General features: G+C 47.0%; 1 long non-coding RNA gene across 1 annotated transcript; it reads right to left on the bottom strand.

Annotated features, from left to right (window-relative positions):
* Window positions 1-36,111: 36,111 nt before the first annotated feature.
* LOC144491730 (uncharacterized) lies at window positions 36,112-48,175 on the bottom strand. Its single transcript, XR_013497492.1, has 2 exons — window positions 48,021-48,175; window positions 36,112-36,318 (listed from the first exon to the last, which is right to left on the bottom strand). It is a non-coding gene; the product is annotated as an uncharacterized LOC144491730 (long non-coding RNA).
* Window positions 48,176-72,089: the final 23,914 nt, after the last annotated feature.

The following is a 72,089-nucleotide window of genomic DNA, read 5'->3' on the forward strand; positions in this document are numbered from 1 at the left end:
ATCATCGTGCATTTCAGTTTATTTATTAGTGTCACATTTATGCTCACATTAACACTGCAATGAAGTTACTGTGAAAATCTCCAAGTCGCCACATTCCAGCGCCTGTTCGGGTACACTGAGGGAGAATTTAGCATGGCCAATGCACCCAACCAGCACGTCTTTTGGACTGTGGGGGGAAACCGGAGCACCCACGCAGACACGGGGAGAACGTGCAAACCCCGCACAGACAGTGACCCAAGCCGGGAATCGAACCCGCGTCCCTGGCGCTGTGAGGCAGCAGTGCTAACCGCTGTGCCACCGTGGGAATTATTTGTATCTGGTGACCTATCCCGTTGTGTGATTGGGGGGAATTGGGGGATATTTGTTCCTGTGAGGTTTCGTCCCTTTGATTTCAGTTTGATTGAGGGGTAGTCCAGTAACAATCGTGTAATCAAAGTTGTATGTTGACAGACAACAGCTATTAAAAGACGGTATAGAAATTCAGTGAGTGATAAGGAGATTCAATTGATGACAGAGATTCAATAGGTGATGAAGAAACTCAATAAATGACAAAGAGAGCTTAGAGAATTTGGAAGGTTCTGACTCGCTTTGCAGAATAGTTACCCTGGAAAATTTTAAAGGATTAAAACCACTTCCATCTCTTGGTAACTATAATTCTGAGCCCGCTGCATCCCCTGACTACTTGATGCGCGATATAACTCACGAGGCGAGAGATGCTCAAGGAAATAAAGGCTTTTATTTACTATTACAATGAAGCTACCATATATAGTACACGATCCCAGACTGAGGGGTCCCAGACAGAGCAGTGACCTTTATACCTCTCCCAGGAGGCGGAGCCCGACTGGGATGTACCATAATAACTATAATACAGGTAGAACAGCCCAACCCTAACCCCAACAGTAACAAGTAGAACAACCCAACCCTAACCCCAACAGCAACATATATACAGACTCATAGTACTGGCCAGACCCTGGCTCAGTACTACCTGGTGGGAACCAACGATGGTTCACCACACTACTTCTCCACCTCTTGACTAAATCCCCATTCCCATATACCCTTCCTGACCCATGACTAAATCCCCTCAACGTCCCCCCCCCAACCCCTGACTACCCCCCCAACCCTCCACCCCCCGGCTACTTTTCACTGTATGTTAATACATGTGATGATAAGAAATCAAATCAAGTCAAAATCCTTATCGTATTACCTCACACTGCAATAACCTGGAACTCACTCCCTATGAAGGCAGTGAAAGCAGAGATGGTCAAGCGTTTCAGAAAGAAATTGGATGGGCATTTGAGGGGAATAATCTTGTGGGGTATACAGGGATAGTGCAAGGCAATGGGACTGACTGGATTACTCTACAGAGAACTGGCAGAGGCTCAAAGGGCAGAAAGGCCATCGCTGATGTTGTTAGGACTCTATGTTCGATTGGGTTGTTAGGTTGGGCAATGTTCTCAGGTGAATGTTTCGGACTGGGAGCCATGCTGTTTGTACAGGACATGTTACTCCGGATTAGCCTTCAACAAAACAGGCATTGGGAGCCGGTATCTTAGAGCATTGACTTAAAGCTGCATGAAACTGAGCCTGGCCATGCCTAGCCCCAGAGAGCTCGATGCTGACATTGGATATTTACAATGTAAAGTGTCCACACTCTAGCGTTCAATAGAAGACTCACATAAGTTTGAAAAACAAAGTCACCGTCTTCTCTGAAGGAGTTGGAACCAAGCCATTGGCTTGAGTATTGGGAACAGAATCCAACAGGCTGATTTATTCTCAGAATAACTTCTAGGACTTGTGCCAGCACTTTTTCCCCGAATTACACACACAAACTGGGCCTGTGCAAACATGTCTTGCTGCAAGCTTCTTCTGGACGGGTGCAGACACTCTGAGATTTAACCAAGTTAAAACCAATACAGTAACAGCATTAAAGAGGTGATTTTAGTGGATAAGAGTGCCCTGTTTTATCGCCATACCTTACAGATTTGACATGAAGAGGGCAGGAGGGCATGCCAGCAGCAGCATCAGACATACCTAAAAACGAGGTGCCAACCTGGCGAAGCTGCCACACAGGACTACTTGTGTGCCAACCTGCAGAAGCACCAATTGATAGACAGAGATAAGCGATCCCACAACCAACAGATCAGGTCTAAGCTCCGCAGTCCTGCCGCATCCAGTTGTGAATGGCAATGGACAATTAAACAACTCACTGGAGGAGGAGGCTTCTCAAATATCCCCATCCTCAATGATGGAGGAGCCCAGCACATCAGCGCAAAAGATAAGGCTGAAGCATTTGCCAGAAATGCTGAGTGGGTGATCCATCTCGGCCTCCTCTGGATGCCCCCAGCATCACAGATGCCAGTCTTCAGACAATTTGATTCATTCCATGTGATATCAAGAAATGGCTGAAGGAACTGGATGCTGCAAAGGATATGGTATCTGACACTACTCTGACAATAGTTCTGAAAACTTTTGCTCATGAACTTGCTGCATCCCGAGTCAGTTTCAGTACAGCTACAACACCGGCATCTATCCGACAATGTGGAAAATTGCTCAGGTATATCCTGTACCCAAAAAGCAGGACAATTCCAACCCGACCAATTACCGCCCCATCAATCTACTCTCAATCAACAGTTAAGTGATGGAAGGGGTCATCAACAGCGTATCGAGCGGCAAGGAACCCTAGCAAAACTGTAGTCATTGAGAATCAGGGGGGATACTCTCCACTGGTTGGAGTCATACCTGGCACAAAGGAAGATGATTGTTGGCGGTCAATCACCTCAGCCCCAAGACATCACTGCAGGAGTTCCTCAGGGTAGTGTCCTAGGCCCAACTATCTTCAACTGCTTCATCAGTGACCCTCCTTCCATCATAAGGTTAGAAGTGGGGATGTTCGCTGACGACTGCACAATGTTCAGCACCATTCGCAACTCTCAGACACTGAAGCCAAATGCAACAAGACCTGAATAATATCCAGGCTTGGGATGTTAAGTGACAATTAACATGTGTGCTTCACAAGTGCCAGGCAATGACCATCTCCAACAAGAATCTAACCATCGTTCCTTGACATTCAATGGCATTACCATCATTGAAACCCTACTATCAACATCCTGGGGGTTGCCATTGACCTGAAACTCAACTGAACTAGCCATATAGATACTATAGCTAGAAGAGCAGGTCAGAGACTGGAATCCTGCAGCAAGTAATTCACCTCCTGACTCCCCAAATCCTGTCCGATACCTACAAGACACAAATCATGAGTGTGACGGAATACTACTGGATAAATGCAGCTCCAACAACACGCAGGAAGCTTGACACCATCTAAGACAAAGCAGCCCGCTTGATTGGCATCCCTTTCACAAACATTCACTCCCTCCACCACCACTGACGCAAGGTGGCAGCCGTGTGTACCATCTACAAGATGCACTGCAGGAATTCACCAAGGCTCTTTAGACAGCATCTTCCAAACCCACGACCATTATATTTAGAATCCTACAATGTAGAAGGAGGCCATTCGGCCCATTGAGTCTAGACCAACCACCATGCCACCCAGGCCCTATCCCCATAACCCCATGCATTTACCCTAGCTAGTCCCCCTGACACTAAGGGGTGTTTTATCACAGCCAATCAACCTAACCTGCACATTCTTGCAGCGTGGGAGGAAACCGGAGCATCCGGAGGAAACCCACGCACACACGGGGAGAACGTGCAAACTTCACTCAGGCAGTGACCCAGGCCAGGAAAGAACCCAGGTCCCTGGCGCTGTGAGGCAGCAGTGCTAAGCACTGTGCCACCGTGCCACTCTTAGAAGAATAAGGATTTAGAAGGATAAGGATAGAAGGTTAGTTACATGGGAACTTCCACCTGGAAGTTCCCCTCCAAGCCACTCACCATCCTGACTTGGAACTACATCGCCATTCCTGCACTGTCGCTGGGTCAAAATTCTGGAACTCCCTCCCTAACAGCACTGTGGGTGCACCTATACCAAGTGGACAGCAGCAGTTCAAGAAGGCAACTCACCACCACCTTCTCAAGGGGCAACTAGGGATGGGTAATGAATGCCGGCCTAGTCAGCGAAGCCCATATTCCTCAAATGAATTTTAAAAATCCACTACACAGCTGACCTCACTGGGACAGTGGTTATATTGCTTTGGTTTTCCTTGGTGCTTCCTTGCAGATATGGGTCAATGCGTAGCTCTCTTACCCCTAGAATCTTGTGGCTTCTCAATCCTGCAAGCATTTGAATACATAATCAGGCTGATGCCCCTGAGAGGGGCTGCCGCACTGAGAGGGTGCTGCATTGTTGGTGATGCTGTCTTTTAGATGCACAGCGAAGTGGAGGCCATGTAGTTTTCAGGTACTCACTTCGTCTGCATCGGTTTAAAGTTTATTTATTAGTGTCACAAGTTGGCTTACATTAACACCGCAATGTGAAATTACTGTGAAAATTCCCTAGTCACCACACTCCGGCACCTGTTCGGGTACACTGAGGGAGAATTTAGCACAGCCAATGCACCTAACCAGCACGTCTTTCAGACTGTGGGAGGAAACCGGAGCACCTGGGGGAAACCCACGCAGACATGGGGAGAACGTGCAGACTCTGCACAGACAGTGACCCAAGCTGGGAATCGAACCTGGTCCCTGGCACTGTGAGGCAGCAGTGCTAACCACTGTGGCACCGTGCCACCATCAATGATTGTTGGTCCAAGGCAGTTCCTGCACTTCATCATCTTCATCTGAGCTGTGACCTCTTGCACACTGGCCAAGCCCGGGGTGTTCAAAGGTCACGTGTAACACCACGACCAATGATTTCCTATTCAACAATCCGTGGTTGACATTAAGAAATGTGTTTCTGACAATATCCCGCTGTTCTACCTTAGGCTGAGGAATCGCAATTCCCAGGAGGCACTGTGGTTTGAACAATTTATTCCCCAGGTCGATAGCGCAAAATGATTTGCAAAAAAAGAACCAGAAGGCTTGATTGATTGAACTGATGTTTGCCGTTTATAAAATGCAATGCCATTGGTGCATCTGTCGGGTAGATCTCCCTGGAGTCCAAAGATGTGCCGGTTAGGTTGATTGGTCATGCTAAAAATTGCCCTTACTGTCCTGGGATGTGTAGGTTAGAGGGATTAGTGGGTAAATATGTAGGGATATGGGGGTAGGGCCTGGGTGGGATTGTGGTTGGTGCAGACTCGATGGACCGAATGGCCTCTTTCTGTACTGTAGGGTTTCTATAGAACAAAGAACAAAGAACAAAGAACAATACAGCACAGGAACAGGCCCTTCGGCCCTCCAAGCCCGCGCCGCTCCCCGGTCCAGGATTGAATCCTGAATCCAGGATCCCCGCCCAATTTTCCAGCCTATCTACATACCAATATCCTATCCACCGAGCTGTCCCTCACAGCTACGATGCTTTGTTCATTACAACCTATTAACTCACCCCCACCCCCCCCATTCCAGACCATGTGATCTCCAGGGAGAGGCGAAAACCCAGAGTGAAAAAGCCCAGGGCCAATATGGGGAAAAAAAAATCTGGGAAATTCCTCTCCGACCCCCTGAGGCGATCGAAACGAGTCCAGGAGATCACAATGGCCCTGATCGGAAAATGCTTCCCAACCCTAGTCATTTCCACTTCCACGAACACCATCTGAATTCCCTGCCCCCGAGACAGGTTCCCAACTATCCGCAGTCTCGCTCTGTACTGGCACCAGCAAGATGATCATAGAATGAAGCCTTGAAACGAGAAACAAGGAACAATTAGCCCGCGCCGCTCCCTGGTCCAAACTAGACCACTCTTTTGTATCCCTCCATTCCCACTCCGTTCATATAGCTGTCTAGATAAGTCTTAAACGTTCCCAGTGTGTCCGCCTCCACCACCTTGCCCGGCAACACATTCCAGGCCCCCACGACCCTCTGTGTGAAATATGTCCTTCTGATATCTGTGTTAAACCTCCCCCCCTTCACCTTGAACCTATGACCCCTCGTGAACGTCATCACCGACCCGGGGAAAAGCTTCCCACCGTTCACCCTATCTATGCCTTTCATAATTTTATACACCTCTATTAAGTCTCCCCTCATCCTCCGTCTTTCCAAGGAGAACAACCCCAGTTTCCCCAATCTCTCCTCATAACTAAGCCCCTCCATACCAGGCAACATCCTGGTAAACCTCCTCTGTACTCTCTCCAAAGCCTCCACGTCCTTCTGGTAGTGTGGCGACCAGAACTGGACGCAGTATTCCAAATGCGGCCGAACCAACGTTCTATACATCTGCAACATCAGACCCCAACTCTTATACTCTATGCCCCGTCCTATAAAGGCAAGCATGCCATATGCCTTCTTCACCACCTTCTCCACCTGTGACGTCACCTTCAAAGATCTGTGGACTTGCACACCCAGGTCCCTCTGCGTCTCTACACCCTTTATAGTTCTTCCATTTATCGTGTAGCTCCTCCCTACATTATTCCCACCAAAATGCATCACTTCGCATTTATCAGGATTGAACTCCATCTGCCATTTCCTTGCCCAAATTTCCAGCCTATCTATATCCTTCTGTAGCCTCTGACAATGTTCCTCACTATCTGCAAGTCCTGCCAGTTTTGTGTCATCCGCAAACTTACTGATCACCCCAGTTACTCCTTCTTCCAGATCATTTATATAAATCACAAACAGCAGAGGTCCCAATACAGAGCCCTGCGGTACACCACTAGTCACAGGCCTCCAGCCGGAAAAAGACCCTTCCACTACCACCCTCTGTCTTCTATGACCAAGCCAGTTCTCCACCCATCTAGCCACCTCCCCCTTTATCCCATGGGATCCAACCTTTTTCACTAGCCTACCATGAGGGACTTTGTCAAACGCTTTACTAAAGTCCATATAGACAACATCCACAGCCCTTCCTTCGTCAACCATTTTGGTCACTTCTTCAAAAAACACCACCAGGTTAGTGAGGCATGACCTCCCTCTCACAAAACCATGTTGACTATCGTTAATGAGTTTATTCCTTTCTAAATGCGCATACATCCTATCTTTAAGAATCTTCTCCAACAACTTCCCCACCACGGACGTCAAGCTCACCGGTCTATGATTCTATGGAGGCAGCCAATCAGGATGCTCTGTCAAATCAGGGACAGCGACCGGGGTTTCGAACTGTGAGGTTCAGTCACTCTGTGGAAATGACCCCCTGTTGTCTCCATTCACACTTCATTCCATCAAACAAACTGCTTAGCTTCTCAGCCTTGTGCACATCCTCTTTGTCCAATTCCACTATCCCTCCCTACCCTCACAGTATAAATCTCTGCTGAGTCTCTTTCCTCTCTGCTCTGACAAAGGGTCATCCAGACTCGAAACGTTGGCTCTATTCTCTCTCCACAGATGCTGTCAGACCTGCTGAGATTTTCCAGCATTTTTCTGTTTTAGTTTCAGATTCCAGTATCCGCAGTATTTTGCGTTTATCTGCTAAGCTCTGCTCAGTTCTTTTGGTGTTTAAGAATATAGCTTCTGTATTTTATTCATATTCAATTTATAATGTTCAATGGTTTATTTAAACATTGTGTTGGTGACACACTAAGAAAATGAATAGGCTCAGTTTTGTACTTTAACAGCATGATCTGACAGCATAGAAAAAAATTACCTTATGGCTTTTACCAGTTATATTAATGCCAGGCAGGCCATCACCAGGTCTGTGCCCAATTCGTTGGCCAGACAAATTCAATAACTTGATGCCAAGCTCATACGGACGATGAGTTTAACAATAAACAAAGCTTGTGAAAAATGGCATCCATCTGACCTTCAAAATCTGGACGGGAGAAACAATGTTTTCCACAATTCTAAGGACAAAGGGGCCTCTTAGTAGGCAAAATGATGGACACATCAATGGTTGGAAGTGCCTGACCTTCTATATTGGGAAAGGACAAACAAGAGACGTCCTTTGCACACATGTGGAGCAGGTAATTTCAGTTTGCAAATACGGCACGGTGGCACAGTAGTTAGTATTGCTGCTTCACAGCACCAGGGACCCGGGTTCGATTCCCGGCTTGGGTCACTGTCTGTGTAGAGTTTGCACGTTCCCCCCGTGTCTGCGTGGGCTTCCTCCGGGTGCTCCGGTTTCCTCCCACAGTCTGAAAGACGTGCTGGTTAGGGTGCATTGACCTGAGCAGGTACTGGAGTGTGGCGACTAGGGGAATTTCACAGTAACTTCATTGCAGTGTTAATTGAAGCCTTGCTTGTGACTAATATATAAACTTTATTTTAAGGAGCATTAAATGCCTCCTTCTTGACCATGCTGCAATTTTGACTTTTCCCTGAGATCGCTGGAACAAATGCTGGTCGCTATCAAGATGGCCAACTGCACACATCACATCAGCAAAGAGAATACTTCCCATAATCGCTGCCATTCCTGGTCACAACATTCCCGACCACAGCTCCCACCCCACCTCCACCCCCAATAACCCTGACCTCCAGTACCCCTCGAATAATTGCCTCCAAACTTTTCCTCCCACCTCCTCTCTTTGGATTCTCCAACAGAACTCCTGAGGCCAGTACTTTTCCGAACTGATTTCCCCAAAAACACTCCTAAATCTCAATACTAGATTTCCTATCAAAGCCTGATCATAGGATCCAAGGCCCAATCCTTCCTCCTTTAGACCCAATGATCCGAGCTGTTCACTTAGCTGAAAATTGGAGCAGTTTTTAAAGTATATTTATTCATGTCACAAGTAGGCTTACATTAACACTGCAATGAAGTAACTGTGAAAATCCCCTAGTCGCCACACATCGGCGCCTGTTCGGGTACACTGAGGGAGAACTTAGCATGGCCAATGCACCTAACTAGCACATCTTTGGACTGGGGGAGGAAACCGGAGCACCCGGAGGAAACCCACGCAGACATGGGGAGAACGTGCAGATTCCACACAGACAGTGACCCAAGCTGGGAATCGAACCCGGGTCCCTGGCACTGCGAGGCAGCAGTGCTAACCACTGTGCCATCATGCCGCCCCACCAGTTACTGGTTACTGTTTTAGGCTCCAACTGCGGAACCATCTACATTTTGATGTGGTCCAGGGCGAAAACTAGAAGCTCCTTGGACCTCCCCATTTGGCACTGTGCACCCACCCGCACAGCTGGTGAAGCGGGTGAGTTGAGCCCAGGCCCTGGTGATTAATTGTCTGTCCAATCCCCCCATCCCCAGTAAGTATAGCCCCCAGGGGATAAGGGACATGGCCAGGCAGTGCCCGGGCAATGCCCCTTTGAACTGCCTCCTTGACACAAGTTGACACTGTCAGGTTGGCACCATGCCACCTTGGCAGTGCCAACCTGTGCCCCAATGGGACCCTCATGTAGGTGCTGGTGGGGTTGGGGAACTAACTTCACAAAGTAAATCAAAGAAAAGGTTTAATAAAGAAACTTCATTACTCCAACGCTTGGGCCATAAATACTCCCCACAATCCCTATCTGCTTTCTATTTATACCGGGTCATCTGGTCAGCTGACCCTCACAGCATGTTATCATTGGTTACTTTACAACAATGTAATGTAGCCAATGATACAATAACAGGGGTTGCCAGATGTTGGCAATGGCTATTGCGGGGATGGGGGTTGCTGGCTCCCCCTGTTGTGGGGGAAGTGGTCGATTATCATGGCGGGGGGGGAGGTGGGGGGAGGAGGTGAGGGAGAGGAAGGGGCTGATGATTGTTGGAGGTGTGGTCAGAGTAAATGCTCGCTGCAACTGGGGATGGGGAGGGAAGCCCCTGGGGCCTCACTGGTGAGGTGGGATGGGGGGGGGACGGGGGGAGGTTTATTGTAGTTCTGATCGAGGCGCCCTTTAAAGATGGCTCCCCAATCTCTGAGCAGCTGGGTTTTGCCAGCGCGTTGAAGCCCTGCCCACCTCTGTGATGGCGAGAATCACTCCCCCTTAGTTGTTTTTGGCAGCGTGTGGTAAGGTCTCGAGAGGAGCATGTCGGTTTTCCCGCCAGAAACAACACTGCCACTTCTTGGTAAGATTTTTCCCTGTAAAGATATGTTGTTACAGTGAAGTTTCTAAATCTCTAAATCCTGCATTGGCGAGAGTTTTGGCAGGAATTAGGGAGTTACCAATGAATATTTGTGTCATTACTTAATAGAGTGCCCTACCCACAGTAAAAGCAGATTCCCGGTTACGCGTTCCCTTTCTTTAATTTCCCAATCCCATCACCACTGCGTCTAATTTCACTTGGAAAAATATCCTCATAGAATCATAGAATTCCTATAGTACAGAAAGAGGCCACTTGGCCCATCTAGTCTGCATCGACAACAACCCACCCAGTCCCGATCCCCATAACTGCACGTATTAACCCTGCTAATCCCTCTGACACGAAGGGTCAATTTAGCATGGCCAATCCACCTAACCCGCACATCTTTGGACTGTGGGAGGAAATCGGAGCACCCGGAGGAAACGCACGCAGACACGGGGAGGATGTGCAAACTCCTCATGGACAGCGACCCCAGGCCGGAATCGAACCCGGGTACCTGCCGCTGTGAGGCAGCACTGTGCCACTGTGCCGTCCTCTCCCTGAAGTTTCAGGCTTTATTTTCCCAGTTGTCTTTCGATCCATGGTTTCAAATTGCTGCACGTGGATTCTGCTTCAGGAGCAGTTCAGCTTTAAATCGGGGGTGGCACGGTGGTTTGCACTGCTGCCTCACAGCGGGCCTAGGTTTGATTCCCGGCCTTGGGTCACTGTCTGTGCGGGGTCTGCAGGTTCTCCCCGTGTCTGCGTGGGTTTCCTCCGGGTGCTCCGGTTTCCTCCCACAGTCCGAAAGACGTGCTGGTTAGGATGCATTGGCCATGCTAAATTCTCCCTCAGTGTACCCGAACAGGCGCCGGAGTGTGGCTTCATTGCTTTTTCAATGTAAGCCTACTTGCGACATTGATAAATAAATTTAAACTGCACCTATTCAGACTTCCTCGGCCACCCCACAAATGTCCTGGGCTTCACAGAGGATGGTAGTCATGATGTGGAGATGCCGGCGTTGGACTGGGGTAAACACTGTAAGAGTTTTAACAACACCAGGTTAAAGTCCAACAGGATTATTTGGTAGCAAATACAATTAGCTTTCGAAGCGCTGCTCCTTCATCAGATTTCGGCAGATTTCGGCAGATTTCCACTCCATCTGACGAAGGAGCAGCGCTCCGAAAGCTAATGGTATTTGCTACCAAATAAACCTGTTGGACTTTAACCTGGTGTTGTTAAAACTCTTACTGTCTTCACAGACGGAGCAGACAATTGCTGGCAGGGTCACTTCTCCAGCAATGTGGAAATGAGTTAACCTCAGGATGTACAAGATGGGATTAGCACGCGCGGTGTTTGGAAGCTGCACGGTATCCCTGGGCAGCTTTACTTACAGTGTGGCCTGTCACTAAATTAGGAATTTCCTATCATGCTAAATCTGCTAGTGCGTGGGAAGTTCAATCCAGTAAACTGCTTATCGCAGAGGAGGTAATTGTTAATCCTTGGGTCACGTAACTCTGTAAGGGCAGACTACAGCTTCCGGATCTTTGAGGATTAAGCTCTCTGGGAAACACGATAAAAGCTTTGAACGAGGACAAACAGTAAAAGCCTAAAACTGTAACACGATCGAACTGCCAACAAGGTTTCAGCCAGCGTAACTAGTCAGGCACCTGACCCTCCCTAATACATCCGGATCACTGCTCCCTTTAAACTTCAGCTGGCTACGCACGCTGGGGGAGGGGGTAGCATTGCACGAAGGTCGCTGGACTAATAATCCAGAGGCCCAGTGTAATGTCAAGGGGACATGGGTTCAAATCCCTCCATAGCAGCAAGTAGAATTTGAATACAATGAATGAATATGGAATACAAAGCTGGACTCCGTAACGCTGACCATCGATTGTTGCTTACAAGCCCATCTGGTTCACTGATGCCCTTTGAGGAAGGAAATCTGCCGTCCTGACCTGGGTCTGGCCTGCAAGCAATTCCAAACTGCCCTCTGCAATGACCATTCAGTTCAAGGGGCAATTAGGGATGGGAAACAAGTGCTGGCCTTGTCAGCAATGCCCACATTGAAACATAGAAAAATAGAAGCAGGAGTAGGCCATTTGGCCCTTCGAGCCTGCTCTGCCATGATAGAATGGAGAAAGGTCCTAAAGTCATTATGGCACAGAAGTAGGCCATTCAGCCCATCAGGGGCATGCTGGGTGTGGGTACTGCAGATTTCCTGCCTTTATCTGTTGTTGGTCCAGTTTGGAAGTGACACCCGGTTTGTAAGAAATGTTTTAATATTAAATTTTACAGCACAATATCGCTACAATGCAGAAGGAGGCCATTCAGCCCATCGAGTCTGCACCGACCACAATCCCACTCAGCCCCTATCCCTGTAACCCCCGTATTTACCCTAGCTAGTCCCCCTGACACTAAGTGGCAATTAAGCACGGCCAATCAACCTGATCTGCACATCTTTGGACTGTGGGAGGAAACCGGAGCACCCGGAGGAAACCCATGCAGACATGGGGAGAACGTGCAAACTCCATACAGACAGTGGCCCAAGCCGGGAACCGAACCCGGGTCCCTGGCACTGTGAGGCAGCAGTGCTAACCACTGTGCCACTGTGCCGCCCCAATCAGATAATTCTGGTCTGTAAGCCTCCTCCCTACCTCTTCTAGCTCACCTTATCAATATAACCTTCTATTCCTTTATCCCTCACGTTGTTTAGCTAACTTCTCCTTCAATGGACCGACGTCAAGGATTATCGGAAGACTCCGGAGGGATGTGGGTACCCAAGGGAGGAGTTGTGAAACATTAATGTTCCTGACTGATGTCCTGAGGGGACTGTCGATGATGTCTAATTCTGCTCAGCCAAGTCTGAACATGTGATGCTCAGTCAATCGCAGCTATGTGCTTTCACCAGATCAAATTCAATCTGTCTTAAATAAGGGAAATTAAATGAAGTGTTTCTTTTCAAAGTCTTCTTGAATTCGCGCCCCTTCACCCCCCTAGACCTGTTGGCATGCAATCCATACCGGCACAGGGTAGTGTCCGGTAGAATGGATTCTCCACGTGTAAGGAAAGACTTGCATTTGTATAGCGCCATTCAGGAGTGTAGGACAGACCAAAGTGCTTTCCAGCTAATGAAGAGCTCTTGAAGTGTTGTCACTGTTGTGATCTTTGAGTCTGGATGTCATCATGACTAAGGGGCAGCACGGTGGCACAGTGGTTAACACCGCTGCCTCACAGCGCCAGGGACCTGGGTTCAATTCCTGGCTTGGGTCACTGTCTGCACGGAGTCTGCACGTTCTTCCCGTGTCTTTGTGGCCTTCCTCTGGGTGCTCCGGTTTCCTCCCACAGTCTGAAAGACGCGCTGGTTCGGTGCACCGGCCATGCTAAATTCTCCCTCAGTGTACCCGAACAGGCACCGAAGTGTGGCGTCTCGGGGATTTTCATAGTAACTTCATTGTAGTGTTAATGTAAGCCTACTTGAGACACCTGTATCTTATTATTGAATAGAATGGGGCGGCATGGTGGCACAGTGGTTAGCACTGCTGCCTCACAGCGCCAGGGACCCGGGTTCGATTCCTGGCTTGGGTCACTGTCTGTGTGAAGTTTGCACGTTCTCCCTGTGTCTGCGTGGGTTTCCTCCGGATGCTCCAGTTTCCTCCCACAGTCCAAAGATGTGCGGGTTAGGTGGATTGGCCATATTAAATTGTCCCTTAGTGTCAGGGGGACTAGCTAGGGTAAATGCATGGGGTTATAAGGATAGGGCCTGGGTGAGAATCATAGAATCCCTACAGTGCAGAAGAAGGCCATTCGGCCCATCGAGTCTGCACCGACCACAATCCCACCCTGGCCCCATTCCCATAACCCATTTTACCCCATGACACTAGGGTCAATTTAGCATGGCCAATCAACCTAACCCAAACATCTTTGGACTGAAGTATCTTGAGGTATCTTTTTGAAGTAGCCATTAATGTCCCTGGAACTTAAGTTCAAATCCATATCCGACAGGTGTGTGACAGTTTCCTCTCAGTTCCATGCAATCACGGACTACACAAAATGAGTTTACACAGTTTCAGTCCAGTTCCCAGCTGGGATGGACCTCCAGATCTGTTTTTAGGATGGATTTAGCTGATACTAAAACTGGCAATCTGACTCCAGGAGTGAATGGAATGGAAGAAGAGGAAAAATGGCAGAGTTGTTAGTAATAAGGACATAAGCAATGGGAGGAGAAATGGGCCATTTGTCCCATCAAGCCTGCTCCCTCATGATGGATCTTCAACTTTACCTCCACTCCTTTCCACTATCCCCAGTGTCCCGTAAATCCCTTATTATCCAAAATCCGGATTGAGCTCTGTCTTAGAAATGGTGAATGATTGTGAAAAACAGCCCTCTGGGGTCGAGAATTCCAAAGATTCACAACCCTTTGAGTGAACAAATTCCTCCTCATCTCTCCATCCTCAATAAAGTAAAACATAAAATGTATTTATTCGTCACAAGTAGGCTTACATTAACACTGCAATGAAGTTACTGTGAAATTCCCCTAGTCGCCACACTCCGGCGCCTGTTCGGGTCAATACACCTAACCAGCACGTCTTTCAGAATGTGGGAGGAAACCGGAGCACCCGGAGGAAACCCACGCAGACACGGGGAGAATGTGCAGACTCCACACAGACAGTGACCCAAGCCGGGAATCTCAACCCAGGTCCCTGGCTCTGTGAGGCAGCAATGCTAACCACTGTGCTAGGTTGGGGCTGAGGTACATCAGCACGGAAGGAAGGGAGATTGGCTCCCTTGTTACGTCTGATCTGAGGGCGCTTTGCGGTTGCATTGGGTGTCCGCCGTGAGCAAAGGTCCGCCACCCAGACAACCCTCGGATAAACGAGTACAAATCCACGCAAAAAAGAAAATCACATCAGCAGAACTTATCAGATAAAACTACCCTTCAGTAAAGCAAATGCCAGTAAATGTTGGGCAAGTGTGGGCCGATGGATTAATATTATCCAAAACCAGTCGATGATTGATTTTTCTGGATAATAATCCAAGTCAGTAAATATATTACGTGGTGAAGTATAAAGAAACCTTTGTGTTATTGATATTGCGGAACGTGGCATCTGGCCATCTCCTCCTCTTCTCAACTGAAAATGCAAACACAAGGTCATACGAAGATAAGGGCTGGAATTCTCCAGCCATTCACGGTGGCGGGATTCTCCGGTGGGATTCGCAGCGACATGGGGTGACATTAATGGGAATTCCCATTGATGGCAGCGGGACGAGAGAATCCCACCGACATGCGCCACCTACTGCCACAAAGCAACAAGCAGCTGGGAGGCGGAGAATCTTGCCCGTGAACATACAACCATACGCACAAACATTTGAATTAGGAGCAGGAGGAGGCCACTCAGCCCCTCGAGCCCACTCCGCCATTCAATAAGATCATGGCTGATCTGACTGTAACTCCAACCCCACATTCTTTCCATTTCCCCAATGCAGAGGGTTCCTGGGTCTTTATACAACTTAGTTTCCATACTTTTTAGAGGAGTTTTCCGTTTCCAGATAGCTTATTAACCAATTCTCCATGAAAGCAGAAACATTATTTTTCCTTTTCTCTCTGATGGTTAAGATTTATTCCATGGTAGCTTTGAATCAAGGAATATTTGACAGGTAATTGTTATTACGTATGACTTCCAACCCTGGAATCCAGATGATCAGTGAATTGAAAGGAGCTGTGGCTCAGTTGGGTAGCACTCTTAGCTGTGCGTCAGAAGGTTGTGGGTTCGAGTCTCTTGGCCGACACTCCCAGTATGTACAAAGGGAGTACTACACTCTCGTTGGAGGTGCTGTCAGTCAGATGAAAAGTTAAGGGCCTGCCTACTCTCTCAGGTGATGTAAGCGCGTAATATAGATTGCTCTGGTCCTGGCCAATGTTTATCCCTTGTTATATAAGCCATGGTGGCACAGTGGTTAGCACAACGCCAGGACCTGGGTTTGATTCCTGGCTTGGGTCACTGTGCGTAGTCTGCACGTTCTCCCCGTGTCTGCGTAGGTTTCCTTCCACACTCCAAAGATGTGTGGATTAGGTGGGTTGGTCATGCTAAATTGCCCCTTCGTGTCATGGGGACTAGTTAGGGTAAGTATGGGGTTATGGGGATAGGGCCTGTCTAGGATTGTGGTCGGTGCAGAAACCTGATGGGCTGAATGGCCTCCTTCTGCATTATAGGATTGTCTGATTCTACGCTCTAAATCATTTAACAGTGCTGTTTGTCTTCACTGGAGCACAGAGGTGGCCTGAGTAACCTGCCCTCTTGATATGTGCTGCACTCCTTGTTATAGAACATAGAACATAGAACAGTACAGCACAGAACAGGCCCTTCGGCCCACGATGTTGTGCCGAGCTTTATCTGAAACCAAGATCAAGCTATCCCACTCCCTATCATCCTGGTGTGCTCCATGTGCCTATCCAATAACCGCTTAAATGTTCCTAAAGTGTCTGACTCCACTATCACTGCAGGCAGTCCATTCCACACCCCAACCACTCTCTGCGTAAAGAACCTACCTCTGATATCCGTCCTGTATCTCCCACCACGAACCCTATAGTTATGCCCCCTTGTAATAGCTCCATCCACCCAAGGAAATAGTCTTTGAACGTTCACTCTATCTATCCCCTTCATCATTTTATACACCTCTATTAAGTCTCCCCTCAGCCTCCTCCGCTCCAGAGAGAACAGCCCGAGCTCCCTCAACCTTTCCTCATATGACCTACCCTCCAAACCAGGCAGCATCCTGGTAAATCTCCTCTGCACTCCTTCCAGCGCTTCCACATCCTTCCTATAGTGAGGTGACCAGAACTGCACACAATATTCCAAATGTGGTCTCACCAAGGTCCTGTACAGTTGCAGCATAACCCCACGGCTCTTAAACTCCAACCCCCTGTTAATAAAAGCTAACACACTATAGGCCTTCTTCACAGCTCTATCCACTTGACTGGCAACCTTTAGAGATCTGTGGATATGGACCCCAAGATCTCTCTGTTCCTCCACAGTCTTCAGAACCCTACCTTTGACCCTGTAATCCACATTTAAATTAGTCCTACCAAAATGAATCACCTCACATTTATCAGGGTTAAACTCCATTTGCCATTTTTCAGCCCAGCTTTGCATCCTATCTATGTCTCTTTGCAGCCTACAACAGCCCTCCACCTCATCCACTACTCCACCAATCTTGGTGTCATCAGCAAATTTACTGATCCACCCTTCAGCCCCCTCCTCTAAGTCATTAATAAAAATCACAAAGAGCAGAGGACCAAGCACTGATCCCTGCGGCACACCGCTAGCAACCTGCCTCCAATCCGAAAATTTTCCATCGACCACCACCCTCTGTCTTCGGTCAGACAGCCAGTTACCTATCCAATCGGCCAACTTTCCCTCTATCCCACACCTCCTCACTTTCATCATAAGCCGACCATGGGGACCTTATCAAACGCCTTACTAAAATCCATGTATATGACATCAACTGCCCTACCTTCATCAACACACTTAGTTACCTCCTCAAAAAATTCTATCAAATTTGTGAGGCACGACTTGCCCTTCACGAATCCGTGCTGACTATCTCGGATTAATCCGCATCTTTCTAAATGGTCGTAAATCCCATCCCTAAGGACCCTTTCCATCAATTTACCAACCACCGAAGTAAGACTAACCGGTCTATAATTACCAGGGTCATTTCTATTCCCTTTCTTAAACAGAGGAACAACATTCGCCATTCTCCAGTCCTCTGGCACCATCCCCGTGGACAGCGAGGACCCAAAGATCAACGCCAAAGGCTCTGCAATCTCATCCCTTGCCTCCCAAAGAATCCTAGGATACATTTCATCAGGCCCAGGGGACTTATCGACCTTCACCGAACATCTATTTCCTCCAGCCTATTAGCCTGTAACACCTTCTCTTCCTCAAAAACATGGCCCCTCTCCTTGGTGAACACTGAAGAAAAGTATTCATTCATCACCTTGCCTATCTCTACTGACTCCATACACAAGTTCCCACTACTGTCCTTGACCGGCCCTAACCTCACCCTGGTCATTCTTTTATTCCTCACATAAGAGTAAAAAGCCTTGGGGTTTTCCTTGATCCGACCCGCCAAGGACTTCTCATGTCCCCTCCTAGCTCTCCTAAGCCCCTTTTTCAGCTCATTCCTTGCTAACTTGTAACCCTCAATCAAGCCATCTGAACCTTGTTTCCTCATCCCTACATAAGCTTCCCTCTTCCTTTTCACAAGGCATTCCACCTCTTTTGTGAACCATGGTTCCCTCACTCGGCCATTTCCTCCCTGCCTGACAGGAACATTCCTATCAAGGACATCCAGTATTTGTTCCTTGAAAAAGTTCCACTTTTCATTAGTTCCTTTCTCTGACAGTTTCTGTTCCCAACTTATGCCCCCTAATTCTTGCCTAATCGCATCATAATTACCCCTCCCCCAATTGTAAACCTTGCCCTGCCGTACGGCCCTATCCCTCTCCATTGCAATAACAAAAGACACCGAATTGTGGTCACTATCTCCAAATTGCTCTCCCACAACCAAATCTAACACTTGGCCCGGTTCATTTCCCAGTACCAAATCCAATGTGGCCTCACCTCTAGTCGGCCCATCCACATATTGTGTCAGGAAACCCTCCCGCACACACTGCACAAAAACTGCCCCATCCAAACTATTTGACCTACAAAGGTTCCAATCAATATTTGGAAAGTTAAAGTCCCCCATGACAACTACCCTGTGACCCCCACACATATCCATAATCTGCTTAGCAATTTCTTCCTCCACATCTCTATTACTATTTGGGGGCCTATAGTAAACTCCTAGCAACGTGACCGCTCCTTTCCTATTTCTAACTTCAGCCCATATTACCTCAGTGTGCAGATCCCCCATGAAGTGCCTTTCCGCAGCCGTTAAACTATCCTTGATTAACAATGCCACTCCTCCACCTCTTTTACCAGCTTCCCTACACTTAGTGAAACATCTATACCCCGGAACGTCCAACAACCATTCCTGTCCTTGTTCTACCCACGTCTCCGTAATGGCCACAACATCGTAGTCCCAAGTACCAATCCACGCCCCAAGTTCATCTACCTTGTTCCGGATGCTCCTTGCATTGAAGTAGACACACTTCAACCCACCTTCCTGTCTACCAGTACCCACCCTTGACCCTGATACCTTCCCCAATACCTCACCACCCTCACTGACTTCTGGACTACAACTCCCTTTCCCACTCCCCTGACAAATTAGTTTAAACCCCCCTGAAGAGCCGTAACAAATTTCCCTCCGAGGATATTGGTGCCCCTCTGGTTCAGGTGCACCCCGTCCTGTTTGTACAGGTCCCACCTTCCCCAGAACGTGTTCCAATTATCCACGTATCTGAAACCCTCCCTCCTACACCATCCCTGCAACCACATATTTAACTGCACTCTCTCCCTGTTCCTCAACTCGCTATCACGTGGTACCGGCAACGTACCAGAGATGACCACATGTTTCGTCTTGGCTCTCAGCTTCCAGCCCAGCTCCAGAAATTCCTGCTTTAAATCCCCGTCCCTTCTCTTACCTATGTCATTGGTACCAATGTGCACCATGACTTGTGACTGTTTCCCCTCCCCCTTCAGAATCTGGAAAACACGGTCTGAGACATCACGGACCTTGGCATCCGGTAGGCAACATACCATCCGTGAGTCTCTTTTGCTGCCACAGAACCTCCTATCTATCCCTCTAACTAACGAGTCCCCAATAACTATCGCCCTCCCGCTCTCCCCCTTTCCCTCCCGAGCCACAGAGACGGACACAGTGCTGGAGATCCTCTCACTGCCATTATGACTGACAGTGGTGGATAGAGTCTGCACACTAGGACTTATCGGGCATCTCAGAACTCATTGGACAGCAGTGGAAGCAAACCATCCTCAAGGGACTGCCTAAGAGGGAGAGTGTGTGGAGAAGAGTGAAGGGACATATTAATTAGGGAAGAGTCACTTGATCCACAACTAATCAGCCCTGGTACAAGATGAACTGTACCACAGCTGGTATTAACAATGTTCACGTTATGTTAAAGAGCATGTGTCAGTTTAGGAGGCAGCCATATCCGGACAAGAGAGGATTATTACATCATTATGGTGCTTGTGCAGCAGGTGTCAAGCACGAAGAGGTCAGAGGGCATGGAGGAGTCTGTGTTGTCAGCTGTGGGCTGATTAGCCCCACTGGGCTTTCCTGGTGTGAGACGAGGGCTTAGACTAAACAAACAGCGTGAAGTTGATCTGTGGGTTGATTTACAGGGAGATTTGGAACTGCGATCAGCCATTAGTTTGCATAACCTTTGCCCGTGACGCGAGGTTTCAATTTCTGTCAAAGGGGAGCTTCCATCCCCACCACTCCCTACCTCTCTCCGATATCACCCTAAAGATAAACCGACTCTTACAAAGACAGCCCCAGTCCTTCAGTCCTCATCGGGACAGCTATAGTTCAATGCTTACATCCATGGCCACCCAGCAGGTTGAGAGCAGCGTACCCACCAGGGTGGCCACTTAAATTGGGACGTCTTGAGTTCTAATCACTCAGCACCGTGGTGTGACACAGGGCCGCTGGGGGAATTACAAAATCTCTCTTCACGTTCACCAGTTGAAGTCCTTTTGGAAGCCAGCCAAATGGACCCACTTAGGCAAATTAATCAGGTTATTAGTGTAATGAGCTGTTCTGACCTTTGCACATTCTTTCCTGTAACCCAAGTGTGTCAAGGCCAATTACAGACCCCAAATTGCCCTACTCGTCTTTCTCATCTCGGGATGAGTCGCTGAACCTTGACCCTGTCTTCCCCCTTAGATACACTTGAAAAAGGAAGAAAAGTTTACCCCGCTGTCCTTTCAATATTTATTCTCACCTGATAGCACTGAAAACTCATTATCTGGGCATTATCTCATTGCTATTTTGAGGAGCTTGCTGTGTGAATTGATAAGGACCAGATGATCTGCATTGGTGATGTTGATCGAGGGATAAATATTAGCCAGGATACTGCTCCTACAGCTCTTCAGATTAGTACTGGGAGTCCCAGCACCGACCAGGCCCTTAGTTTAATATTTCATAGAATCATCGAATCCCTACAGTGCAAAATTTATTCTTTACTTTTATTCATTCATGGGACATGGGCTGGGTCACTGGCTGGGCCAGCATTTATTGCCCATCCCTAGTTGTCCTTGGAGGGCAGTGGAGAGTCAACCCACATTGCTGTGGCTCTGGAGTCACATGTAGGCCAGACCGGGTAAGGATGGCAGATTTCCTTCCCTAAAGGACATTAGTGAATCAGATGGATTTTTCCGACAATCGACAATGGTTTCATGGTCATCGGTAGATTCTTAATTCCAGGTTTTAAAAAAAATTGAATTCAAATTCCACCATGGCGGGATTCGAACCTGGGTCCCCCAAAACATTAGCTGAATTTCTGGATTAATAGTCTAGCAGTAATACCACTAGATCATCACCTCCCCTTAAATGGAACAAGGCCATTCGGCCCATTGAGTCTGCACCTACCGCAATCCCATCAAATCCCTATCCCCATAACCCCACATATTTGCCCTGCTAACTCCCCCTGACACTAAGGGTCAATTTTCCATGGCCAATCAACCTAATCTGCACATCTTTGAAGTGTGGGAAGAAATCGGAGCACCCGGAGGGGACCCACGCAGACATGGGAAGAACGTGCAGACTCCACACCGTCAGTGATCCAAGCCAGGAATCAAACTTGGGTCCCTAGCACTGTGAGGTAGCAGTGCTAACCACTGTGCCACCATGCCACCAGCTTTCAACAGGATCATGGCTGATCTGACATTCCTCACGTCCACTTTAACTGTTGGACCAGCTGAAACTGGGTGAAAGTTTAGTCACGTTTTCAGCTTTCTAAGAAAGGAACACTGCTTATCCAAAGCCACTCTATGGGGCTTTATCAAAACCCAAGGATTCTTTAACTAAGAAGGTTTTTTAAAAAAATCAACAAAGAAAGTACCAGTTCATTCATCCCAGTGCCGTAAGTATTATAAAATTACTTACTTTCTTTGGGTTACAACCGAGATTAATTCCCAGACTGTGAAGGCTCTGAGGTTGAGCAGAATGAGTTTATATTCTCTGGAATTTAAAAGAATGAGGGGTGATCACATTGAAATGTGGGGGCGGCACGGCCTCACAGTGCCAGGGACCTTGGTTCGATTCCTGGCTTGGGTCAGTGTCTGTGTAGAGTTTGCACGTTCTCCCCATGTCTGCGTGGGTTTCCTCCGGGTGCTCCGGTTTCCTCCCACAGTCCAAAGATGTGCAGGTTAAGTTGATTGGGCCATGCTAAATTGCCCCTCAGTGTCAGGGGGACTAGCTAGGGTAAATGCATGGGGTTATGGGGATAGGGCCTGGGTGGGATTGTGGTTGGTACAGACTCGATGGGTCAAGTGGCCTCCTTCTGCACTGTAGGATTCTATGATTCTATGATAAAATTCTTCATGCGTTTGACAGAGTGGATGCTGGGATGGGTGAATGGTGGGAGCAGGGGTGGGGAGCATCTAATAGACATTTTAAAAATAATGAAAGGTTTTGCTCGAGAGATTGTTTCTTTTTCTGGGTAAGAGTGTAACTAGACATCATCAGTATAAGATAGCATCGTAACTCCTGCCACTGACCAGGAAGACATTAGGAGCAGTTGGACGTGGAGAGGTGAGTCAGAGGAACCATACAGTGCAGAAGGAGGCAATTTGGCCCACCAAGTCTGCACCAACTCTCTGACAGAGTGTCTTACCCAGCACTCTCCGTAAACCTGCACATTCACCATGACTACACATCTTGAGACACTAAGGGGCAATTTAGCATGGCCTAACCGAGGTCCAGTGGGTTTGTTTGGAATCATGGGCTTTTGGAGCGCTGCTCCTTCCTCAGGGTGAGTGGAGGATGGAGGAGCGGCACTCCGGGGACTCATGGTTCCAAGTAAACCTGTTGGACTTTGGCCTGGTATTGTGAGACATCTTACTGTGCCCAGCCCAATCCAACGCCAGCCTCTTCACATCATAATTTCCTCTTGAAATCACACAAGGTTTTGGCCTCAACTACTTTCTTTGGTAGTGAATTCCACACATTCCCCACTCTCTGGGTGAAGAAACTTCTCCTCACCTCAGTCCTAAAAGGAGTTTATCCCCTTAACCTCAAATTATAAAAACTATTTTTAAACTAGAAAGAGTGCAGGAAAGATTTACCAGGATGCTCCCGGGACTTGATGGTTTGAGTTATAAGGAGAGGCTGGATAGACTGGGACTTTTTTCCCTGGAGCGTAGGAGGCTGAGGGGTGATCTCATGGAGGCCAATAAAATGATGAGGGGCATAGATCAGCTAGATAGTCAACATCTTTTCCCAATGATAGGGGAGTCTAAAACCAGGGGGCATTGTTTTAAGGTGAGAGGGGAGAGATACAAAAGGGTCCAGAGGGGCAATTTTTTCAAACAGAGGGTGGTGAGTGTCTGGAACAAGTTGCCAGAGGTGGTAGTAGAGACGGGTACAATTTTGTCTTTTGAAAAACATTTGGACAGTTACATGGGTAAGATTGATATAGAGGGATATGGGCCAAATGCGGGCAAATAGGACTAACTTAATGGTAAAAACTGGGCGGCATGGACAAGTTGGGCTAAAGGGCCTGTTTCCATGCTGTAAACCTCTATGACTCTATCTTTAGGAGTGTGGGAGAAAACCAGAGCACCCAGAGGAAACCCACGCAGACACAGGGAGAATGTGCAAACTCCACAAAGGCAGCCACTCAAGGCTGGAATTGAACCTAGGTCCCTGGAGCTGTGAGGCAGCAGTGCTAACCACTGTGTCACCGTGCCGCCTGGTTCCGGGATTGTCACCAATAAGTGTACAATGCCCATACTCCACACCTCCCTCCAAACCCCAAACCTCAGCCTTAATCGGCATTCAGGACATGGAGGAAGATATCGTGACTTTGAATGGCTAAACTCTGTCACTGTTGACCTAAAAAAAAAAACAATTATTGACATCAGGATATTAAAAGGAAAGTTGCTGGGGAAATGTCTCAATTAGTTAATAACATGTGCTCTGTCCATTTTCAGTCGCAATGCTCCTGGCTGCTCCCTCTCGGTGGAGCATGAGAGTTTGTCACAGAAGTGTAAAAATAACCCCACACGCATGAAACGGTCTCACTTCCAGCTGAGGATTCATACATGCCATGTGAGTGGAAATCTGGGGCTGCAGCAGCAGAGAGCCTGGCAACTCTGGGGACCTCTTGCAGTAAGTTATAAAGGTCGCGGCAGCAATGTTCTCTCAAAGCGTTCACTGAAGAAAGACCAAAGCCTCTTTATTTGCTGAGGTCCCACCAGAGGTTAACTTTGGAAAGCCAGGATTGGGGAGGGTGAGGGAGCAATTCCCAACTCACAGGTGGGGCGGGAAACTGGCACTGCGGGTCAGTCAGAATCTTATGCCCAATTGTCGCTCTCATTAACTTCAATCATAAAAATTGTACATCACCTAAGGAGGCCACTCGGCCCACTGTGTCTGTGCTGGTACTTTGGAAGAGTGGCCCAATTAATCCCACTTTTCCTTGCTCTTTTCCCAAATTTAATGCCGATACAGCCAATTCCCTTTCCATTTCAGTGGACAGCGAAAGCAAGCCATTTCTACGAGAGGTTCACAATCTCTCAGTGGGTCACTCTCATGCCTCTGAATTACAAGGTTGTGCGCCCAAATCTCAATCCACAATCTTCACCACAAAACCTGCGCTGGTACTCTGATCTGATCTGATTTGATTTATTATTGTCACATGTATACAATGAAAAGTATTGTTTCTTGCGCGCTATACAGATAGAGCATACTATTCATAGAGAAGGAAAGGAGAGGGTGCAGAATGTAATGTTACAGTCATGGCTAGGGTGTAGAGAAAGATCAACTTAATGCAAGGTAGATCCAAGAAGCTGTTCTTGAGTCGGTTGGTACGTGACCTCAGACTTTTGTATTTTTTTCCCGACGGAAGAGAGAATGCCTGGGGTGCGTGGGGTCCTTAATTATGTTGGCCATTTTTCCGAGGCAGTGGGAAGTGCAGACAGAGTCAATGGATGGGAGGCTGGTTTGCGTGATGGATTGGACTACATTCATGACCTTTTGTAGTTTCTTGCGGTCTTGGGCAGAGCAGGAGCCATACCAAGCTGTGATACAGCCAGAAAGAATGCTTTCTATGCATTCCCAAGGCATTTTATTCATACGTTAGGAACAAAAGGGTTGTTAGGGAAAAAATTGGACCTCTCAGGGACAAAAGTGGGGACTTATGCTTGGAGCCCAAAGAAGTAGGGGAGATCCTAAATGAATACTTTGCGTCGGTATTCACAAAGGAGAGGGATGTGTTGACTGGGAGTGTCTCGGAGGGGAGTGTTGAACCGTTGGAGAAAATGGTTGACGAAGGAAGGGCTGTGGATGTTGTCTATATGGACTTTAGTAAAGCGTTTGACAAAGTCCTTCATGGTAGGCTAGTGAAAAAGGTTGGAACCCATGGGATAAAGGGGGAGGTGGCTAGATGGGTGGAGAACTGGCTTGGTCATAGAAGACAGAGGGTGGTAGTGGAAGGGTCTTTTTCCGGCTGGAGGCCTGTGACTAGTGGTGTACCGCAGGGCTCTGTATTGGGACCTCTGCTGTTTGTGATTTATATAAATGATCTGGAAGAAGGAGTAACTGGGGTGATCAGTAAGTTTGCGGACGACACAAAACTGGCAGGACTTGCAGATAGTGAGGAACATTGTCAGAGGCTACAGAAGGATATAGATAGGCTGGAAATTTGGGCAAGGAAATGGCAGATGGAGTTCAATCCTGTTAAATGCGAAGTGATGCATTTTGGTGGGAATAATGTAGGGAGGAGCTACACGATAAATGGAAGAACCATAAAGGGTGTAGAGACGCAGAGGGACCTGGGTGTGCAAGTCCACAGATCTTTGAAGGTGACGTCACAGGTGGAGAAGGTGGTGAAGAAGGCATATGGCATGCTTGCCTTTATAGGACGGGGCATAGAGTATAAGAGTTGGGGTCTGATGTTGCAGATGTATAGAACGTTGGTTCGGCCGCATTTGGAATACTGCGTCCAGTTCTGGTCGCCACACTACCAGAAGGACGTGGAGGCTTTGGAGAGAGTACAGAGGAGGTTTACCAGGATGTTGCCTGGTATGGAGGGGCTTGGTTATGAGGAGAGATTGGGGAAACTGGGGTTGTTCTCCTTGGAAAGACGGAGGATGAGGGGAGACTTAATAGAGGTGTATAAAATTATGAAAGGCATAGATAGGGTGAACGGTGGGAAGCTTTTCCCCGGGTCGGTGGTGACGTTCACGAGGGGTCATAGGTTCAAGGTGAAGGGGGGGAGGTTTAACACAGATATCAGAAGGACATATTTCACACAGAGGGTCGTGGGGGCCTGGAATGTGTTGCCGGGCAAGGTGGTGGAGGCGGACACACTGGGAACGTTTAAGACTTATCTAGACAGCTATATGAACGGAGTGGGAATGGAGGGATACAAAAGAGTGGTCTAGTCTGGACCAGGGAGCGGCGCGGGCTAATTGTTCCTTGTTTCTCGTTTCAAGGCTTCATTCTATGATCATCTTGCTGGTGCCAGTACAGAGCGAGACTGCGGATAGTTGGGAACCTGTCTCGGGGGCAGGGAATTCATATGGTGTTCGTGGAAGTGGAAATGACTAGGGTTGGGAAGCATTTCCCGATCAGGGCCATTGTGATCTCCTGGACTCGTTTCGATCGCCTCAGGGGGTCGGAGAGGAATTTCCCAGATTTTTTTTCCCCATATTGGCCCTGGGGTTTTTCACTCTGGGTTTTCGCCTCTCCCTGGAGATCACATGGTCTGGAATGGGGGGGGGTGGGGGTGAGTTAATAGGTTGTAATGAACAAAGCATCGTAGCTGTGAGGGACAGCTCGGTGGATAGGATATTGGTATGTAGATAGGCTGGAAAATTGGGCGGGGATCCTGGATTCAGGATTCAATCCTGGACCGGGGAGCGGCGCGGGCTTGGAGGGCCGAAGGGCCTGTTCCTGTGCTGTATTGTTCTTTGTTCTTTGTTCTTTGTATCGTGCATCTGTAAAAGTTGGTGAGAGTCGTAGCTGACATGCCAAATTTCCTTAGTCTTCTGAGAAAGTAGACGAGTTGGTGGGCTTTCTTAACTATAGTGTCGGCTTGGGGGTCCAGGACAGGTTGTTGGTGATCTGGATCACCAACACTCCAGCGCTGTGCAGACAAAGGGCAGGATTCTACAGTCTCGTCTGTGGTGGGACCCGTCGCCAGCAAGAATGGAAAATTTGGCTTTCCAACCAAAATTCCATTCGCTGTCAGCAGCACTGGAAAATCGAGGACAGAAGATTGCAGCTGGAGTGCTACACTGCCGATGGTGCTGTGTTCAGAAAAAAAGTTCAATCATGGTGATGGGTCTGATGGAGCCGCTTTGAAGAAGCTCTCCCCACTGCCTTGGCCAACATTTACCCCGCTAAATAAAAATTTTGGTCCTTACCACATTGATGTTTAAGGATCGTCCTATGCAGGAATTGATTCATGGAATCCCTACAGTGCAGAAGGAGGCCATTCAGCCCATCAAGTCTGCACCAATATCCCACCCAGGTCCTAACCCTGTAACTCCACGTATTTACCCTCGCTAGTCCCCCTGACACTGATGGGTAATTTAGCATGGCCAATCCACCTAACCTGCACATCTTTGGACTGTGGGAGGAAACTGGAGCACCTGGAAGAAACTCACACAGACGTGGGGAGAATGTGCAGACTCCACACAGACAGTGACCTGAGGCCGGAATTGAACCCGAGTCCCTTGTGCCATGAAGCAGCAATGCTAACCACTGTGCCACCCGTGCCACTTTCCATCAGCAACTACAACTGGGGTGCACGGTGCACAGTGGGTTAGCACTGCTGCCTCATAGCACCTGGGACCCAGGTTCGATTCCCGGCTTGGGTCACTGTCTGAGTGGTGTTTGCTCATTCTCCTTGTGTCTGCGTGGGTTTCCTCCGGGTGCTCCGGTTCCCTCCCACAGTCCGAAAGAAGTGCTGGTTAGGTGGATTGGCCATGCTAAATTCTCCCTCAGTGTACCCGAACAGGTGCTGGAGTGTGGCGACTAGGGGATTTTCCCAGTAACTTCATTGCAGTGTTAATGTAAGCCTACTTGTGACTAATAAATAAACTTTGCTTTACTTCAAGAAGCATTTTTGTAAGTTGTAAAGTGTTGTGGTGTTCAGGTCTTTCATTGCTGGATTTAAACATAGATACTTGGCTTGTGCTTGTCATTTGGATTCAGGGCATGTCCCATTTTTAAACGGTGCTGCCAGGTATTGTCTGTGTGCTCACACCCTGCTCTCCTGACAGACTCTTTGTTGGTTTTTCTCAGTCCCAACAGCTGGAAGCGAGATAGGAGAACACCAACACAGAGTATTTGTTTCTGTGTTCTCACGAAGACACTTGCTGTAAGCACATTGGGTGGAGATTACTGGTTGCAACAGTGAAGAGGACTGTTACCCCCTTCCTCACAACCCCGCCACTAACCACTTAACCACCTTGAGGCCTTTGTGATGCCTAGATCAGGCCCGGGGTATAGCCTCCAGCATGACAAGCCTTGGAGGCTGGAGAACATAAAGAGCAGGAGCAGGAGTAGGTCATTTGGCCCCTCGAACTTGTTCTAACAGTCAATAAAATTAGGGCTCATCTGATGTGGCGTTAACCCACCTTTTCATAGAACCGTGGTAAAGTTACAGCGCAGAAGGTAGCCGTTCGGCCCATCTTGTCCATGTCAGCCCAAGGACACCCAAGTGTCCTTTTTAATCCCACCCTCCTGCACCAGGCCCATAGCCTTGTAGCTTATAGCACTTAGGGTGCAGGTCCAGGCACTAAGAGAGTTTAGGGTCTCTGCCTCCACCACCAACTCGGGCAACGAATTCCAAATACCCACCACCCTCCTACCTGCCCCCTAACCCTTGACTCCCACAGATAAGGAATATACCTAGCTCAGTCTTGAGTATGTTCAATGATCCAGCCTCCACTGCTTGCTGGGACAGAGAATTCCAAACACTAACCAACAATCAATTCCTCCTCATCTCCATTTAAAATAGGAGACCCCTTATTTTGAAGTGGTGCCCCCTTATTCTAGGTTCTCCCGTCATGAGGAGAAACACCCTCACAGCATCCACCTTGTCAAGACCTCTCAGAATCTTACATGTTAAGGTAAAGTCACTTCTCACTCTCCCAAACTGCCCTGCATTTCCTTCGAAGACAATCCCTTCATGTCGGGAGTCATGGTGAACCTTCTCTGAACTGCCTCATGGATGGTGCAGGCGGCTGGTCCTAGGGCAACAACTGCTCAGACTATTTTTGCTGGTAACTCCTGCTCCTCCAGAACCCACAGGCAATAGCGGGATCCCTTGCCTTCAGTGGGACTCTTTGATTCTATGGTTGGAGTGAACCGATCCCACTAGCTCTGACCCAAAATGGTGACAGAGGTCCAATAACAGAAATGGGGCCTTGTCTACCATATTAGAAAAGATACATCACCCGAAATAGGGCAGCGCTTTGGACAGCTATAGGTAGTCCCTTTTTAAAATAGAATGGGTGGCACTGCCAATGTTAACGGGTCGGTTAAGGTTAAGGACGCCCGGTTCTGAGGCTGTTAGTACTTCATTACTGAATCACCATTCCAAGGACAATACCAGCTTTGTTGGTGTGTGATCCTGGCCAGTGAAGCACTTGGCCATGAAAGCTATCACAGCCAGCCCACAGTGGGACCGCAAATTAGAACTGATGTATTCAAGGGTCAGTCTCAATACTACATTATAATGCTTGCTTGATACATTAAATTTGCTGAATAATTAAGTGGTCGAGAGCTTCAGGTTTCTAGCTGCCCAGATCACCAATAATCTGTCCTGGTCCCTCCATGCTGACGCTATACTTAGGAAAGTCCATCAAACACCTTTCTCAGATGCACCATAGAAAGCATCCTTTCCGGATGTATCACAGCTTGGTATGGCTCCTGCTCTGACCGCAAAAAACTACAAAGAGTCATGAATGAAGCCCAATCCATTACGCAAACCAGCCTCCCATCCATTGACACCGTCTACACATCCCGCTGCCTCAAGAAAGCAGCCAGCATAATCAAGGACCCCAGGCACCCCGGACATTCTCTCTTCCACCTTCTTCCATCAGGAAAAGGATACAAAAGTCTGAGGTCACATACCAACCGACTCAAGAACAGCTTCTTCCCTGCTGCCATCAGATTTTTGAATGAACCGACCTTGTGTTAAGTTGATCTTTCTCTACACCCTAGCTATGACTGTAACACTATATTCTCCTTTCCTTCTCCCCTATGTACTCTATGAATAGTATGCCGAAGCAAGAAACACTGTAACCCAATACATGTGACAATAATAAATCAAATCAAATCCTGCAGGGGCATGGGGGTAGGGGGGTTGGTGAGGGGGGCACCTGCCTTCCTTGACTTCACATGAAATCAACAAGCCTTGGTGGCCAATCTTTACGTGGCTGCTTGATTTGATATAAACACCAGCGATGTGGGAAAATCCCAGCATTAGCTGATTTCCTGGCACGGCATTATAGCAAAAAAAAAAAAAATTTTAAGGAAATCAACACTCCCTCCTCCCCAATCGGTCTACTAGATTTATTCCCGTCATAACGAATCTGGGCTGGCCCCTGACGTTGGATGTTTGTCCCAGTTATTCAAACTTGTTTTTGCAAAGAAGCTGTTATGAAACACAACCAGAGTCTTGGCAATTCCACACGAGCTGGAGAGGTCATCCAAGTGTACAGCCAGCCAGTTCTTTACTCTTGATGTGGGCGGGTTGGGGGGGGGGGGCGGGGTGGGTGGAGGAGGGGGCTCCTTGCCTCAAACCAGACAGCATTAGAAGACAGGTGCCCTCCTGACTCGGGTCACTGAGCCAGCTCCGAGGTCCCCGAGGGAGAAGGCTGCCTTCCAATGCAAGCAACTGGTTTGAATATATTGTCTGAGAGGGGTATGGGAGTCCGTCCCGCAAAGGGAGTTTAAGTTGAAAGTTTATTTATTAGTGTCACAAATAGGCTTACATTAACACTGCAATGAAGTTACTGTGAAAATCCCCTAGTCGCCACACTCTGGCGCTTATTTTGGGCACACCGAGGGAGAATTTAAAGTAAAGTTAAAGTTTATTTATTAGTGTCACAAATAGGCTTACATTAACACCACAATGAAGTTACTGTGAAATTCCCCTAGCACGACCAATGCACTTAACCGGCACGTCTTTCGGACTGTGGAAGGAAACCGGCGCACCCGGGGGAAACCCACGCAGACACGGGGAGAGCGTGCAGACTCCCGCACAGACAGTGACCCAAGTTAACTCGAGAGTTGCTGCCTAAGTTTTGAAAGCAAATTCATGAGCAGCTTTCTTGCCTTGCCATTGCAGAGCGCAGTGTTAACTCAGAAGCAAATCTGCGTTACTGAAGGGGCGGCTCAGCAGGACGAACAGAGGGTCAGCACAGCGCTCCGTTTGTGCTAAGAAAAAATCGATTAATTTTGCGGAGAAAATACCCCCTGTCCCTCCGTGTTACATTTAAACTGTGCAGGACGACCACTCTGCCTCCTGCCCCTCGCGTTTTAAAAGGATTCAGCAGAAACAAAATAGTTTCTGCGCAGTGTCTGAAAAAACATTGGTTGTATAAGAGGACTTGGACTGGATCCCACTCAATGTCTGCTGCTGAATCCATTTCACAAAGCAATTAAGAACTCAGGGCATGGTATAGAGCTATGTCCCTAGGGCTCTGGTTCTCGCCCACTTGTGCCTATTACTGTAAACATTTGCTGCAGTGTAAACATGATTTGTTAGTCACAGATACAAGCTCGGAGGCATTCATCTGGTGCAACGGCTATTGTTTTTTTCTAGCTACTATGGAGCACAGTGCAGAAGTCTTTAACCCACATGTGGAATGAGAAGAAGGCCATTCAGCCCAACGTGCCTGTGCCGGCTCTTTGAAAGAGCTCTCCAATTAATCCCACTTTTGATCTAATTTGATTTATTATTGCCCGATGGCAGCAGGGAAGAAGCTGTTCTCGAGTTGGTTGTTACGTGATCTCAGACTTTTGTATCTTTTTCCAGACGGAAGGAGGTGGAAGAGAGGATGTCCGGGGTGCGAAGCATCCTTGATTAATGCTGGCTGCTTTTCTGAGGCAGCGGGAAGTGTAGACGGAGTCAATGGATGGGAGGCTGGTTTGTGTGATGGACTGGGCTATGTTTACAACCCTTTCTGGAATCATAGAATCATAGAATCATAGAATCCCTACAGTGCAGAAGGAGGCCATTTGGCCCATCGGGTCTGCACCAACAACAATCCCACCCAGGCCCTATCCCCGTAATCCCACATATTTACCCCGCTAATCCCTTTAACCTACGCATCACGGGTCACTAAGGGGCAATTTAGCAAAACCGGAATCACTTCCAGGTCCTTCCCCCACTACCCGGCACAGATGTATTCAATTTCCTTTTGAACGTTACGTTGAATCTCTTTCCTTGAACGTTTCAATGCATTCCAGATCAAAGCCACCCAATATTTTCTGCGTCACACCTGGTTGCAGTTCTTTTGTCTAATTTTCATAGCCTCAAAGGCAAGTAAAAAAAGAAGGAACTGGCATTCTCATAATGCATTTCACATCTTCAAACTGTCCCAAAGTGCTTTGCAGCCAATGAGGTGTGTGTCAGCTGTGGCTAAATTGGTAGCAGTCTTGATTCTGATTTCCAAAGTTCTGGGTTCTAGTCCCACTCCAGGGTTTTAGTTCAAGATGAACACTTCAGTCTTGTATTGTTGGAGGGGCTGTTTTTTTGAATGTGAAGTTAAATTGAGGCCCCACTTGCCTGCACTGTTAAATTCCGTGGCATTATTTGGGAATAAAACAAGGCGTTCTTCCCAGTGTCCTGGTCAAAATTTATCACTTCATTAAAATCTCAAAACAGATTAAGCCCTAATAATTATCATATTTTGTCAGAGTTTTGTCAGCCATTTTAAGCACAATTGGCCCACACAAAGAACAACAAAAAAACATTTAATCATTCAGTGATGTTTTTTGAGGGGTCACTGTCTGTGTGGAGTTTGCACATTCTCCTCGTGTCTGCGTGGGTTTCCTCCGGGTGCTCCGGTTTCCTCCCACAGTCCAAAGATGTGCGGGTTAGGTTGATTGGCCAGGTTAAAAAATTGCCCCTTAGATTCCTGGGATGTGTAGGTTAGAGGGATTAGCAGGTAAAATATGTGGGGGTAGGGCCTGGGTGGGATTGTGGTCGGTGCAGACTCGATGGGCCGAATGGCCTCCTTCTGCACTGTAGGGTTTCTATGATTTCTATGAATGTTGGCTAAGACACTGGGGGGAACACCCCTTCTTCAACCAATGCTTTATATCACAGAATTCCAGAGTAGTTACAGCACCAAAAGAGGCCATTCAGCCCATTGTGACTGCACCGGTTCTCCAAACGAGCATCATGACTTAGTGCCATTTCCCTGCATTTTCCCCATGCCTCTGCACATTATTCCTATTCAAATAATCATCTAACACCCTCTCGAATGCCTCAGTTCAAATAAATAACAGCACCTCCGACAGTGCTGCACTGCCATGTCAGGCTGGAATATGTGCTCCGGTCTCTGCAGTGGGGATTGAACCCACAGCCTCCTGACTCAGGAAGTAAGATGCTCCCATTGAGTCAGGGTTGACCCTCCACAACATTCAACTCATAGTTTGTCTTACGGAAGTGTCTTAAAGGAATCTTTTAAGGTGCACACCCATAAACCACAAGACTTCTTCAATTTGCCAAGTAGTTATATGAAGGGACAACAGGATAGCTTTTAAATCCATAAACTGGAGGTTATCCAAAACCCTGCTACCTGTGATTTAACTCACGCCCTAGCTCCGTTCCCCACACCAAGTCCAGGGCAGTCAGACCGGACACAAGTTCCGGGGCAGTCGGACGGGACGCAAGGTTGGATGGGACGCAAGTGCAGAAGGAGGCCTTTCGACCCATCAATTCTGCACCGACTCTCCGAAAAAAGCATCTTAGCCAGGCCCAGCCCCACGACCCCATGTATTTACCCCATTAATCTCCCTAACCTACACATTTTGGGACACTAAGGGACAATTTAGCATAGCCAGTCCACCTAACCTGCACATCTTTGGATTGTGGGAGAAAAGCGGAGCACTCGGAGGAAACCCACGCAGACACGGGGAGAATGCCACACAGTCACCCAAGGCTGGAGTCAAATCCAGATCCCTGGCACAATGAGGCAGCAGTGCTAATCACTGTGCTGCCCTAATTTTATTTACTCTGTCAGGGGATATGGGCATCATTGGCAAGACAGTATTTGTTGCCCATTCCTAATTGCCCTTGAATTGAATGACAGTTAAGAGTCACCCGCATTGCTGTGGGTCACAGATAGGAGGTTAAAATCCAACAGGTTTATTTGGTAGCACAAGCTTTCGGAGTGTTGCTCCTTCTTCAGGTGAGTGAAGAACCTGATGAAGGAGAAACACTCCAAAAGCTCATGATACCAAATAAACCTGTTGGATTTTAACCTGGTGTTGTGAGACTTCTTACTGTGCCCACCCCAGTCCAACGCTGGCATCTCTACATCATGATCACAGAGAGGACGGCAGATTTCCCCTGATGGGTTTTTACGATAACTGACCATGGTTGCATGGTTACCATGACTGAAACTAGCTTTATATTGCAAATTTTAAAATTAAATTCAAATCGCCTCGCTGCCATGGTGGGATTTGAACCCAGGACCCCAGAACATTAGCCTGGGCCTCTGGGTTACGAGTCCAGAGACATTACTACCACGATATCTTCCACAACCCACTCTGCGCCCTGTCTAAAGGCCTTTACATGCTGTCTAAAGTATCGAGCCCAGAACTGAACACACTCCAACTGGGGCCTAGCAAATGATTCCTCAAGCTTTAGTGTAACCTCTTTGTCCTTGGACCCCACACTGTTTATGAACCCAAGGAATTTGTATTCTTTTTTAAACAACCTTCTCGACTTGACCTGACAGATTTTTTTTTTAAAGTCTATTTATTAGTATCATAGGTAGGTTTACATTAACACTGCAATGAAGTTACTGTGAAAATCCATTAGTCGCCACACTCCGGCGCCTGTTCGGGTACACTGAGGGAGAATTTGGCACGGCCAATGCACCTAATCAGCATGTCTTTCGGACTGTGGGAGGAAACCGGAGCACCCGCAGGAAACCCACGCAGACACGGGGAGAACGTGCAGACTCCGCACAGACAGTGACCCAAGCCGGGAATTGAACCCAGCTCCCTGGCGTTGCAAGGGAGCACTGCTAACCATTGTGCCGCCGTGCCGCCCTTGAATACGACTGCCCCTGTGACTCTCAGTTCCTCCGTCCCAGATTTATATTCTGGGAGAATTTCCACCAATGTTTTAGTCTTGTGCAGATCAAAGATTAAATCAGAATGAGCGTTGAGGCGGCTGCACCTGTTTGAAGCTTGTTGGGCGGTGGCTGAATTGTGAGAATGACGCCAGCGGGTTTTACAGATAACATGGAACAATAAAAGCGATCAGGCAATTATGTTAACGAGTTATCAATGTATCAATGATTGGACCCAATGTAGCTCCTTCAAAGTGTGACTTTGTGTTGTGTAACTTCAATGGAGGTCGGTAGATATGAGAGATGCTGCATCAATAGTGTGCCTTTCATGTTACTGATCTCTGCCAACATTAAAATAAGACGTAGGAACAGAAGCAGGCCATTCAGCCCACTGAGTCTGCTCTCCTGAGTGTTTGTATTCAAATCTCTGGATTTCATAGAATCTCTACAGTGCAGAAGGAGGCCATTCAGCCCATCGAGTCTATACCAACCCATCTTTTTTTTTAACCTTACCCAGGTCCTATCCTTAGAACCCCACGTATTTACCCCACTAATCCCCCAAACCTAGCATTTTGGAACACAAAGGGGCAATTTTGCATGGTCAATCCACCTAACCTGCACATCTTTGGTCTGTGGGAGGAACACAGTAAGAAGTTTAACAACACCAGGTTAAAGTCCAACAGGTTTATTTGGTAGCAAAAGCCACACAAGCTTTCGGAGCCTTAAGCCCCTTCTTCAGGTGAGTGGGAATTCTGTTCACCTGTAGAAACTTGATGTCTATGTCGATATGCGCGATCTTCTTGGAGATCCTCTCCACTTGGAGCCGGCAGTTTGCGGTGTCGATGGTAGGCATGATGTGGAGATGCCGACGTTGGGCTGGGGTAAACACAGTAAGAAGTTTAACAACACCAGGTTAAAGTCCAACAGGTTTATTTGGTAGCAAAAGCCACACAAGCTTTCGGAGCCTTAAGCCCCTTCTGGGTCACCCTTCTTAGGTGAACAGAATTCCCACTCACCTGAAGAAGGGGCTTAGTTAAGGATTATATCAGATCAGCCATTGAATGGCGGAGCAGACTGGATGGGCCAAATGGCCTAGTTCTGCTCCGATGCCTTATTGTCTTATGTTCCCCTCCTCATAGCTACAAATTTCAATTGTTTAGGATTTGAACTCCTCACCACCGGTGCCCCAGGCTGTGTTCTCAGCCCCCTACTATACTCCTTATACACCTCTGATTGTGTGGCCACATTCCACTCCAACTCGATTTTCAAGTTTGCTGATGACACCACCATTGTCAGTCGGATCTCAAACAATGATGAGATAGAGAATCTGGTGAACTGGGTGGCAACAATAATCTCTTCCTCAATATCAATAACATGAAGGAGATTGTCAACAACTTCAGGAAGTGTATGGAGAGCATGCCCCTGTCTACATCAATGGGGATGAAGTGGAAATGGTCGAGAGCTTCAAGTTTCTAGGTCTCCAGATCATCGACGGCAGAAATGTGCAGTTTCACGCTGACACTATAGTTAAGAAAGCCCAACAATGCCTTCACTTTTTCAGGAGACTAAGGAAATTCGGCATGTCTACTACAACTCTTACCAACTTTTACAGATGCACCATAGAAAGCATTCTTTCTGGTTGTATCACAGCTTGGTATGGCTCCTGCTCTGTCCAAGACCAGAAGAAACTACAAAGGGTCGTGAACGAAGCAAGTCCAACACACAAACCAGCCTCCCATCCATTGACTGTCTACACTTCCCGCTGCCTCGGAAAAGCAGCCAGCATAATCAAGGACCCCACGCAACCTGGACATTCTCTCTTCCACCTTCTTCCGTTGGAAAAAAGATAGAAAAGTACCAACCTACTCAAGAACAGCTTCTTCCCCGCTGCCATCAGAAATTTGAATGGACCTACCTTATATTAAGTTGATCTTTCTCTACACCCTAGCTATGACTGTAACACTACATTCTGCACCTGCTCCTTTCCTTCTCTATGAATGGTATGCTCTGTCTGTATAGCGCGCAAGAAAACAATATTTTTCACTGTATCCCAATACATATGACAATAATAAATTAAATCAAATCAAAATTCTATAATCAAAGGTAGGACTCCAGTAGCAGTAAAGATACCATCTGGTTCATAGGGGATGTGAGGTCAACTTATAGGACTGAACAGTAAGAAACAGGCTCCCATTCCGACTCGGACGACCTTAGTTATTTCTCACTTCCCAGGGTTTCAATTTCATCTCTTAAAACACATTCCCCTGGATTCCTGGGTCTGCATTCCAGCCTCTGATTACTAGTACAGTAAGAAGTCTCACAACACCAGGTTAAAGTCCAACAGGTTTATTTTTTTAAATACTTTTCCAATTCAATCAAATCCAGTCCAATTCAGAGTCTCAACAAGTTGAGACATTTCCGATCCAGGCTGGCAAGACAGGGCAAGCGACCACTTACCCTGTCCTGGGCCTGATCTACATGAGCCAAGCTGATTGGAGGAGGGAAAGCAATTCCTCCTCCAAGACTTGATCTCATTTGCATCTTAGCCAAAAGGCCGAGATACCGCTTTTAAAAATTGCTTCATATGAAACATATGAAGCTTCAATGTAACCTAATGACCTCAACCAAGTGCAGCATCCAGTACAACAGGTTTATTTGGTACCACGAGTTTTCGGAGCGCTGCTCCTTCATCAGGTGAGTGAAGAAGCAGCGCTCCGAAAGCTTGTGCTACCAAATAGACCTGTTGGACTTTAATCTGCTGTTGTGAGACTTCTTACTGTATTTACCCCAGTCCAACGCCGGCATCTGCACATCCTAATTACGAGTGTAATTTCACCTCTCCAGGACTTCTCCCCAGCCCTCTATACTTGCAGTCTGGCAAAATTCAGCCCCTCAGAATTAACAACAGCACCCCAGCTGTGTGGAGTTAGCCATCTTCTCAATTCGACTGCTCCTGACAAACTCTGACTGACTGAAATTGACTGTTTAAAAGTTTATTTATTAGTGTCACAAGTAGGCTTACATTAACACTGCAATGAAGTCACTGTGAAAATCCCCTGGTTGCCACACTCCGGCGCCTGTTCGGGCACACCAAGGGAGAATTTAGCATGGCCAATGCACCTAACCAGCACCGCTTTCGGACTGTGGGAGGAAACCGGCGCACCCGGAGGAAACCCACGCAGACACGGGGAGAACGTGCAGACTCCACACAGACAGTGACCCAAACCAGGAATCAAACCCGGGTCCCTGGCGCTGTGAGGCAGCAGTGCTAATGATGCTGACTGACCCTTGAACTTGTGATATACGTGTATAATGTATCTTGGGGTTTGGGGTGCGTACTGCCCCTTTAAGAATGCGGGTCAGGTAACACCTGGGGGATTAGCTCCTCCCAGTGTGAGACCCGGTTGTGCAGTCTTATATCTGACTGTGGAACAGTACACGCTTACAATAAAGAGCTCCCAGTGTTCAAATTGTCAAGTTACCAAGCCTACTCTGTGGTTCCTTAGGCACCATAAGTCGATCGGTGCGTTTACAATAAAACTGATCTGGGTGGCCTATCAATACACTCCCATAGGGTCCCACCCTTAGTAGGGAGGATCCAATATTGCAATATGCTATACCTGGGATATTACAATCTCCACAGAGACAGAGATCTGTGGGTTCCATAACAAAACATCAAAGAGAATTAATTTTAAGCAGCACACTATGGTGATCTGGGATAAGCTACTTAAATAGTGCTAGAGGCAGATTCAACAGTCATTTTCAAAAGACAATTCGATATATCCTTGAAAAGCATGTGTAAGTTTAGGGGAAAGATTGATGGAGTGGGGTTAATTATACAGCTCTGTCAAAGAACTGGCACAGGTATGATGGACTGAATGGCCTCCCTCTGTGCCGTACAACTCTATATTGATGTGGAATGCATAAATTCAATGCAAGGCTTCAGTTCTGTGTAAAGGAGCAGTGACAAGAATAGGCCATTCAGCCCCTCAAACCTGTTCAATCTTTTAATGTGATCAAGACTGACCTATACTTTTATCTCCATCCATCTGTCTGGCCTCCAAATCCTTATGTATCCTTGTCCAGCAAGAATCTATCGATCTCAACAACAGAAACGTGTATCTACTGAGCACAGTTAACACAGTAAAATGTCCCAAGGTGTTTCCCCTCATCTCCGTGTTAAATGAAGGACTCCTTATTTTTAAAGAAGGGGTCGCTCATTGAAGGCAAAGACGGGGGGAGGAATGTTTTTCTCTCAGAGAGTCGCAAGTTTTTAGAATTCTCTTCCTGAAAAGGCAGCGGAAGCAGAGTCACAGGGCGGGATTTAACAGCCACGCTCGGAAGAGACCGAGAATTCCTGCCTGGGGTCAACGGAGATTTCCGTTGTCGGACCCTCGCCCGCGTCGATTCCATGGCGGGTGAGGTGGTAGAGTTCTGGCCTTTGAGTTTTTTTAAGGCAGAGTTCGATAGATCCTTGATTAACAAAGGGGTGAAAGGTTTATCAGGGGTCAGCAGAAATGTGGAGTTTTAAGTTTATTTATCAGTGTCACAAGTAGGCTTACATTAACACTGCAATGAAGTGACTGTGAAATTGCAATCATGATCTGAGTGAATGGCGGGGCAGGCTCGAGGGGCCGAGTGGCCTACTCCTGCTCCTAATGCACATGTTCCTTCAGTAAAATGTCCCAAGGTGTTTTACAGGAGTGTTATCAAACACAAGATCACAAATTTCACATTTTTAACTGAACTAGCATCGAACGCTTTAGTGGGAGAGAATTGCACCGTTCTATCATGATTTGTTGAAGAAGTTTTTTAATTCTTTCATGGGATACGTGCATCGCTGGCTGGGTCAACATTTATTGCCCATCCTTTATTGCCCTTGAGGGGGCAATTAAGGGTCAACCACATTTCCTAACTTTTCTCCTGAATGGTGTGGATCTGACTTTGAGGTTACATCCCCCGGTCCTGGACTGAACATTACAAGGAGATATTTAATGGATTTTGATTTGATTTATTATTGTCACGTGTTTGGTATACAGTGAAAAACATTGCTTCTTGCACGCTGTACAGTGCTATACAGATTGGGTTAATGGGCCAGACCATTAACCCAATTGGTTGGAGTATCAGGTACATAGATCACTAAAACACACAGGTACAGGAAATAGACAAAATGGCTTATGGAATGCTTCACATCTATAGCACAAGATTACAGTGGGTTAGAAATCTTCCTTCAGCGATACAAAAACCTGGTTATTCCACAACTGGAGTTCTGTGAGCTGTTGTGGGACCTACGATTTCAAAAGTAAATATTGGCCTTGGAGGGAGTGCCGTTTGGAATTAATACAATTACCAGAATGGATTCCAGGTTTAAATCGCAGCAACTGGCAATTGTACACCCTGCAATTTAGAAAGTCAAAATTTTCAGGATATCGAGGGGAACAAATCAGGCAGATTGGGAGAAATGATTTCTGTTGGTTGGGGAAGTATTGGACTAGGGATCATTTAGTCAAAGAATCGGAGCCAGACTGTTCAGGAGTGAAGTTATTAAACCGCGCGACGTGGAAAGATTGGCAGAAGAATGGGAGTCTTGTTGGAACATGGTGATTGATGGTCAATGAATTGTTCATCTGAAATGTGAGATTGATAGAGTTTTTGTTCACCGATTGTAACGAAGGATATTTATTGTCCCTCTTCTGGCACAGTGGTTAGCGCTGCTGCCACACAGCGTCAAGGATCCGTGTTCAATTCCGGCCTTGGGTGACTGTCTGTGTGGAGTTTGCACCTGTGTCTGCGTGGGTTTCCTCCGGGTGCTCCGGTTTCCTCCCAAACTCCAAAGATGTGCGGGTTAGGTGGATTGGCCATGTCAAATTGCCCCTTAGTGTCAGGGTGATTGGCAGGGGTAAATACACGGGGTTACGGGGGATGGGACCTGGGTGGGATTGTTGTCAGTGCAGGCTCGCTGGGCCGAATGGCCTCCTTCTGCACTGTAGGGATTCTATGATATGACATGGGTGAAGATTGGTATATGGATCAGCCATGGAATGATGCAACAGGCTGAAGGAAATAAACGTTCCTATGTTCTTACTCCTTCACCTGAGGAAAAGCTTCTCTCTATCCTACCACTCAACCCATAGTGGATCCACCCCCATTGCTTTACTCAAAGCTATTAACCTCTCGCTGGCTTGCGGTTGTTTGGAACTTGGAGAATGATGGCTGATTTGCAGCTGAAATATTGCCAAGTGGGATGGGTGATCAAGCCCTGAAAGAATCCTTTAAGAAGACAAGCACAAAACCGCAATCTGCTGAATTTCATGTTTAAGGGTGTGTCATTGTCATGTCGTAAATTAAACCGTATTTGCATTCTCAGTTAAAAAAAACCCCACCTAATTTAAAATTCATGCTTCCAGTCATTGATGTACAGAAATGTTAGATATTGTCATTGCAGAAAAGTGTATTCAGAGATTATTGAATGTGGGCACATAGGCAGATCAAAGACTAAAGTCAAAAACCTGGACAGTTTTTTAAGAAACTTGGGATATTGGGGAAGAGTCACAGAAATGTAATTCACTAACTGCTGAACTGAATCAAAGGGCGGGCCTTGGTGGGGCCAGGAACGCACCCAAAAATGCTGGCACAGACTGGCGTGTGGGTTTCAGAATCACAGAGCGGAATTTTACTGGCATGTCCGCCCGAGGTTCGTACAATCCCGTCTGAGGCCAACGGAGAATGCCGTTCTCCGAGCCTCGCCAGCCTCTGGAATCAGGGTGGGCGTGCCGGTAAAATTCCGGCCACAGAATTGTTATGGTGCAGAAGGAGGCCATTTGGCCCATCATGTCTGCACTGGGGCTCCAGACGGGCATTATGACTTAGTGCCATCCCCCTGTCTTTTCTCCGTACACCACTGCATTTTTCCTATTCAAATAATCATCTAATGTCCTCTCGAATGCCTCGATTGAAGCTGCCTCCACCACACTTCCAGGCAGCACATTCCAGACCCCAACCACCCGTTCCCCAGCGACAGTTGCTGAGGTGGGTTCAGGGGTCACCTACCTCCACGTGGTGGGAGACTGATCCGCCTCCTTGAAAATCTTGTTTAAAGCACTGGAATTTTCCAGTCGTTCTCCAGTTTTCCCGCTTGACTGCAGTTTAGATGCCTGAAAGTGGGAACCCGGTGGCAGGCTGGGGGGTGGGGGGAGGCCAAGCAGCCCAAGAGAGCCTCTCTGCTTGGATGTGAGTACAGCCACCCCTGTAGAGGGCCTTATCCCTCTACATTGTGAAGGCCTGGCTGCAAGATCCCAAGGTTTTAAAGAATGTTGATTGGTGAGAGGGCGTCTCTGTTGAAACGCCCTCTCTGTTACTTAATCCATTGCAGGCTGGTGTTGCTGGAAGGCCTCTGATTGGCTGTCCAGCCTTGAGAGTCCTTAATTGGACAGGAGGTCCTCAGCCAGTCTAGAGGACCACTCCAAGAAAACCTCAACAAATGACTGCTTGATTTGATTCGATTTGATATATTATTGTTGCATGGATTAATGTAGAGTGAAAAGTATTGTTTCTTGTGCTCTATACAGGTAAAGCATACTGTTCATAGAGAAGGAAAAGAGAGAGTACAGAATGTTGAGTTACAGTCATAGCTCGAATGTAGAGAAAGATCAACTTAATGCGAGGTAGGTCCATCCAAAAGTCTGATGGCAGCAGGGAAGAAGCTGTTCTTGAGTTGGTTGGTGTGTGACCTCAGATTTTTGTATCTTTTTCCCGACGGAAGAAGGTGGAAGAGAGAATGTCCGGGGTGCGTGGGGTCCTTAATTACACTGGCTGCTTTTCCGAGGCAGCGGGAAGTGTAGACAGAGTCAATGGATGGGAGGCTGGTTTGCGTGATGGATTGGGCTACATTCAACAACCTTTTGTAGTTCCTTGCGGTCTTGGGCAGAGCAGGAGCCATACCAAGCTGTGATACAACCAGAAAGAATGCTTTCTATGGTGCATCTGTAAAAGTTGGTGAGGTGTGCCAAATTTCAGCTCCTGGCTTGCTCCTGGCAGGGTGGGGGGGTAAGGGTCTCGGGGGCAGTCCCGACTCCTATATCCCACACCAGGGAGAAAATCAAGCCCAAAGTCTTCAAAATGGAAGGTGCTTTGCAAGTTAATTCACAGAAAAAATCTTTTTAAAAACGTTTGCAAGACATGGAAACCAAAAGATGCTGGAGAAGATTCCATCCATAGAGATATTTTTGAATTGCACCCCCACTGTTGGTGATGTAGGGCACACAGCACAGCAAGATCCCACCAACATCGATATAATAATGACTAGATAACCTATTGTAATGATAAGAGAATGCAATCCCTACAGTACAGAAAGAGGCCATTCAGCCCATCCACCTGCACCAACAACAATCAACCTAACCCGCACATCTTTGGACTGTGGGAGGAAACCGGAGCACCCGGAGGAAACCCATGCAGACACGGGGAGAACGTGCAAATTCCACACAGACAATGACCCAAGGCGGGAATCGAACCCAGGTCCCTGGCGCTGTGAGGCAGCAGTGCTAACAAATGTGCCACCGTGCTGCCCACTGATTGAGGGATAAATGAGAGCCCTCATCTTGCTCAATCTCTCCTGATAGATTTAACCTCCCAGTTCCAGGAAAACTGGTTTCTCACGCATTGCCAGACAAACACAGCTGTACAGCTGCAAAAACAGATCGTATGTACGGCTGGGAAGTGACTAAAATATCTTGCTGAAGTAACATTAAAGAGAGAGGAGTGTGATCAGGAATTACAGGGGTGGGTGAGACAGCCTGGGGCTGGAATTCTCCAGCAGTTCACGCTGGAGCGATTCTCCAGTCCCGCTGCAGCGAATGGAAATTTGGCTGAGCACCAAGTTCTCCGTCCTCGCTGGCAGGGCGTGAACGACTGGGGAATTCCAGCCCTGGTTGCTGTTTGGGGCAGGATGTTTACATATTACATTGAAAGGGATCCTGATGATACTGAACACAAAGTGAGTGACATTGCAAATGGAATCGTTCAGAGCAGTTTGTGCGTCAGTTTCCTATCACCTCTCCTGAAAATTCTCAGTGATTCAGTTGGTCCTGCACAGGACTCCAGGAACCCTCCTGCACTTTGGCTAACTGGCGAGATTGATGTCAGCAATCCAGTCGTAGAATCTTACAGTGCACAAGGAGGCTATTTGGCCCATCGAGTCTGCACCAACCACAATCCCACCCAGACCCTATCCCCATAACCCCATGCATTTGACCTCGCTAGTCCCCTTGACACCAAGGGACAATTTTTAGCATGGCCAATCTACCTAACCCGCACATCTTTGGAGTGTGGGAGGAAACCAGAGCACCCGGAGGAAACCCACACAGACACGAGGAGAACGTGCAGACTCCACACAGACAGTGACCCAAGCTGGGAATCAGACCCGGGTCCCTGGCACTGTGAGGCAGCAGTGCTAAACACTGTGCCGCCATGCCGCCCAGTCGACCCAGTTGGGGGTACTATTAAAGTGTGATCCTGTATTCACTCAACGAGCAGATCCAAAAACCTTCCAATGGCCACCAATGATCAGCAGCCGATTTATTTTTCCCTCCCGAGCCCTCTCCAGTGTTGCTGGTGCCAAATGTCACAATCAGCCTTGGTCAACTAACACAGCCCACGGAAATGGCACTCAAAACTCTGTCGCCCATATCCATCATGTCCTGAGCTAGCCCCTCACCCCTGTGCTCACTCGCCGACATTGGCCCTCAGTCCGGTATTGCTTCCAATTTAAAATTTCTCATCCTCATTTTCACATCACCATCTTGTTGCACTCTAACTCTGTAACTTCCTCCAGCCAGGGTGGCACAGTGGCCCAGAGGCTAGCACTGCTGCCTCACAGTGCTAGGGACCCTGGTTCGATCCCTGGCTTGGGTCACTGTCTGTGCGGAGTCTGCACATTCTCCCCGTGTCTGTGTGGGTTTCCTCCGGGCGCTCTGGTTTCCTCCCACAAACCCAAAAGACGTGCTGGTTAGGGTGCATTGGCCGTGCTAAATTCTCCCTCAGTGTACCCGAACAGGCGCCGGAGTGTGGCGACTGGGGGATTTTCACAGTAACTTCATTGCAGTATTAGTGCAAGCCTACGCGTGATACTAATAAATAAACTGAACTATCCCTACAACTGTCTGAGATCTAAGCTTTCCTCCAATTCCGGCCCCTTGCACATCACTGATTGCCATCACTCCACGTGTGACGACTCTATCTTTCAACTGCTGAGGCCCTATGTTCTTTCAATAAACCTTCTGACTCTTTACCTCTTTCCCCTCCTTTCAGATGCTCCTTAAAGCCTATTATCATATCTCTCTCATGTTATTTGGATGTAACATGTTTCTGTGAAGTGTCTTGCAAAGTTTTATTATGTTAAAGGCACCATGCCAATGCAAACTGTTGTTTTTTTTACAAAGCTTTGCTGACCTAACCCTTTGGGGTTTCGAATTTGCATGCAATTTGGAAATGTTCAGCACTTGCACAGAGGCAAGGCTGGAGGTGTTTTGCGTAGCATTGGTTCAGGAGCTGTTGCTGTAACCTTAATTGATGTGTGATTGGTTGAGACACACCAGGAAGTGGGCAAAGCGAAACCACATCGACATTGCCGAGCTTTTCATCATTTCACCTTCACCAACAAGCATTGCTGTTTCGCACAGACACGTGAAGAGGGTTCGCCTTCTGGTTTTTGCTATCCTCCCCTCAATAGAAAAAAAATCATCAATAAAAAACAGCCTCCTCTACATTGCGAAGACTAATCGCAGACTGGGTGACCACTTTGCGGAACACCTTCCCTCAGTCCGCAAGCATAACGCCAACCTTCCTGCTGCGTGCCATTTTAACTCAGCATCTTGCACTCATGCCCACATGTCCATCCTTGGCCTGCTGCAATGCTCCAGTTGATGCCCAGCACAAGTTGGAAGAGCAACATGGGTGGCACGGTGGCACAGTGGTTAGCACTGCTGCCTCACAGCTCCAGAGACCCGGGTTCAATTCCGGCCTCGGGTCACTGTCTGTGTGGAGTTTGCACATTCTCCCCGTGTCTGTGTGAGTTTCCTCCGGGTGCTCCGTTTTCCTCCCACAGTCCAAACATTTGCAGGTTAGGTGCATTGGCCATGCTAAATTGCCCATTAGTGTCTTGGGATGCGTGGGTTAGAGAGATTAGCGGGATAAATTTGTGGGGATACGGAAATAGGGCCTGGGTGGGATTGTTGTCTGTGCAGACTTGATGGGCCAAATGGCCTCCTTCTGCACTGTAGGGTTTCTATGAACATCTCACCTTCTGATTGGGACTGTTGCTGCTCTCAGGACACAATGTTGGATTCGGCAACTTTAGATTGTGACCTTTCCCCTCCATCTTTAATACCTCTTTTTAAAATATCCCATACACGTATTGCCTCAATGCAAACCCCCCCTCGCCACAACGGGCCATCTGTCTTTTGTTCTTAAAGTTGCCACTTTTTGTGGCAATCTCTCACGGTTCTAACACAGTTTAAAGTTTATTTCTTAGTGTCAAAGGGGAGCTGAAATCTTGACCACTCTCCCCACAAAAAAGCTGCCGAGGATGGGGATGAATTGAAACAAGCAAAAACTGAGATTGATAGCTTCCTCGATCATCCTCAACACCGGCGCCCCACGAGACTGTGTTCTCAGCCCCCTACTATACTCCTTATACACCTATGACTGTGTGGCCAAATTCCCCTCCAACTCAACTTTCAAGTTTGCTGACGACACCACCATGGTGGGTCGGATTTCAAACAATGACGAGACAGAGTACAGGAATGAGATAGAGAATCTGGTGAACTGGTGCAACAATAATCTCTCCCTCAATGTCAACAAAATGAAGGAGACAGTCATCGACTTCAGGAAGTATAGTGGAGGACATTCCCCATTAATGGGGATGAAGTAGAAATGGTCGAGTGCTTCAAGGTGTCCAGATCACCAACAACCTGTCCTGATCCCCCCATGCCAACACTATAGTTAAGGAAGCCCACCAACGCCTCTACTTTCTCAGAAGACTTAGGAAATTTGACATGTCAGCTATGACTCTCACCAACTTTTACAGATGCACCATAGAAAATATTCTTTCTGGTTGTATCACAGCTTGGTATGGCTCCTACTCTGCCCAAGATCACAAGAAATTACAAAGGGTTGGGAATGAAGCCCAATCCATTACGCAAACCAGCCTCCCATCCATTGACTCTGTCTACACTTCCCGCTGCCTCGGAAAAGCAGCCAGCATAATTAAGGACCCCACACACCCCGGACATTCTCTCTTCCACCTTCTTCCCTCGGGAAAAAAAAATCACAAGCTTTCGGTGCGCAGTTCCTTCATCAGGTGAGTGCGTTCATCAGACTCACCTGATGAAGGGGCAGCGCTCTGAAAGCTCGTGATTCCAAATAAACCTGCTGGACTTTAACCTGGTGTGAGACTTCTTACTGTGCCCACCCCAGTCCAATGCCGGCATCTCCACATCTTTAGAATCAGAGACAAACACGTTACAAACTGAACTACAGCTCACACTCTCTGTTTCACGTGTCAGAGTAACCGACTGCCTCACCTGTTCATCCCAGTTAAATGGAAAGATGATGAGTGTGTGTTGGTTCAATTCCTTGCTCCGAAGTGCAAGATGACTTGTTTTTATTGAAGGAGCGCCGCTAATGCAGGACTAATTGGACAGAGCTAGAGAGACGGCCAGGCAAAGCAAGTTGTTGTGGCTGGTTGATGTCACGCTAAGCTTTTTAAAAGGCTGCAGGTTGGAAGAATGAGTCCAAGATTGAGTAATCGCATCTCTCCGGCCAGACTCTGAAGCAGTATCACATATCCTCATACAGCTGCTGAAATGTTAGACCAACTCAGCTGGGATATTGCTAAAAGCTTTTGGGTCAGATCTGAGATAGACCATTTCTGTGAATGCTCATTGATTCCAAGGGTGACAATGCTATCATAGAATCTCTTCAGTGTGGAAGGAGGCCATTCAGCCCATTGAGTCTGCATTGATTCTCTGATACAGCATCTTACCCAGGCCCACCACTCTGCCCTATACATGTAACCTCACATATTTAGCCTGCTATTCCCCTAACCTACACGTCTTGGGACACTAAGGGGCAATTTAGCATGGCCAGTCCATCAAATCTACACATCTTGGAACACTAAGGGATAATTTAGTATGGCCAATACACTGAATCTACAAATCCTGGGACACTAAGGGGCAATTTAACATGGCCAATCCACCAAACCTACACATCTTGGGACACTAAGGGGCAATTTAACATGGCCAATCCACCTAACCTACACATCTTTGGACACTAAGGGGCAATTTAACATGGCCAATCCACCTAACCTACACATCTTGGAACACTAAGGGGCAATTTAGCATGGCCAATCCACAGAATCTACACATCTTGGGATACTAAGGGGCAATTTAACATGGCCAATCCACCTAACCAAACCTGCAAACATTTTTCTATGCCTGGTGTTTCACTGGATGTCTGTGCACTCGCTCCATGACAAGTATCTTGTGCACCTCTAGCTTTAGGAATGTTAGACCTTTTTTGGAATTTCAGAGTCTGAACGTCCTGATTTTATATCCAAACCCGTTCTCTTCCTTCAACAACTGCCAGAAGAGCCAAGACCCAACAAAGGAGCTTTTGGGTCAGTAGCTGGAAGGTGTCCAGTGTGACACAACCCTCTTCAGCCATTATCTCCCCCTCACGGGAAAGGTTTGTGCCTTGGTTCTCCATTTCTAACTGAAATGGCTGAAGTTAGGAACTTACAGAAACATAGAATCCCTTAAGTAAAGAAGGAGGCCATTCGGCCCATCAAGCCTGCACCAACAACAATCCCATCCAGGCCCCATCCCCATAACCCCACCTTTTTATACCGTAGCTAGTCCCCCTGACTCTAAGGGGCAGTTTAGCATGGCCAATCAACCTGACCCTCACACTTTTGGACGATGGGAGGAAACTGGAGCACCCGGAGGAAACCCACGCAGACACGGGGAGAATGTGCAAACTCCACACAGACAGTGACCTAAGGTTGGAATTGAACCCGGGTCCCTGACATTGTGAGGCAGCCGTGCTAACCACTGTGCCACTGTGCCGCCCCAACTTGGCATGGGCGGGATATTTAGGTTCATACCCTACAATCACTTCCCACTTGTATGGAATATTGACGTTGGAGCTTCCCCTCTTCCCAGAACCACCATAATGTCAACATTTGCTTCAACAGAAGTGACATGGCATCTGGCACTCTGGCACCACACCAGTGACTCATACAAAGGCATGCCAGCTGCTCAGTTGCATGGCTAATGCTTGCAGCTGAAGATGTTTGGGAATATAAGTACTCAGCAATGGGATCAGAGTAGACGGTGCCAGTTATAGGGCAGGAACAGGTCCAGGCGTGATGATTGAAACAATCTTTTGCGCTGTAATTTCTGGGATTCTATGATGTTTTTGATTCAGTTATATAGTCATAGAGTCATAGAGGTTTACAGCATGGAAACAGGCCCTTCGGCCCAACTTGTCCGTGCCGCACAGTTTTTACCATTAAGCTAGGCCCAGTTGCCCGCTTTGGCCCATATCCCTCTATACCAATCTTACCCATGTAACTGTCTAAATGTTTTTTCAAAGACAAAATTGTACCCGCCTCTACTACTACCTCTGGCAGCTCGTTCCAGACACTCACCACCCTCTGAGTGAAACAATTGCCCCTCTGGACCCTTTTGTATCTCTCCCCTCTCACCTTAAACCTATGCCCTCTAGTTTTAGACTCCCCTACTTTTGGGAAAAGATATTGACTATCTAGCTGATCTATGCCCCTCATTATTTTATAGACCTCTATAAGATCACCCCCTCAGCCTCCTACACTCCAGGGAAAAAAGTCCCAGTCTTTCCAGCCTCTCCTTATAACTCAAACCATCAAGCCCCGTTGTGGTGGAACAGCTTCCATGGCAACACCCCTCGGGTCTGGGCACTGCAAATTTGCCTCGTCTCTGTTGAGGAGCTGAAGTGGCGAAACATCTGCCCACAGCCTGGATTGCAAACATGCAGTTGCTATTGCACATGAGGTGTCTGAAGCAGGGGTGGGGTTATCCATTCGTGTCTGTGGGAATGTTCTTGCGACTTGTCCAAAGATGTGCGGGTTAGGTTGATTGGCCATGCTAAATTAGCCCTAGTATCAGGGAGATTAGTGAGGTAAATATGTGGGGTTACGGGACCAGGGTAGGATTGTGGTTGGTGCAGTTTTGATGGGCCGAATGGCCTCCTTCTGCCCTGTAGGGATTCTATGATTCTATGACTGACATTGCTGGCCCTCTCAGGCAGGCTAAAGGCTCAGCCTTGGTGTAAAGTGATAGCACGCAGTCAGGCATTCTTTATTTTACAGTGGATGTTGTCCATTACCTTCCCCCCCCCCCCCCCCCCCCCTCCCCCCCCCGATATAAATATAGCTTCTGTTCCATGAGAGACAGTGTGACGTGACAGCTGCTAACACCACCCGCGCTTTAATATGCCCAATATGCTCTCGTTGCATACTTTCAGTGTCAGCCATGACTCAGTGGCTAAGACTCTCACCTCTGTGTACAGAGGCTGTGGGTGCGTGTCCCACTCCAGAGACTTGAACCCAAGATCTAGGCTGACACAGTTTAAACAAGGGAAGAGGGGGGAGACAGTGGAGAAGGAACAGTTTAGGAAGGGAATTGTAGAGCTTAGAACATTGGCAACTGAAGAGCATGGCCAATGTTGGTGGCACGAGAAATCAGGTTATGTGTAGGTCGGAATTGGAGGAGTGCAGAGATAGTACAGTACACTACAGTACAGATGGAGGCCATTCAGCCCATCAAGGCTGCACCGACAACAATCCCACCCTATCCCCGTAACCCCACATTTTACCCTGCTAGTCCCCCCGAACCTCGGGTCAATTTAGCATGGCCAATCAACCTAACCCGCACGTCTTTGGACTGTGGGAGGAAGCCGGAGCACCCGGAGGAAACCCACGCAGACACGAGGAGAACGTGCAGACTCCGCACAGACAGTGACCCAAGCCGGGACCCGAACCCAGGACCCTGCTGTGAAGCAGCAGTGCTAACCACTGCACCACCGTGCCGCCATGAGATTTCCAAAGGGACGTAGGCTTCTTTTCTCTCTTTCGTTAGCCTGTTGGAGAACCAATCTCTGTGTCTGAGTTGAATTTCTACTTCTGGGCGGCACGGTGGCACATGGTGGATTATCGCTGCTGCCTCACAGCGCCAGGGTCCCGGGTTCGATTCCAGCCTTGGGTCACTGTCTGTGCGGAGTCTGCATCTTCTCCCTGTGTCTGCGTGGGTTTCCTCCGGGTGCTCCAGTTTCCTCCCACAGTCCAAAGATGTGCAGGTCAGGTGGACTTGCCATGGCAAACTGCCCCTCAGTGTCCAAAGATGTGTCGGTTGGGGGGATCAGCAGGGTAAATGTATGGGGTTACGGGGATAGGGCAGGGGGGATGGGTTTTGTCGGAGACTCGATGGGCCGAGTGGCCTCCTTCTGCCCTGTAGGCATTCTGTGATTCTATGATTTATCAATCATGCTCTCGAGGAAAGCAGAAGCCGAGGGTGATTGGAGTGAGTGAAAAAACATCCGTTTGACTTTATCCAAAAGCTGAATTTAACTTGAAAGTGCATTCTGTCACCATGGTGACCGGCTTCCTGTTACCTTGTGCTAGGCTATCAGCACACTTACAGGCTCTATCATGCTTGCCAATTCTATGAATCAGGTCACAACAGAAGAATCATCTGAGCTTTACATTGATCAAACTAACTCTTCCATCCCCTGATCATTGACCCAGGTTTTGTCGATCGATAATGTTTGCTATCTTGGTCAGGAAGCTGGTTTTTTTGATGTACAGATGGTGATTGATGCTGTGAGATTTCTCTCCTGTGACCCAGATGAGAGAGGCACCCTTCTAAATGTCATGAAGAGCTTTGCAATATCCCCAGAGAAGCAATGGACAAATCTCCAGATAAAGGGAGCAGAGTGGCGAGGGGGTGACGGGTTGGGGCTAAAGGTATCCTCACCCTCACAATGTTGCCCTCACCTTGTGGACCTCCAGCAAATTATGCATAGAGCTCTGTACTCAAACACCTTGGCCCAGACTTTCTCCCCGTGGCAAAAAATAGCAGAAATAGCTTGAAAATCATAAGCCCATAAGACATAGGAGCAGAATTAGGCCACTCGGCCCATCGAGCCTGCTCCGCCATTCAATCATTGCTGATATTGTTCTCATCCCCATTCCCCTGCCTTTTCCCCATAACCCCTGATCCCCTTATTAATCAAGAACCTATATATCTCTGACTTAAAGACGCTCAATGACCTGGCCTCCACAGCCTTCCGCGGCAAAGAGTTCCACAGATTCACCCACTCTCTGGCTGAAGTAATTCCCCCTCATCTCTATTTTAAAGGATCATCCCTTTAGCCCGATCATAGATCATAGAATCTCTGTAACCCAACAGGCTAAAAGTGATCAGACAACACCCTGCCCTGAAACCCAGTGGCAGATGTCACTTAATCGATCTCCTGTGGACATCTCCTCAAATTCCCTTCAGGTGATTGTCATACAGGTGTTTCCAAGCTCCACTCTCAAAAAGACATGCTTTAAAATCTTCTTTCAAACAAGGTTTTATCTCTGTTGTTTTGACAAGGAGCTGCCTCCAGGTTTTCCAACTATCCTTCTGAACAAGGCTTTCTCTTAGCTGTTCCCAGCAAGGATCACAAAACTTCAGATCACTTTAGATATATTTGGCTTTTCACCAGCCAACTCCTTCTCAGCTCTCTCTGGGACTTCCAACCTGTTCCAGTTCCAATTTCCTCAATTCCTTTAACTTCAGACTCAGCAAGATCTCTCTACTTTCCTTACCTAGATGTCCTTTAGATTTCTGGCACTTACCTCCTTGTCCCTTATTCCATGGTGTGGCTTTTCTTCTCCCAAAGTTGTGAAAGATGTTCTCTCTCTCACTGCAAAGATTGTTATACTCTGGCTTCCAGTAAAACTGAATTCAAAAACACCTTTTCCCTAAAAGTGGCCCCTGGTTGTTAAGCAACAGCTCATTCTTTCTCCAATCCCCTATTTACTTTACACATCATAAACCCTCTCTCAGCATTGTAAAAACACAGGCCAGAATTCTCTGGCCGTTCACGTTCCGGTCCCACTGATGAAGCACCCCCACCGTGGGTTTCCGGGTGATGTGGGGTGGAATCAATGGGAAAACTCATTGACAATGGGGGATCAGTAAATCCCGTCACCGCGAGTGGTGAGCCGCCTCCTGCTGTCGAGAAACATGCAGCTGGGAGGCCAGAGAATCCTGCCCACCATTTCAACTGAAACAAAATCCATCATACATGCAAACACCTTAGTTTAACATGAATTTAATTAAAGTTGTAGCCTTTCCTACACAAAATGCTAAATTGAACCCACTAAAATCTATACCACATTTCTAATATTCAACAATACAAACATATTTCATTAAAAAATACCTCTGCTTCTTGACACTTTCCAAGGGACCTGCTAAAAGTAGGGCGGCACGGTAGCACAGTGGTTAGCACTGCTGCTTCACAGCTCCAGGGTCCCGGGTTCGATTCCCGGCTCGGGTCACTGTCTGTGTGGAGTTTGCACATTCTCCTCGTGTCTGCGTGGGTTTCCTCCGGGTGCTCCGGTTTCCTCCCACAGTCCAAAGATGTGCGAGTTAGGTTGATTGGCCAGGTTAAAAGAATTGCCCCTTAGAGTCCTGGGATTAGTGGGTAAAATATGTGGGGGTGGGGCCTGGGTGGGATTGTGGTCGGTGCAGACTCGATGGGCCGAATGGCCTCCTTCTGGCACTGTAGGGTTTCTATGTTTATGTAAGTGTCAAGCTGTCAAGGCATTTGAAAATCCAGCTCTTTAAATGCTTGGAAAGGAAAAATCTATTAAAAATTGTTTACTATTTCACTCTGGCAATTAACATAAGCCTGAAGTTATCTACTACTAGATTAGCACTGCATGACTTCACAACCTTACAACATCACGCCTGAGTGACTGCCTGTTCAAAGTTTGATTGACAGCTATAAGTGGTCATAGACTCTTAGATGTGGCACTATAATTTCCAGTGCTTGTTGTTATGAAGAATTGTGCACTTGACTGAAATGTTTGTTGTTATAAGGCTTTCTTCAAGTGATGGAATGCAAATGTTGTAAATGGATTTTTATGAATGAGTGTATTTTTTCACAATATAGTGAAGTGCACAATAGATACTTAGAACTTTATTGCAACAACTTTATTTTATCTCATCTCTGCATGGGTCTTGAAGTCTGTCCATTGTGGATACTGGGTGAGTTGGCAGGAGTAAGGCCAAAGGATGGTGGGTGGGGAGGACATGGGTTATCATGAATTGGCACTAAGTTGGCACAGGGGATATAATAGGCTATAGGGTGGGTTCATGGACATAGGTTGGCATGGACGATGTGAGGAGACATAGGTTGGGTTGGCACAGATAGTATGAAGAGCCATGGAATGGGTACAGAGCATGACGTGGCATGGTTTGACATGGTCTGGGCATGGGAAGTGTGTGTGTATGTGGTATGCATGTGTGCGTGTGTATATGTGTGTGTGTGTGTATGTGTGTGTGTGTGTGTGAGTGTGTGTGTGGGGGGTGTTGTTGTGAGGGCTGGAGGAATGTTTCATGTTTTATCCTTTTAAAAATAATTTTGGACACAGCGCCAGAGCCCCAACACAGGCCTTCTGCCCAGCCCACTTCTGCACCCAGCGGCCTCCTCACTTACTCCTGCGTTGTCTACCAAGACACCCAACACTGTCCCAAGCCCAGGTCAAATATCTGATGTGCATGCCGTATAAAACGGTGCCACGGATCCCTGACAACATCAACTGCTGCTTGTGGACAATCAACTTGGTGAAAGACCATCTTCATAGAATAGAATCATAGAATCCCTACAGTGCAGATGAGGCCATTCGGCCCATCAAGTCTGCACTGACTTTCCGATAGAGTATCGTACCCAAGTCCTCTCCTCCAACCCGATCCCTGTAACCCCACGTATTTACCATGGCTAATCCACCTACACACCTCGGGACACTAAGGGGCAATTTAGTCTGGCCAATCAACCTAACCTTCACAGCTTTGGAATGTGGAAGGAAACCGGAGCACCCGGAGGAAACCCACACAGACATGGAGAGAACGTACATACTCTACAGTCACCCAAGGCCAGAATCGAACCTGGTTCCCTGGCGCTGTGAGACAGCCGAGCTAACCACTGTGCCACCGTGCCACCCAAAACCTGTTAGCCTTTCAATGCAGGGAACTGTCCACAATCGAGTCTTGCAGACTGGCACATTCCAAGGTCCAGAACTTGGCGCTAATGGGTGCACTGAAGCTTGGGGCAGTAACTGCAAAGCGGAAAGGTCACCATTTAGGGTTTAGGGCCCAGCCAGGAGCTGAGGGGCTGCAACTTTAGAATGTCATTCCTTGGAACATAGGAGAATGAGGGGTGGCCTTACTGAGGTGTATAAAATCATTAGGGGCAGAGATAGGATGAACGCACATTTGCCGAAATTTTGTCATCCTGTCCACCATGGAAATCGTAGCAGGCGAGGCATGGACCATGGAAAGGTCCACTGACCTTAGGCGGGATTTTCCGGATTTGGGTGAGTGCGGCTGGAAAATCCTGCCCATAGTCTTTTTCCCAGGGAAGGGGAATTGAAAACTAGAGGGCATAGGTTTAAGGTGAGAGGGGAAAGATTTAAAAGGGACCTGAGGGGCAACTTGTTCACGCAGAGGGTGGTGCGGATATGGAATGAGCTGCCAGAGAAAGTGGCTGAGGCAGGTTCAATCGCAACATCTAAAAAGCATTTGGATAAGTACATGGATGGGGAAGGAATAGAGGGATATGGGCCAAACGTGGGCAATTGGGACTAGCAGGGAGGGTATCATGGTCAGCATGGCCCAGCTGGGCCGAAGGGCCTGTTTCCGTGCTGTATTGCTCTATGACTCTCTGTGACTCTATAGCTGAGGGGATGCAACAATATAAAGCCCCTCTGGGCTGTATGTATCAGAAAATGTTTAATGCAATATACATGTAGATACAACCTGCACTGAAAGTTGAGTGGCGTGCCCTCGAGTACCATGTATTCTATTTAACCAAATGGATCTATTTAGCACGATGTGTCACTGTCACATTTGAATTGTGCTGAAGTGCACCATTATAAATGTTAAAAAATAAAATGTATTCTAAAAAAAACCCTTTGACAAACAATCAAAACAAGGGTTGGCATGACCTCATCAGCAGTGTGCCTCTCTGCAGCCTATTGTCAAGAGAATATGGGTCCACGATTAATTAATATTTATTAACTGCAATAAAGTACATTACAATACTACTCACGATTAATGTGGACCCAATTCTTTACAAGGGTTACAATAAAGCCTTTGTCACTTTAATTAAAATATCAGGATTTACATATTCATTGAACTTTGAAGTTCCCTTTGGAAAAACTGAAACAGCTGTGGGTACAAATACATTCGTTTAACAATAGAGGTTTTGAGAGCTGTGTGTGTGTGTGATCATTCAAGGCTTGTTTACAACAAAACAAAAGCCACTGGGTACATCACAAAGTACACTGTGCTACTTAGCTGGTGAATCCCATATGGAGGTGTCGAGCACATTACCGCACTGACTGAAACCATCCCACTCCCAATCTATCCTCTGTCCTCAATCTCCCGCACTGCTCCAGTGGTGCCTGGCGCAAGATCAAGGAATCTAGGCAGAGGAGATTTACCAGGATGCTGCCTGGGACGGAACAATTAAGTTATGAAGAGAGGTTGCGTAGGCTTGGATTGTTTTCGTTGGAGCAGAGAAGGCTGAGGGGGTGACCTGATTGAGGTGTTCAAGATTATGAGGGGCATGGACAGGGTGGATAGGGAGCAGCTGTTCCCCTTAGTTGAAGGGCCAGCCACAAGGGGACACAAGTTAAAAGTGAGGAGTGGGAGGTTTAGGGGGGATTTGAGGAAAATCTTTTTAACTCAGAGGTGGTGAGGGTCTGGAATGCGCTGCCTGGGAGGGTGGTGGAGGTGGGATGCCTCCCATCCTTTAAAAAGTACCTGGAAGAGCACTTGGCACGTCATAACATTCAAGGCTATGGGCCAAGTGCTGGCAAGTGGGATTAGGTGGGCAGGTCATGCGTCGGTGCAGACTCGATGGGCCAGATGGCCTCTTCTGCTCTGCAGTAATCTGTGATTCTGTGAATCTCACCTCATCGCTCTACCCAGAGCACTGAGGGGAGATTGTGGGGTGGTGGTAATGTTTCTGGGCTAGTAAACAGGAGATCAAGGCGTGGATTCAAATCCCATCCTGGTGGTTTGCCAAATTAAAATTCAATCAGTAAATCTGGAATAACACTTTCTCCCCCAGTTTGCGTGGGTTTCTTCCAGGTGCTCCGGTTTCCTCCCACACTTCAAAGATCATAGATTCCCTACAGTGCAGAGGGAGGCCATTCAGCCCATCGAGTCTGCACCGAACACAATCTCACCCAGGCCCTATTCCCGTAACCCCATATATTTACCCTGCTAATCCCCCTGACACTAGGGTTAATTTAGTATGGCCAATCAACCTAACCCGCACATCTTTGGACTGTGAGGAAACCGGAGAACTCGGCGGAAATCCATGCAGACATGGGGAGGATGTGCAAACTCCACACTGACAGTGACCCAAGCCCAGAATGCTAACCAACCACTGTGCCACCATGCCGCCCGATGTGAGGTTAGGGGGACGAGCTGTGCTAAATTGCCCCTTAGCGTTCAAAGATGTGTAGGTTAGGGGAATTAGCGGGGTAAATGTGTGGGCCTACGCGGCGGGCCTGGGTAAGGCGCTCTTTCAGAGATTCAGTGCAGACTTGATGGGCTGAATGGCCTCCATCTGCACTGTAGGGATTCTATGATGATTGTAAAAACCTATTTGGTTCATTACTGTCCTTTAGGGAAAGAAATCTGTCATCCTTAATTGAGCCTGCTATATTTTTTTCCCCTCAGATGATTATCCAACTATGATTGAGTCTGTCTCCAGCACAGTGCATTCCAGATTCTAAATGCTCGCGTGACAAGTGACAAGGTGACAAGTTCCTCCTCTTGCCACCTTGGATCTCTGGCCAATCACTTTAGTTTTTTGTCCTCAGGTTCTCACTGCTTCTGCCCATGGGAACAGCTGCTCTCCACACATTCTGTCTTAGCCTCTCACGATTTACCAAGCCTCCTTGCAATCTTCTCTAAGGGGAGATTCTCCGATCTATCCCAGTAACTGAAGTGCCTTACCCTTGGAACCATTTTCGTAAATCTTTTCTCTAAAGCCCCTTCTTAAAGTATAGTGCCCAGAACTGGACACAATATCCATAGAATCACTACAGGGCAGAAAGAGACCATTTGGGCCATCAAGTCTGCACTGACACTCCAACAGAGCATCTTACCTATTCCCGTAACTCCACACGTTCATCCCACTAATCCCCATAACTTACACATCTTGGGACACTAAGTGGCAATTTAGCATGGCCGACACAGCCAACCTACGCATCTTCGGAGGAAACCAGAACACCCGAAGGAAACCCACACAGACACGGGAAAAATGTGCATACTCTGCACAGTCACCCAAGCTGGGAATCGAACCCAGGTCCCTGGCGCTGTGAGGCTGCAGTGCTAACCACTGTGCCACCGTGCCACCCTATGTTCCAATTGAGGCCAAACCAATGTTCTAGAAAGGTTCATCATTACGTTATGTACTCCATGATTAAATCTCTGGGTCCTGTATGCTTTTGCTAAAATACTTTCTCAACCCCACCTGCCACCTTTAACGTTTTGTGTGCATGTACCTCCAGGACTTTTTGTTCCTGTACCCACTTCAGAATTGCACCCTTGAGTTTGTATTGCCTCTCCTCGTGCTTCCCACCAAAATGTATAACTCTGCACCTCCCTGTTATCTTTGCTACATGATGTGGAGATGCTGGCGTTGGACTGGGATAAACACAGTAAGAAGTCTCACGTCACCAAGTTAAAGTCCAACAGGTTTGTTGGGCTTTAACCTGGTGTTGTGAGACTTCTTACTACCTTTGCTACAGTCATAGCTAGGGTGTAGAGAAAGATCAACTTAATGTGAGGTGGGTCCATTCAAAAGTCTGACAGCAGCAGGGAAGAAGCTGTTCTTGAGTCAGTTGGTCCGTGTCCTCAAACGTTTGTATCTTTTTCCTGGTGGAAGAAGGTGGAAAAGAGAATGTCCGGGGTGCGTGGGGTCTTTGATTATGCTGGCTGCTTTTCCAAGGCAGCGGGAAGTGTAGACAGAGTCAGTGGATGGGAGGCTGCTTTGCGTGATGGACTGGGCTTCGTTCATGACCCTTTGTAGTTTCTTGTGGTCTTGGACAGAGAAGGAGCTACGTCAAGCTGTGATACAATCAGAAAGAATGCTTTCTATGGTGCATCTGTAACAGTTAGTGAGAGTCGTAGTGGACATGCCAAATATCCTTATCCGGGAGGGTGGTAGGGCTGGAGGACGTTACAGAGACAGGATCGGGGGGTGAAGCCATGGAAGGGTTTGGAAACAAGAGTGAGATTTTGAAAATGGAGGAGTTGCTTTCCAGGGAGCTCGAGGATGGTGGTGAGCAGAGGGGTGATAGGTGAGTGCCATTTACTGCTCGTTAGGACATGAACAGCAGAGGTTTTGGTGACCTCGAGTTTACCGAGAGTAGAACATGGAATGGCAGCCAGGAATGCGTTAGAACGGTCAAGTCTAGAAGGTAACAAAAGGCGAGGATGAGGGTCTCGGCAGCAGCTGAGCTGAGGCAGGAGCAGAGTGAAGCGTTCTGGGTTCAATTTCCGCCTGAGACACACGAGTGTGATCCAGAGGTGGAAACAGATGGTGTCAGTGGTGGATTTGTGGGAAAAATCTCATGTCTGAGTCAAATATTGCAAACAATATTTTGTTTAGATGTTCTCAGAGTAAGAGATAGAGTTGGTGGTGAGAGAGGGGAAGTACAGAAAGTACAACAAGGGCAGCACAGTGGCACAAAGGGCAGCACAGTGGTACAGTGGTTAGCACTGCTGCCTCACAGCACCAGGGACCTGGGTTCGATTCCCGGCTTGGGTCCGAAAGACGTGCTGGTTAGGCACTGGCCATGCTGAATTTTCCCTCAGTGTACCCGAACAGGCGCCGGATTGTGGCGACTAGGGGATTTTTACAGTAACATCATTGCGGTGTTAATGTAAGCCTCCTTGTGAAACTAATAAATAAATAAATATAACGGAACCGCATTCAGAATTGAGCACTGGGAGAGCAAGCTGGTTAGTGACATATGGGGCAATGCATCTGCGTCACAATCTGGCTGCCGAAAATTCATGATATCCTTGGAAGCAGGCTGGCTGATCTCTGCTGTATTGCTGGTTAACCCTTTCAATTCTGGGTTAACACAAAGTCCTTACATATTATCTATCAGAGAATAGCAATAAATGCTAAGCTTGCCAGTGATGCCCATATTCTTTGAACAAATTTTTAAAAATCATTGACAGCTATAATACAGATAGGCTTTGTGAGTACAGAACTTGAAGAAGTAAAATTTTATGTTTTATCTGTGGGAATCTATAAGACCATAAGACATAGGAGCAGAATTAGGCCACTCGGCCCATCGAGTCTGCTCCGCCATTCAATCATGGCTGATTTTTTCTCATCCCCATTCTCCTGCCTTTTCCCCATAACCCCTGATCTCCTTATTAATCAAGAACCTATCTATCTCTGTCTTAAAGACACTCAATGACCTGGCCTCCACAGCCTTCTGCGACAAAGATTTCCACAGATTCACCACCCTCTGGCTGAAGAAATTCCTCCTCATCTCTGTTTTAAAGGATCGTCCCTTTAGCCTGAGGTTGTGACCTCTGGTTCTAATTTTTCCTCTCCACATCCACTCTATCCAGGCCTCACAGTATCCTGTAAGTTTCAATAAGATCCCCCCCCCTCATCCTTCTAAACCCCAATGAGTACAGACGCAGAGACCTCAACTATTCCTCATACGAGAAGCTCTTCATTCCAGGGATCATTCTTGTGAACCTCCTCTGGACCGTTTCCAAGGCCAGGACATCCTTCTTTAGATATGGGGTCCAAAACTGCTCACAATACTCCAAATCCTGGATTTTTAGCAACACTTCCAATGATCCAATTTTGGCCCGTTGTACTGCAACAATCCATTAATCACTAACCATGTTCGTAACTTTTCTGTTTTATCAAATTTTGGTGTTTGTTACATTTGGTTTCATCCAAGGTCAAAGTTCTATACTCACAAAGCCTATCTGTATGAAAGCTACCATTCCTTTTTTTAGTTTGTTCAAAGGTGTGGGCATCGCTGGCAAGCTCTGCATTTATTGCTCATCTCAGATAGATAATATGCAAGAACTTTATGTTAATCCAGTAAGAAAAGGGTTAACCAGGAATTCAGCAGAGATCGTGGCTGATACGGAGCCCACGCTCTCCGTAATGGCGCCACGCACTCAAAATCTGGAAGGCACAGTCACCAACAACCTGTCCTGGTCCCCCCATGCCAACACTATAGTTAAGAAAGCCCACCAATGCCACTACTTTCTCAGAAGACTAAGGAAATTTGGCATGTCAGCTACGACTCTCACCAACTTTTACAGATGCGCCATAGAAAGCATTCTTTCTGGTTGTATCACAGTTTGGTATGGCTCCTGCTCTGCCCAAGACCGCAAGGAGCTACAAAAGGTCGTGAATGTAGCCCAATCCATCACACAAACCAGCCTCCCATCCACTGACTCTGTTTACACTTCCCGCTGCCTCGAAAAAGCAGCCAGCATAATTAAGGACCCCACGCATCCCAGACATTCTCTCTTCCACCTTCTTCCGTCAGGAAAAAGATACAAAAGTCTGAGGTCACGCACCAACCGACTCAAGAACAGCTTCTTCCCTGCTGCTGTCAGACTTTTGAATGGACCTACCTTGCATTAAGTTGATCTTTCTCCACACCCTAGCTATGACTGTAACACTACATTTTGCACTCTCTCGTTTCCTTCTCAATGAACGGTATGCTTTGTCTTTATAACCTGCAAGAAACAATACTTTTCACTGTATGTTAATACATGTGACAATAATAAATCAAATCAAATCAAATCAATTAGCGCCGGTTAGTTTCCGAGTTCCGATCTTACCGGAACCGACACTCTGCCATTTTCTGGTAAGGTTTCACACATTACTTGGGTGACTTAATCGACAAAGGGAACCAACAGTGACAACTTGCATTTATATAGCGTCCAGTAAAACATAGGAAAACATCCAAAGAGACTTCACAGCAGCATAATCAGTTAAAAGGTAGAGAGGGAGCTTGAAATATGTGGGGGTAGGGCCTGGGTGGGATTGTGGTCGGTGCAGACTCGATGGGCCGAATGGCCTCCTTCTGCACTGTAGGGTTTCTATGATTTCTATGAAACAAGGCTGAGAACGATAAAATCGAAACATTGCCGAATTAGGGATCTATGTAGAATCTGTCATGTTTTGTTTATATAAGAGCAAGTTCTAATTACTATTTATCAAGCAGGGTAATATGATCCATTTGTCACATTGTCTTAAAATAACTAGTCAGGACCTAATTACAGCATCTTAGTGTGTATGTAAGGGATGTTGAATTAAAGACTCTTTGGGTACGTGAATGAAGAAGGAGTTGTAATCTGTGGTTGGAAGATCATATGCATGTTGAGGCTGGAGGAGAAGTCGGGAATGTCTCTACAACTAACTAAGACGCTATTGGAATAGATAAACTTGAAAGGTGATGGGTTCTTCACCTCTCTCCATCTCTGTGACCCCCTTGGATTCTACAACATTCCGAGATCTCTGCACTCCTCCTATTCTGGCCTCTTGAACATTCCTGGTTTAAATTGCAGCACCATTGGCTTCATGGCCTTCATTGGCTCGGCCCTAAGATCCTCAATTCCCTCCTTAAAAGTTCTCACTTCTCTACCTCTCCTTCCTCTTCCAAGATGCTAAGTTGGTACACTCGACAGTGGCATAGGTTGTGCTTGATGTCATGTGCAATTAATCCCTCTCTCAGTTTTGAGAATGAACATGCAGCTACATTGGGTCAGAATCAGGCAGGAAAGTAGAGTGTGGGATGCCAGCCAGTGGTGCTTCAGAACAGTCAAGTCTAGAGGTAATGAAGGCAAGGATGAGGGTTTCAGCAGCAGGCAAGCTGAGGCCGGAGTGGAGTGAGGCAGTGTTACAGAGGTGGAAATAGACGGTGCTGATGCCATGGATTTGTGGGCAGAATCTCATGTCTCAGTCAAATATTGCAAACAATATTTTGTTTGGTCTTAGACGTTCCTAGGGCGAGGGATAGAGCCAGTGGCGAGTGTGGGGAAGTGTAGAAAGTACAACTTAGCATCCCCCTTGCCTAATTTTATTCCTCCTATTTTAAACCTGTCAAACCTACACAGCGCGCAAGAAACAATACTTTTCACTGTGACAATAATAAATCAAATCAGGGATCAGCATTCAGAATTCAGCACTGGGTGGGTAAGCTGTTGAGTGGCAAATTGGGCTCCAGTAAAGAAAAGGCCATCAAAAATTTGGGTCTGGCATGGATATCCACTTGGTTCACTACTGACAAGATGCCCTGCAGCCCCTCTTCACTTTATTTTGCCCATTTGTGACTCCAGTCTCGTATTATGCAGTTGACCGTTAAATGCCCCTGAAGTGGTCTAACAATTCACTAGGGTTCCCCAACCCTGGTTCGAAAATGGGCAGCACTGCTGCCTCACAGCACCAGGGACCCAGGATCGATTCCTGGCTTGGGGTCACTGTCTGTGTGGAGTTTGCACGTTCTCCCCGTGTCTGCGTGGGTTTCCTCCAGGTGCTCCGGTTTCCTCCCACAGTCTGAAAGACGTGCTGGTTAGGGTGCATTGGCCTTGCTAAATTCTCCCTCAGTGTACCCGAACAGGCGCCGGAATGTGGTGACTAGGGGATTTTCACCGTAACTTCCTTGCAGTGTTAATATAAGCCGACTTGTGACAAATAAATAAACTTTACTTTTACTTTACTAAAATGATCTTGAAGATTTCACCCCATCACCTCAAATTCTCCACTCACCATTCCATCAGCTCCTTCCTCCAACCCATTACTCGTAACCAAAAATGTCCAATTAAAAATGGGAGGAAAATTTAGAATCACAGGGTAACAGGGTCAAGGAGAATCCCAAGGCTTTTTGTACATATATATTCGGAGCAAGAGGATAGCAAGAGAAAGAGTAGGCCCACTCAAGGACAGTGGAGGGAAATCATGGTGTGTGGAGCCACAGGAAGTGGGTGTGATCCTTAATGAGTACTTTGTAACAGTATTCACCAAGGAGCAGGATATGGTGAATGTTGAGGTCGGGGATAGGAGTGTGAAGGCTCTAGAGAATGTCAATATATCAAAGGAGGAAGTGTTGGGTACCCTGAATTGCATTAACGTAGACAAGCCCCCAGGGCCGGATGGGATCTAATCCAGGTTGCTGTGGAAGGCAAGAAAAGAAATAGCTGGGGCCTTAACAGATATCTTCACATCCTCTTTGACCACAAGCAATGTTCCAGAGGACTGGAGAATAGCCAATGTTGTCCCCCTGTTTACAAAAGGAAGCAGGAAATTTTTGGTCGGTGAGCCTGATGTCAGTGGTGGGGAAGCTTTTGGAGAAGATACTGAGGAACATGATATATGCACATTTGGAATGAAATGGACTAGTTAGTGATAAGCAGTGTGGTTTTGTACAGGGAAGGTCAGGTCTCACCAACTTGATTGAGTTTTTTGAAGAGGTGACAAAGAAAATTGATGAGGGAGGGGCTGTGGATGTGGTTTATATGGACTTTAGCAAGGCATTTGACAAGGTCCCACATGGCAGACTGGTACAAAAACTAAAATCACATGGGATTCAGGGTGGGTTGACTAGATGGATACAGAACTGGCTTGGTTCTAGAAGACAGAGAATAGCAGTGGAAGGGTGCTTTTCAGAACGGAAATCTGTAGCTAGTGGTGTTCCGCAGGGATCAGTGGTGGGACCTCTGTCATTTGTAGTATGTATAAATGATCTGGAGCAAACTGTGGGTGGTCTGATTAAGACCACGAGACCATAAGACCATAAGACATTGGATCAGAATTAGTCAACTAATTAGTGGTCGCCACACTACCAGAAGGACGTGGAAGCTTTGGAGAGAGTGCAAAGGAGGTTCACCAGGATGTTGCCTGGTCTTGAGGGCATTGGCTACGAGGAGAGGTTGAATAAACTAGGATTGTTTTCACTGTAAAGACGGAGGCTGAGGGGAGATCTGATAGCGGTCTACAAAATTATGAGAGTCATAGACAGGGCGGATAGTCAGAGGCTTTTTCCTATAGTGGAAGTATCAATTACAAGGGGGCACAGGTTCAAGGTGAGAGGAGGAATGTTTAAGTGAGATATGCGAGGTAAGTTTTTCACACAGAGAGGTGGGTGCCTGGAACACGCTGCTGGAAGAGGTGGTGGAAGCAGCAACATTAACAATATTTAAGATGCATCTGGATGGGTACATGAATAGGGACAGGATAAGGGAATACGGACCGAGTAAGGGCAGAAGGTTTTTTAAATTTAGTTAGGGCATCATGAATGGCACGGGCTTGGAAGGCTGAAGGGCCTATTCCTGTGCTGTACTTTCCTTTGTTATTTATTCTTATTTTTTGTGAGTAAACCTCTGAATTATTTAATGTGGTGCTAAGTTTACAAAAGTAATTTGTTGTGTTTTTTTTGATCCTTATTACTTATTGATGTGTTGAATTTGTGGGATTTTTTGGATGCGTTCCATTCATATTTAAAATAATTTTTGACGTCAATTGCCTGAGGGAGAAATGAAAGAAAATAGAATATACGACTTTTAAAATTCTTTCCCCGAGTATAGACAATGCTATCCTTTCACAATCTCTGGATCACTCAAAGCAATCCACAGCCCTTTACAACAGTACTTTGATTGAGGTGTATTCAAGTTGCAATGCAAAGTATGTGATAGCCAATTTCCAAACAGCAAGACACCACGAATGACAATGTGATAATGTCCAAACGATCTGTTATTTCGTAATGTTGGTTGAAGGATAAATATTGGCCAGGACCAATATTGTCTGGAAGAACTCCCTTGCTCTTCTTCATATTAATGCCATGGGATTGTTTACATCCAGTTGTGAATGGTGACTGGGCTTCAGTTTAACACCTCATCCAAAAGATGGCCACCGAAATCTTGCTGCCATTCCCACTGTTGAGATCTTATGATCCTGCCGATGGCGCACCCCTGCTGTGCGTTTCCCCGCAGCCAGGGGTGCATTCAACAGGAAACCCCATTGATGACTGTAAGATCCAGGCACCAGTGAGCGGTGCACCGCCTCCCATCACCACAAAACACACCGCAAAGGGGGTGGAAAATCATGCCCGGCATCTCCAACAATGCAGCATTCCCTCAGTATTGGACACTGGATTATCAGCCTCGAGGTCCTTATGTCTTGAAAAGACAAGACTACAGACTAGCCTAACAAAGGTTTTTAAAATTATGAAAGAGTTTGATAGGATAGATTTGATTTGATTTGATTTATTATTGTCACATGTATTGGCATACAATGAAAAGTATTGTTTCTTGCGTGCTATGCAGACAAAGCATACCGTTCATAGAGTACATGGGGAGAAGGAAAGAAGGGGGTGCGGAAGGGAAGTATAGACAGAGTCAATGGATGGGAGGCTGGTTTGTGTGGTGGACTGGGCTACGTTCACAACCCTTTGTAGTTTCTTGCGGTCTTGGTCAGAGCAGGAGCCATACCAAAGTCTGATATATCCGGAAAGGATGTTTTTTATGGTGCATCTGTAAAAGTTGGTGAGAGCAGTAGGGGGCATGTTGAATTTCCTTAGTCTCCTGAGAAAGTAGATGTAAAGAAGATATTTCCATCTAACAGGGTGGTCAGGACCTCAGACCATGACTATAAGATGGTTATTAATAAATCCACTTAGGAATTCTCCTAACCAAGGGAGTAGTTAGAATGTGGAACTTGCTACCACAATGAATAGTTGAGGTGATAAGAATCAATGGATGTCAGGGGAAGCTAGATAAATGCATGAGAGAAAAAGAAACAGAAGGGTATGGTGATGGGATTAGATGGAGAAAAATGGGGTACTTATGTGAAGCATCAAAACAAGCAGGTGGGCTAAATGGCCTGTTTCTGTACTATAAATAACACCGATACTGTAATACCATGCAAGTACAATACTGATGAATCATATACCCACAAACGGAAGATCTCATTATGCATTCTGTTAGGCAAAAACATCGCATTGGCCCTGAAGCGAGGGAGGACACCATCGAATTCAAAGAAAACCAGGAAGCAAAATGCACTATTTATCCTTTACTTTGTATTAATTTTACAGGGAATAATATAAGGATTGTGACATACATATTACAAGCTAAAAATCATAAAGAAGCATAAAAGATTTCTTTCATGGAATTTTTTTTTGTATTAGGAAAAAATAGAGAGTATATAAGTATACAATTAGTTTTCTAGGACCAGTGAGCTTGCTCAACAGTATCTCGTATTAGACTTAGCAAGCAATTAAAAATCCATGATGCAGAGATGCCGGCATTGGACTGGGGTGGGCACAGTGAGAAGTCTCACAACACCGGGTTAAAGTCCAACAGGTTTATTTGGTAGCACGAGCTTTCGGAGCGCCGCTCCTTCATCAGGTGAGCTCATGCTGCCAAATAAACTTGTTGGACTTTAATCTGATTAGAAATCCAGTTACATCTCATTAACAAGAGATTCTTTTTTGGAGAGTTTTCACAGTGATATTACAGCATAAGAAAGGGAATTCATGTCAGTTCAGTGATATTCTGAAGGTTGTCATCTGTGGGGACTTCAACAGCACATCCTTTTGGAGGACCAGGGAACCATTCACGGCAATTTCTGGATTTCGAGATAGGGATGCCAGGTGTTACTGTCCATTTCACAGTTGTAATGATGGCTGACCGTTTCACTACCATCGCAATTGCAAAATTCCGGTTAACCTAATTAGAAGCTGTCAATTTTAGATGTAGCGGGAACTAAATAGAGAGCGGCATGGTGGCACAATGGTTAGCGTTGCTGCCTCACAGCGCTGGGGACCTGGGTTTGATCCCCGGGTTTGATCCCCGGCTTGGGTCACAATGTGCGGAGTCTGCGCATTCCCCCCCGTGTCTGCGTGGGTTTCTTCCCGATGTCCCAGCTTCCTCCCACAATCCAAAAGGCGTGCTGGTTGGGTGCATTGGCCATGCTAAATTTTCCTTCGGTGTGCCCGAACAGGTGTCAGAGTGTGGCGACTAGGGTATTTTCACAGTAACTTCATTGCAGTGTTAATGTACGCTTACCTATAAATAAACTTTAAACTTCTACTTTTCACAATGTTGGCAATGTTCAGCAGTTGAATATTTCATTGATATTCCGTGGTGACATGGCATACTGTTCCTTTTAGCTTTTGTAGGTGACCAGTTGTGAATGAGACATTGTCAACTGTTAAGAATATGCCTTTCATGTGCCTAACCTATCAATGGTCTACAAATCAAAACAGAATTGGCATCTGGCTGGCTCACTCGCACATATCAAGCAGCTGTTTTGACCAAATCTTTTCAGATGCTGCATATACTTGTTAACAAATTTCTACAGATTTTCTTAAAATCTCAAATTGTCCACGTCTAGTTTATTAAATTATAGGATCAGTGAATGAATTAACTAATTGAATGAGGAATGTGATTGATATTGTCAGTAAACGGTTTAGCTGAGTTGCTTTGCTGTTGCTGTGATTTACACGCTGAGTCTCCCTGTTGGATTACAATGTTTAATTTAGCGGATCAACAAGTGATTCAACACCAAATGACTGACACCTTCAAGTAACCAAGGAAAGTGATGTAATCCTGCATATGTTTGACAGTAAACATACAGCTTAATCTAAAAGGAATCCAGGAGTGGATTTTTTTTGGGTGTGTGTCCATTATGTATAATTCCAATGCCTTGTAGATTTGATGCAGTTTTCCATTTGGAGATTTCTGTAAATCATAATTATTCTGTCAATCATAATTAAGGACCCCACGCACCCCAGACATTCGATCTTCCACCTTCTTCCATCGAGAAAAAGATACAACAGTGTGAGGTCACGTACCAACCGATTCAAGAACAGCTTCTTCCCTGCTGCCATCAGACTTTTGAGTGGACTTACCTTGCATTAAGTTGATCTTTCTCTACATCCTAGCTATGACTGTAACATTACATTCTGCACTCTCTCATTTCTTTCTCTATGAACGGTATGTTTTGTCTGTATAGCGCGCAAGAAACAATACTTTTCACTGTATGTTAATACATGTGACAATAAATCAAATCAAATCAATTCTGCTTGCAGTGTGTCTCGCAATGTGGTTATAGGTTAAGTTGGAAGATTTTGTATCTGTGCTTTCACATCACCTTGTCACACTTTTCAGAATTATCTCCCAGAGCTTCGGAGCGATGACTTACACCAAAATGCAGTGACTGTCTTAAAATAGAAGCAATTCTTCACACAAAGTCCCACAGACAGTAATGCAAATCTGACGGGATTCTAAAGTGATTTATAGACGTTGAAGTACTTTTGAAATATAGTCACTCTTGTAATAGCACCATAAAACAGGAGGTTATTCGGCCTATCTTGTCCATGCCAGCCCCAGGACACCCAAGTGCCCTTTCTAATCCCACCTTCCTGCACCGGGGCCATAGCCCTGCAGCTTAAAGCACTTAAGGTGAAAATCCAGATACTTTTTAGAAGAGTTTGGGGTCTCTGCCTCCACCACCAACCTGGGCAGCGAATTCCAGACACCCACCATCCTCAGCAGTGGAATCATGGCAGTTGAATATTTCATAGATATTCCGTGGTGACGTGGTATACTGTTCCTTTTAGCTTTTGTAGGTGACCAGTTGTGAATGAGACATTGTCAACTGTTAAGAATATGCCTTTCATGTGCCTAACCTATCAATGTTTTAGTTTAACCTATCAAAATGATTTTCCTCATGTCCCCTCAATACCTACTGCCACTTATCTTGAACTGCACTACACGCGTGCAGACGTGCATCTGAGACATGTGGCACCATCCTTATGCGTCCCACATCAGCTCCAGGGACCTGGGTTCGATTCCCGGCTTGGGTCACTGTCTGTGTGGAGTTTGCACATTCTCCTCGTGTCTGCGTGGGTTTCCTCCGGGTGCTCCTGTTTCCTCCCACAGTCCAAAGATGTGCGGGGTAGGTTGATTGGCCATGCTAAAAATTGCCCCTTCGTGTCTTGGGATGCGTAGATTAGCGGGTAAAATATGTAGGGATATGGGAGTAGGGCCTGGGTGGGATTGTGGTCGGTGCAGACTCGATGGGCCGAATGGCCTCTTTCTGTACTGTAGGGATTCTATGACTTCTATGACTCTATGACATCCACAATGCCAGCAGATCCAGCTGGTGCATTCCTTAATGTTGCTCCTGATGTGGATTCACTCCGGTCTCTGAATCAGAAATTGAGTTCAAGCTCGGCTCCAAGACTTGAAGTGCAATCAAGGCTGATCCTCCTGAGCAGTTCTGAGGGAATGCTGTACTGACAGGGGTTCTGTCTTTCAAACAAGATGCACCAAAGTCCTGTCTGCCTTCTCAGTTGGATGTAAAAGGTACCACAGCACCAAATGAAGAAGAGCATTGGCAGCTTTCCCTGGTCAATGCTATGAAGTAAAATTGATTGTTCATTATCATGTGGATGCTTCTGGGACATTCATGTGTGAAAATTGGGCCCCGCATTTTCTAGTTACCCTTGGTAACTTGAAACTTGGGTGGCACAGTGGTTAGCACTGCTGCCTCACAGCGCTAGGGAGCCAGGTTCAATTCCCGGCTTGGGTCACTGTTTGTGTGGAGTTTGCATGTCCTCCCCGTGTCTGCATGGGTTTCCTCTGGGTGCTCCGGTTTCCTCCTACACTCCAAAGATGTGTGGATTAGGTGGATTGGCCATGCTAAATTGCCCCTTAATGTCAGGGGGACTAGCTAGGGTAAATGCATGGGGTTATGGGGATAGGGCCTGGATGGGGACTGTGGTCGGTGTGGCCTGGATGGGACTGTGGTCGGTGTAGACTTGATGGGCGAATGGCCTCGTTCTGCACTGTAGCGATTCTACAATGATGATTCTATGATCTATGAACAAGCTGCTTACAGTGGACAGATGTACTGCAGATTTAATACTCTCTGTAAATTATAATCAAACGCAATTTGATCGCTCATGGCGCCAGATAATTATGTTGCTATATTTATCTAAAAAAAACCAGAGGGACTTTGCTGACGTGTGACATTGTTTTCAGTTATTGGGGTTATCTGCCGGAATTTTACCACCACGCCCGCCCCGGAATCAGGTCGGCCGCAGCTCGGAGAATGGAATTCTTGGTTGGCTTTGGGCAGGATTTTATGAGCCTCGCCTGAGCGTAAAATTCCGGTCATCATCTTAAAGGAGCATATGGCAATGTTCTCAACCGCACAATGTAGTTAACAAGGTAGCCAATTAATGCACAGCAAGCTCCCACAAA

This window comes from Mustelus asterias, chromosome 3 (genome assembly GCF_964213995.1).
Source record: "Mustelus asterias chromosome 3, sMusAst1.hap1.1, whole genome shotgun sequence".
Taxonomy (NCBI): Eukaryota; Metazoa; Chordata; class Chondrichthyes; order Carcharhiniformes; family Triakidae; genus Mustelus; species Mustelus asterias.